This window comes from Pteropus alecto, unplaced genomic scaffold (genome assembly GCF_000325575.1).
Source record: "Pteropus alecto unplaced genomic scaffold, ASM32557v1 scaffold98, whole genome shotgun sequence".
Taxonomy (NCBI): Eukaryota; Metazoa; Chordata; class Mammalia; order Chiroptera; family Pteropodidae; genus Pteropus; species Pteropus alecto.
The window spans coordinates 20,935,165-21,007,253 of NW_006443570.1; the positions used below are offsets into that span (position 1 = coordinate 20,935,165).

Below are 72,089 nucleotides of genomic sequence, written 5' to 3' on the forward strand. Positions count from 1 at the left end.
ACCTAGACGTCAGGGCGGCTATTGCAAGGAGAGTGGGGTGCGCTTCCGAGAGCACCCAGCCTGCTCTGGTGAGCTAGCTGGTGAGCTGGCTGCTTGCTGTTCAGGGCAGCAAAGCCAGGCTGGTGGTTCTTGGGCCAGCGTGAGAATTTCATCTCCTGCCTGAATGCCGGGGTGGCACGGCCTACATCGGTTGGCTTTTTAATTTCTTTTTTCCAGATGAACACAGAATCTGCTGCATCCCAGGTTCCATTTGGTCTTTGTAAACTAATATATAAGCGCCGTCTAAACGAGGGGCTACACAAAAGTAAGGTGTGGCTCAGAGGATGGGGCAGGGCAGACCAAAGGGAGGAGGGCACTGGGAAGGGGACCAAAGGCTTCGAGAGGCAATGGGGTGACTTCAGTCCTTGGCTAAGGCTCTTGTCTCCACCCAGGCTGTTCTCCACGCTGGCTCAACGTGGCTTTTTAACACCATTCCAAAGTCACATGAACTATTGACCCCACCGCTCCTGGCCTTCTTTCTACACCCTAATACCTATTCTTTCCCAACCACCGTGGGACCCTCTTGGAACCGCATTCTTTGGTGTGGGTGCCTGGAGAGTGGGAGTCCTAAGGACCTGGGTTAAATCCTGGCTCTGACACGGTACTGTTCCACAAAAGGTAAATCTCAGCCTAGATGGCCTTTGGGTCCCTCCTCTGTAAAATAGGAATCATAATAATGGTGAGCACCGGCCAGCTGCCGGGAGTGAAGGGGCCATCTTTTCCCGAGAGAGACTTCCAACTTCTCTCTCTTCTGCTCTGGAGTACCCCAGGACAGTCTTCTTCCCCTCTTGCACCCTGGCTGAGGAAGGCTATCAGAAAAAGACATTAGAATTGCACAGATTGGACCTTTCCTTCATTCCTCATCGCCTCCCGTGCACGATTCACACGAAATTGTTCCAGATGGTCCATTCTCTCTCTACACATGTGCTTTCTCTTCCTTTTGTCCCCTGTAGGTGCCATTCCACAGAGACCACTTAGCTTCGGCTGCCCCACCTTCACCTCAGCCTGTCTCCTCCCTAAAGCTAACTCTTCCCATTCTAGTTGTCACAACTGCCCTGCCGTTCTCCAGCACCCTGACTCCCTCCCTCACAAAGATCTTCCGTTCCGGCACCCTATTCTCACTGCCTGTGGAGCTCCACTTGACTGCCTGTCCTCACCACCGAATCAGGGTGAGTGGACAAACGTCATCATCTACTGTCCGAAAAGGTCAGCTTTCCCAGCCGTCCCCCTCCACTGCAGCTCCTTCGTGACCTGAGCACTTACTCCTTGCCGGGCACTGAGGAAGACGTAGCCTTTGCCCTTCGGAGTCGGAGAGAGGGGCCGTGCTGAACACAGAAGGCAGCAGGGAGCTCTGAGCGCCGAAGGCATGGGGGAAAGACGTGTTTTGCGGAAGGATCCAATGACTTGATCCACTTGGGCTAGAGGTACAGCAGGAGAATGGGGGTGGCTGGAGGCAGATGGGTTCCTTGGGACGTGAGGGCAGGTGGGAGGCAGAGGGGCGCCAGTGCGAACAGGGGAGAGATGGAAGGAAGTCAGGAACCAGAAGGAGACCCGGTGCAGCTCATTGACAGGTTGGTGTATGCGGAAAGCGATGGAGCTGTCAAAGATGCTGTGAACCTGGGTGACTGGGCGAAGAGACGGGCCAGGAGCTCACGGTTCAGTGATAATGTCTCTTAGTTCCACTAGCTCGTGCCCAGAAATAGCGGAGCCTCGGCCTGCTGTGAGGCTGCAGAGTAAACAGTCTTTAGCTTTGAGAGGTAAAGAACACATTTAAATAATTATTATATGTCCTCCCCACCCTTCTCTCCCCTCGCCACCAAGAAGACCCACTTTCTGGGTGTATCAAGGCCCAGTGACTATTCCCCTGTGGATCCAGGCCAGAACGAACAGTGTTAAGTCTGAGCCTCTCCCTGCGGAAGCTCTGGTGCCATCTGTCTGTCCTGCCTCTGTCTGTTTACACAATAATGGAAGATGAGACCCGCCCCCTGTCCTGGCCTTCTCCTCAGCATTCCCAGTCCTTAGAGTGTTTTCCTGCTCCATCCCTTTCTGGCACCCTGCCCTGGTTTTTCCTGGGAGATGAAATAGTTTTGGTGACTGCCTTCACACTCAATCATGCATGAAGTACAGCACCTCCAGGGCAGGATCTGCTGCCACTTTGAACCCTGAGCTTGTCCTCACAGAGGCCTATGTAGGAGGCCCTAGGGGCATCCTCTCTGATCCAAATGACAGCAAGGCAAAGGGAATGGGAGAGGAAGCCCCTTCAGAAATGTCAGGAAGGTGACCGTGCTAAGGCATGGGAGAGGAATGGGAGGCTGGGTCAGGGTCAGCCCTGAGGAAGACAAAATATTTGAAAGTAGATGAATTGTGTCTTTGGTCATCTTTCCCTGGCCTCTTCTCTCCCATTCTTTATGAACCTACTGCCTTTGTTAGATAAACCCTGTTCCCTCAGATTTTACAGGTATCGTAAGTACCCTATGCTCTATTTGTAATATCGCTGAGCCAGGGTTTTTAAATTTTACTTCCTTCTCACAGGATTCCCTCCCTGACTACAAATATCCTTAGCTAGGGCCACTTTCAGGAGGGCAGCTGTTTTTCCTTTCCTCCTTGGCAAAGAAATTGAAGCCAGGAGCAGCACAGAGTACCAGGAAGGGCCCCCATAACCCTATGTACACACAATCTGTCATAGCCCTTTAATATCTCCTAAATACCACCTCCTCCACGGGACTCAGAGTTCCTACCTCTCTCCACGTCTCAACACCTACCACCGTGTCAGCACACGGCAGGCCCCATAAACATATGCTTTGGCGATGAGTAACGAGGGAAATGCCTTTTACTCGTAACAGATTTAGTGCCATAAAAACCAGTGCCTTAGGGACTGGTGAGCAAATCTTGGCATATCCAACGATGGAGTACCATACAGCTGTGAAAAAGAGTGAGGTAGTTTTATCTGGGCTGGTTTGGGAAGGTTCACAAGATATACTGTTGAGAGAAAAGAAAAAATAGAACAGGTGTTACTCCAATTTGGAGAGAGAGGGAGAGCGGGCAGAGGGAGAGTCAGGCTGATGATGTGTGTATTGAAATCTAAGTATACAGAAGAAACTAGTAATAGGAAGTGTCTTGGAGGGAAAGGACACTCGTGGTGGAAGGGAACCCTGCTTTTTCATTGTATACCCTGTTATACTACTTAAATATTTGCCATGAGTAGGTAATAATTTTATAACTTTTTCTGAAAAGAAACATTTTTTAAAGTTATGGAAGTGGGGTGGAGGAGGAAGAAGAAAAAGATAGGGGAAAGGAAGAACCCAGGAAGACATTGCAGGTGGTCCCAAGCTTCCACGCTTATCACAAAGCAGGGAAGAAGCTTGAAGGAGTTTTCCACTGTATGCAGCACAGACCTGTTTCCTTCCCAAAATGGGACCAAATTACTCAGCACCATTGTAATTTTTTTTTTTTATCCTTAGGAAGGAGGCAAATATTTTCTCTAGTTTACTAGCGTGGATGTTGTGAGCCAAGAGGTAAGTCCAGGACTTTGCTCAGGATCCAATCAAGAGGGAGAGAATTATCTTTAGAACTCAAGTCCTCTGCTTCTGGTCCCCAAAGTCATTCCTGTCTCCTGCATTGCTGCTTCCAGTTTTCTCTTGCCTGCTCAAGAATGTAAAACCACCATCCTCTCTCTGGCTCTTCTTCCCATCCAGGAACTTTGAGATAACTTGTGCCTCCGCACATAGGGAGGTTTTCCGTTAGTCTCTTCTTGGTAAGCTGATCACCCTCATCCTTGATGTCTGTGGTCACCGTTTAGAAGTTTGTTCAAAACCAGCCAGTGTTTCTTTCTATTCCAACTTCAAGCCCTTTCTAACTATTATGACACTTATTAGACCTCACTCAAATAAAGTCACCTTCTTTTTCAACCAGCTCGTGTATTTACATCCTATTGTCCCAACTAAATGATAAACTTCTGGAGAGCAGGAAATTGTTTTAACTCTCACAGGACATGGCATAATACTGGACACGTTGGAGAAGCTCTATGAGAACTGGTTATTAATAAAAGCTACACTTTACTGAGCATCTACCAGCCACATTATCTGCATTCTCTTTTGTTCTTTTCCTACCATATGGGTAATAGGCAGTATAGACCCTTTGGCTGTTATTTTGCTGTTATTGGAAGTAAATGATAGATTTCATCTTTTTTGAACTGTGAGTTTTCATATATAATACACTGAAATATAATTTTTCAATAAAAGTGGTATGGTGACTGAGCTCAGAGAGGTTCAGTAACTTGTCCCTGCTGACAGAGGCTCCAAACAGCACAGCCAGCTTATCTGCCTGTATCCAAAAGCCCTGTGCTTCCCACTGAGCTGTGCCAATTTGAAACAAGAAAGGTGCAGTGAGAGAAGGGATAAACCTTTCTGGTTTCCCCTCCCTCTTCTACTCCCCTGATGCCGGTTACCCCCCTGAAATCTAGACCTTTCTGTTAAGCATGGAAATAAGATCACAGGGGCTTTGTTTTACTTCTGCTCCTTCCTGTTAAGCAAGTTATAGGGCAGCAGACTTCAGATCTTATGTATAAACTTTTAATTAAGTATAGCTGTCGAATATAGAGCATTTTCAAAACAGTCACCCAACCATATGTGAATTAAGTGGTGAACAATACAAAACCCCTGCCTGAGGGGAGCTGACAGGGAATATTAACTTTGGGGAAAACAGACATAAACATATAAAGGTAATTTCAGAAAGTGAGAAGCACTGTGAACTGACCCCAGTTCCAGTATAGGGAGTGACGGGTGTTGAGGTGGTAGAGGCAGTGGGGAGGAACTGGCTGCTTAGATAAGGTAATCAGGATGGCCGTGACATTCTAGCCATGACCTAAATCATGAGGAGCCAGCCACGCAAAGATGGAAGAGCTTCAGGAAGAAGAAACAGCAAGGAGGCGGGAATGAGCTTAGTGCGTTGGAGGGACAAAGTGGGTTGGCTGGAGCAGAGTGAACAAGAAGTGAGGAAGTTGAGTGTGGAGAGGTGGGCAGGGGCCACAAGAGAGGAAGCTGTGTGTTCCTGTTACTATGTCCAAGTGGAAAGCAAAGGACTTATCTGTTTTAGAGAGGTGTCAAGGAGGTAACCTATGAGGTCCCTGCCAGGTGAGTCAACTGTAAGTCAAGCACACTCTGGTACTTTCCACCATATTCCCACCTATCAGCTACCCTATCCTTTTAAACAGCAGCTGATTCAAAAATAAAAACTGTCATGAGGTAGCCTGAGAGATGGTACCAGAGCCCAGTGCATCTACTTCAAGAGTGAACTAGAGTTTTTCTAGAGAAGAGAGAGCAATTAGTATTCACACTGTACCAAGAAAGAGAGCAGAGGGGCTTCCCATCTTCACACAGTCCTGTTCCCAAAGAACTGCGGCCAGTAGGACCTGAACACTGCCCCGCCCCCCACCCCCTACTTCTCCCTTTCTCCTCTTTATGGGAATGCGTAAAGGGCTTGGAGTTTGAAAAGGGAAACAACTCTGACCAGTTTATTTCTTTGTTTTCAAACTGTATCATAGACTCCAGGGAGGAAGAAACAATTTTGTGGTTCTGAACAAGTTGTCCTAAATATAAGAATGCTCATCTGGAGTTACTTAAAAGAAGAAATCCAGCTTTGCCAATGACTATGGCCATAGTCAGCAACAATGCACACCCATGGCACATGGCTGGAGGAATGGGAATTAAAGCGCAAGTGCCCTGGTTCTGCCAACAGCAAAAAAAAAAAAAAAAGCTGCTCTTTCAGGACAAGCCAGAGCAAGCGGATGAGTCCACGACCACATCCTAAAGGCACGCGTAGTTATCAGGTCCTAGCTTCTGGGATATGTGGGGTCAGCATGACTCTACATATCCTCAAGAGGAGTCCTGAGGCTGGTGAGGACTTTCCAAAGGTCACAGTATCATTCCAAAGAGTTAAAGGGGAAAACAATTCACATCTTCCCATTTCTGAGCTCACCAGTTACCCAAATATTAGTTAAGTTCTTCCAGTTCAGATCTCTGGCTAAAACTTTGGCCCATTTCATCTTCAGCAGAGAAAACATACTCATCATTGTTTCTCCCCATTGGATAATAATGTTGAGAAATAACTTTTATTAAATATTTGGTTATGAAGATTCCTTTTTATATATTGCTGATTTGGTTTAGGGCTTTTGTATCTACCTTTACGGATGAGATTTGCATGTAATTCTTTTCTTTTACTGTCCTTGTCAGGGTTATGCCAGCCTTATAAACTAATTCTTTACGCCGTACAATAGTTCTTTACATCTTTCCTCTCAAGCTAATTGCAATTTTCCAAAGAAGCCTTTTAATCTTCTGGCACCAGAGTTCTAGGAGTCCAGGATGACCAAGAACATTCAGAATGCAAATAGTCACTTAATCCCATTGTAGTACTTTCACCCTCAGCTGTGCTGACTTCCAGACCATACTTTTACCCTCTTGAAAATAAATCTTGAGTTGGCTGCTGAGCAGTGGAGAGGATCTGCAGACATTGAACCCTTCAGCTATCCTTCTTTCACTCCCAATTCCGGAAGGAAGGCTCTCTGGTGCTACCATACCTGAGCTTTTGGGGGCTTATACAACATAAATTGCTTTGCGTACCATTAGCTGTCTCCACCACTGGCTCAGGGTTCATTCAGCTCTGCTATATCTTTCAATGGCTCTATCTGCTTTCCAGCTTCTCTTCTCCTGTTCTTGCTGAGCTTGTGGATTTGTCTTCTAAATAAATACCTTTGTCACTTGACAAAGAGTATCTGTTTTTCAAATATCTGCATCTATAATAGTATCCTTTTAATTTCTTGTGTGCTTGTGTTTTGGATTGGGCTTGCCAGAGATGTTAAATTTGCTTCATTTTTTAAAAGAATGAACTTGTGGCTTTGTTGATCCTGTTTAATTCCTGCATGTATCTTTTTACCTATTTTCTTTGGGTTTACTTTGCTGTTCTAATTTATTGAAAGAGATGCTTAGTTCAATTTTCAGTCTTTTAATAAATCTAAAAAATAATATTCAAGTGTAGTTTTAGCTGCCTCTCATTTTGACACACTGTATTTATTATTATTCCAGTTAAATTTCCTTTAATTTCTTCTTGGACCCGAGTTAATTTCTAAACATATATGGCCTTCTAGTTATCTTTTAATTTTGGTTTCTAACTTAATTGCACTGTAGTTTGCACTGCATGGTTAACAATCCTTTGAAATTTATTGAGGTTCACTCTACCCCCCAGTATGTGGTCAATTTTTGAAAAAGTTCCCAAGTGTGCACAAAAAGAATGTGCAGTTGTTAGATGCAGTGTTCCACAGATGTCCATTACATCAAAATTATTTAATTCTTTTATGTAGTCACCTGATTTTTTGGTCAATCTATCAATAATTGAGATGTTAAAATCCTCCATTATGATACTATTCTTCCACATAATCGTCAGTTTTTGTTTTATAATATTGAGGTAATGTTATTAGGTACATACTAATTTAGAACTTCCATATTTTTCTGGAGAATCAAGTAAACATAATTATGAAGTGATTCTACCTCTAGCAATGCTTTTTGTTTGAAAGCCTAGTTCCAGAGTCACTGCGTTATACAACTCCAGGGAGGCTGTGGGTAACACACCTAAAATTAGTGTCTGTTCAGAGCGGCCCTAATTTTGCTGGTTATTAGTATAGCTATACCAGATTTTAGTTTCTGCCTGATATATCTTTCTTATCCTTTTGTTATATCCTAAATTGCTGATGTCTCTTGTAATCAGTTTATGGCTGAATTTCTTTTAAAAATCTAGTTTGACAATTTTTTTTTTTTGGACGCTATTTTTTTCATATAACCCACTTACATATATTGTAATTATTGACACATTTAGATTATTTCTACTACCTTATTTTGGACACTATTTGACCTGCATTTTTCTTTCTCTCCCCTATCTTGTCTTTGTATGAATTGATTATATTCTTGCTTGGGAACAACATCCTGTTTATTTTTTAGTAATCCAAATATTTTCAGCACATATAATTAGTCTAAAGTCTAATAATATACTTACCTACTTCCTGAATGACATAGGACTTTAGAATGTTTATTCCAATCACCCCTCTCCCTAATTAGCTATTTTCGATGTATCCGAGTTGTTTTTTTAACTCTAAGACTTATCTACAGTGACTTTGTATTTATCACTTTCTTTGATCCATGTTCTTTGTTGCATTTCAGACTGTCCCTTCTGTTTGGGCAGCAGTTTTTGAATGAAAATGTCTTTTATTTCACTCCTGTTCTTTAAAGAAGTTTCACCGAGTATAGAATTCTATATTCACAGTTAATTTCTCAGAGCACTTTGAAGGTATATTTCATTGTCTTCTGGTTTATATAGTTGCTGATCAAAAGTTAGCTGTCAATCTAATTTTCTTTTCTTTGGAGGTAATCTTCCTTTTTCTCCTGGATGCTTCTAAGATCTGTTCTAGGGTTTCACCACGATGTGTCTAGAAATGGATTTATCTCGCCTGGAAAAGGATTACCAGAATTTTGTAAACACTTTGATTAAAGCTTAAGCCTTTATCTAATGTTATCTTGGAAAGTGCTGGGATAAAACATATCCCCTGCTCAGACTGAGAAGATTCTTAGAGAGCCAGAAAGGCAGGGGGCACAGGCACTGAAGGAAATGTTGATTAGGGTGCTGTTTATTTGCTTTTAGTGAGAGGGAAGCCCAGTCTCAGCAAAATACATACCCTCCAGCCCATTCGAAGGCTGGACCCAGCAGAGCCTCATTTCCCCACCCTTTAGGGACCTTGGATTTGGGTAAAAGAATGGTTAACTGGCAGGGGCATGGGCCCTGTTAAATACGGTGCTTGGAAGCCCTCTGCAGAAGCCAGTGAGGATCAGCACAGGCCGGGAAGGGTCGTATAGCCCAGAGATAAGCTGGTTCAGGAAAGCCCTGAGCCAGTCATCCTGCTGTTTTTTCACTTTGTAGAACATGAGCCACCTGGTTGCTTTTCTTTGCAGCTAAATGAAGAAATCTTCTTAGATTATTAAATAAGCCAATTACTCTCATTTAGCAAAGTATTTTATTCAAAAGCTTCTCAGCACCATCTAGTTGTCAGAAAGAATGGGTACCCCTTTTCCTGCCCACCCAACTCCCAATTCTAGAGGCAGAAGTTAAACCATTTGGCTAGAGCTCCCCTAATAATTACAATTCAGATCATGATCTAATAATTATAATTCTGATCATGATAAGGTTTTGGTTGTTCTCTCACCCAAATTTCTCTCAGCCTCTATTTAATCTTGACTCAAGTAGAGCTGTGCTCCCCCACAGTTCAGAAGAACAGGAAGGAATCATGTCAGACTTGATCAACCTCCCATTCCTGGGCTGCTAGAGGAACATAAAATTACCTTGGAAAAACTGAATCCAGTGACTGCCATCTCGGAAGGACAGTGATACTGTCAGGCAGCATGCAGTTTTGAGAGCTCATATCTTAGGGTTACCCTCCCCTAACTCTACTGTAGGAACATTAGGTCCATTTTCTCTCCATACTCCTCAATTGCTCATCTTCTCCTGTCTTATTAAAACAGACAATGATCCAAACCTTTTTGACAGAGTTAAGACAATTACATCTGATTAAAATGCTAAGAGAACCTGAGCTGTTGGAGATGAGGAGAGTAGATAGTGTGATCTGATCTTTCCCTTTTATTTTCTTTAAGAATATTTTGTTTCAACGTAAAGCACACTTCCCCCAAAGAGGTTCCTGGAGGAGAAATCCAAGAGTCCGACTATGTCCTGTGGGAACACAGTCACCCGTGTAACTTTGGCTTCAGTTCCTGGATCTGTCCTTTGCAGCTACTTCAGGTTCCATGGGAGGAGAAAAGAACTGGAGGCAATATCACTTGGCCAAAGCCCCCATGGGGTCCCAGGCTGGCAGGACGATGGGCTCCTGCTCTAACACAGCTAGCACCTCTTCTGGCACATGCTTCCTATCCACCACCACTTCGTAGACATATTCAGAGAACCACTCATCTGTCATGCACAGGTAACCTGGAGGAAAGAACAGACGCTTCATGAGTCCAGAAGGCAAGGGGCAAAGAGCAGATACCCCACTGGCAGTCTTTAAACAAAACTAGTATTTGTACATGTTTTTCAGCTTTCCCATCTATGATGTCACTTAATCTAAGTCTTATTAGCAATTCTGTGAAGCAGATAAGGTAGGCACGGCTATCTTTTTATCACTTAGGAAAATAGAGCTCAGAGTAACTGAGTGACGTGCCCAGTCACACAGGTGAGGTTCAGAGCTGGGCCTTGGACCTAAGGCTGTTACCAGATCCTGTGCTGTTCCACTGTCCAGGCTGCCTCCTTGAAGGTGAATGGATGACGTCAGAAGGTAGGTGGAAATGCTTCTTATTCATACAGCCACACTGAGGGGATTCATCTCTAGGGCGAGCACACCAGTTCTATTCTTACCTTACCCACCTTTTCAGCATCCTGGCTGTTCTCCTTCCTTTCTCTTGGTCATAAATTCCTACAACAACCAACTATGCTGCTAGGGGAATCCTGATGGGACCATGTCATCACTCCCAGGAGGACGTTTGTGATGAGGAGCAGGCAGAACTGGAAGACTGAGATACCCGCTCAACTTCTCTTCCTCAATAAGGCCCTAGGGTTTATGAATCTCTCCAGTAGTAGGATTGTGGAGAGACACAGCTGTGCTAACCCCCCACGTTGAGAGCTCAGCTGAGACAAAAAGTGTGGTGTCATTAAGTAACCAGCCTAGAAACCTGCTTGTTCCTCTTAGAAAGACTAACTTATATCTCAGCTTCCACTAGGACAACACAAAGTCCCCTTCAGGAACATATTTCCAACAAACTTAAATAGGGGAAAATAATGCTTCACCTGGGCCATTGTTAATATAAAGAGCAAAATTAAAGCAAGAGACTAAAGGGAGTGTATTTAAAACAAGAATGGGCCAAGGAGTGAGCTGTGTCAGTCCATACAGTGCCCCAGAGTCCACACAGTTCCCTGTGTGGACTCTGGGGCACTGTATGGACTGACACAGCCAAGGACTCATAGGAACTAACAATCACCATCATCACCATCATACCTGGCACCTACTGTATACCAGACACTTGAGCCAATTTTCTCTGAGAGTGTTTGTGTAAAGCTAGGTCTGTGCTAAATCATTTCTCACTCTATAGGACCAGAGGAGGGAAGAGGATGTAGATATTTCTCCGAAGCTGGTCCTCTAGTATAGCAGTTCTCAAACTTCTTGGTTCCAGGACCAAGACTGTACATTCTTACAATTTATTAAGAATCCAAGAAATTGTTTGTGAGTTATAACTACTGATATTTACGGCAGAAATTAAAGCAGAAAGTTAAAAATATTAATTCATCTAAAAATAAGAATTAAAAAATAAATATAAATAATATATTTTAGTTAGAAAAGTGGCATTATTTTACAACTTAATGTCTGGCTTCATAGCAGGCAGCTGAATTCTTGTACCTGCCTTCTGTGTTCAATCTGTTGCAATCTGTTGTTCTAGCTAATGCAGATGAAGAAACTCTTACCTCAGACAGACACGCTGCTGGAGAAGGGAAAACCCTGCAGACCCCCTAAAAGGGTCTCAAGGACCCGCAGGGGTCCTCAGACCATACTCTGATAACTGCTGCTCTAAAAGCAAGACTGTTTTAAATAATTAAAAGGCAACAAGATGGTGAGTCTAATTTTGTAAGCTAAATGGTGTGACAGAGGACATTATTTAACTTGAAAACATAACTGCTTTGGTGAGGTCATCTATACCCAGTTCTGCTCATCTCTGACAGAAGTCAAAGCCAGCTCATCTTGATGTGACACAGCATGTTTACCCTCCCAAGAAAATGCCCTAGAAAAGTGTTCAAGGGCTCTAACCAAGTCAAGTAAGGGAATGCATCCTTGTCTCCTGATGCCAGCCTCCTGATCCAGGGCTGCTTTTCTCGGCAGGAGACGCAGGGAAGGAGAGTACAGACAGATATTGTAGCCTGTGCTGTTTCTAGTTTCTGTCTTGATTATATACTCCAGAGTCCTTGGTTTTGCTTGGCCCCTACTTACCATCACCAACACTACTGCCACTGAGTTCTAGCAACCAAAGTTTGATCAGGTGAAGGGCCAACCAGTACCATTTCTTGCTACATCCTAAGTAACTGCTTCCTGAGAAACTCAGCATCTGCCTTCCCAAAAAGGAATTTTCACAGTGGGCAGACCAGACTACTAAACACTATCCATTTGAGATATTAGTTGTCCTTCCCCTCACCATATGCAGGCTGAATAAATCCTTAGAGTACCTCTGGACAGTAAGGCAGGTGAAGGATAGAGCCAGATATGTATAATAAAGTCTGTGTCCTTATGACAATACTATCATCACACAATCAAATGAATCTTCAAAAAATGCACAGAGAAAATGGACAATAAGTACATCTACACATCTTGTTCCAAAAGCAGATCAGATTAAGTCCTCACAAATTAAAACTCCTATCAATTGCAATCCACCCTTTCAGTGTCCTTGCCAAGAGGACCTGCCTTGATTAGTCTCTCACTTCAGGATATGAGTTCTTTGGGGGCCCACAAAGACCTCACAGTCTAGGTGGCTGCCAAGTAATTGCACTCTGAGTAGATAATAAACTTGTGGCTGCTGTAACTGTTGATACTGTGTGTCCTGGAGTTTGAGAAGATTAGGATCAGTATGTCTGAAACCCAAGTGAGCCAAGTACCTACTCGGGCAGCTTTAAAGTTGCCATTTTGATTTGAGAAAATTCACAGCTTCTAGCTGTTAAGCCCTCTGGCCCAGAAAAAGGCACTCCCCAACGAAAAAGGAAAAAAAGAAATGGATATAGCTCTAGAACAGGTAGGCCAAATTCACTCATAAACAGAATAATTTCAAATAGATTAGTTAAGGAAAGAAGACCTTTACCCGAGAAAACAGTTTTCTGAAATCCTACCAGAGATCTAAGATTTAAACACCTCTCAGAGTAGATTAAGGTGACAAATATATTATCATTTACATAAAATTAGATCTATTTTATATCTTTTGTTGGCTTTGTTATATGAAGTATTTCACCTCAGTAACAAACTATTTGTGTGTGTGTGTTTTTTTTTGCTACTTTAAAAAAAGGTGTGACAATATCAAGTAATCTGTTCTGCTCTGATGGGTCTGTCTGGAAGCACAGACTTAAGGAAGCTAGGCTACTGAGGCCTCATTAAGTCACTGCCAATCTTTCACTTAACAGTGATAATTCTAGTTTGAAGAAAGGCTTCCAGAAAGAAAAGCAAAAACCTCCCTGACACTTGTCTCGCATTTCAAACTTCCTATGAGTGAGAAACCACTCTATAGAATATCAGTCATTTAAAATGAAATTGTGAAGACTATGCAGCACATGGAAAAATGTTTAAAAGTGATGAAAGTATATAAAAATGGTATATCCTATAATATTACAACTGTATTACAAATCCAGATATACACGGGGAAAAAAACAAAAAAATAAAATAATTTTATACCGTAGGGTAGGTGATTTTCCCTCCAAGTTTATGAAATGTTATATTGCTTTTGGACTCCTTAAGTATTAACTAAATAATTTATGCTCACTATAAACAAATTTGGAAACATGGGAGAAGATGAGGAGAAGGAAAAAGAGCAGGAGGAAGAGGTGGATGAGAGAGAGAAGACAAATATAAATTTAAAAACTGCCTACAATTCCACCACCTTGGGATAAACCCTCTTCCAATTTTACATGTACCCTTTGATAGTGTCTACACATTACTATATACATTTAATAAAAATGAGATATCACAATGCTCTTTTATTACAAAGTACTACACATGCTGTTTTCCAATTTTGCTCTTTCCGTATTGATAAAAAAATACATCTATCTACATCATAATTTTAAAGTGCTGAATCTATATGAGTAAACCAAAATGTATTTAATCAGTCTTCCTGCTGTTGGAAAGTAAAATGTTTTTTCATGCTTAGAAACAATACTGCTATAAACATTTTTGTAACAAAATCTTTGTTACATCCTTAATTATCTGCTTAATCTTCTTATATCTTCATCAGTACTTGGTACACATAATTACAATTTTCTCTTTGGGTCCAATCTGAACCCTGGGTGTGTGCGTGTGTGCGTGCGTGCGCGCGCGCACGCGTATTTGCCTGCGCTTGCGATTTAGTTTTATGTAAAGTGCCAGTTTGGAACATCTACCTATTTTTAACTCGTGTTTTACCTTTTTCATAGCAATGAGTAATAGTACATTATACAGTTATATATTATAATAATGGCTGCATTTTTCCTATTATGTAATTTGCCTTCTAATTTAGTTTATGATGTTTTCCAGTTGACTAAAATTTTTTATTTTTATAAAGCCAAATTTATCAATCTTTTCCTTTATGGCTTCTAAATTTGGTTAATGCATAAAAACATTTTTCTGCTATTATAATGGGAAAATAAATAAGAGAAAAAAGTGGGATAAGAAAACATTAGAAATAATCTCAATGAAAAACTCATCACTTACTAGGGCCTTGACATAGTCTAGCACCTAATTATGAACATACACAATTTTAACAGATAACTAAGTAATGACAATCTGTCAACCACTTCTTTTAGGTGCCCACTGTGTAAAACATGCCCTAATAATATCTTACATTAGTACAGAGTATGTCGCAAATGTGCAAAAGGACACAATCCCTATGGAATGCAATTTGGCAATACCTAAAAAAAATTTGACTGCATTTACGCTTTCACTAAGCAATGCCATTTCTGGGACTTCATCCTATACACACATAATACTTGCATGCACACAGTTAAATTATGCATTGTGTATTTATGCATAAAAACAACCAATACTTATTTAGCTCCGACTATGTGTCAGGCCCTATTTTCAGCATTGTACATATATTAATTCACTGCAATACTGTTTGTAATAGCAAGAGACTAGAAACAACCCGAGTTCTATTAGTAAGGGAACTGGTTAAAATAAACTGTGGTACATCCAGACAATGGAAGATAATAAAGCTGTACTGATGTGGAAATGTACTGACACAGAAACTGATAAAGAAATGCCTCTAAGATATGCCGTCAAGTGAAATGAAGCAAGATGCAGAGCAGGGTATGAGGTATGTTACCTTTGGTACACTAAAAAACATGAGAAAGGTATGAGAAACAAATGGCAACCTGAAAGAAGAACGAAGAGTGACAGAGACGTAAGCAAAATTCCTCTTTATATACTTTTTTGTATTTTGATTTTGGAACAATGTAATTTTATTTGTTAAATGAATTATACTTTTAGAAGGCAAAACAAAACAAACACTCACACACATACAAGTCTGCAGGGAGCTTATACTTCACAATGCAATTCCATATCCACTATCCTTGTTTTGATTTTAATCCTCACAACAACACTATGAGGTAGGCAGGGTTGGTATGAATTGTTGTCTAAAGTCACGTAGCCAGTAAAAAAAGCCCACACTCCAGGTCTCAACTTCAAATTCAGTCTTTTACACGGGGCTCGGCTTTCTCCAATAGAGCAGTGAGCAGCAAAGATGTGGCAGGTAGTTATGGCTTCGGCAACAGATAACAGCACGCAAATTAGCTTAGACACTTAACTGTTTGGAACCAATTCCAGATGTTCACACATCCCATGTTAAGAGTCATGCACCCAGTTTTTGTGGGGTCCTATTATGAGCTATTTTGTATCTTTAAAAGATGGTATGCGTTCTAAGTGAATGTACTTAAAAGGATGATGAACAGCATGGGCTGGATGTTAAAAGCAAAGCAAAACAAAACAAAAAAACACAATCAGAGGAAGGGAACCAAAACCATCACTTATAAGCCAGACATCTGGACAGTCATCTAAGAAGAGGATTCTTTTTCCTCCAGAGTAAACATAAAAGTCCGGCTATTCATGCTCCTGAACCTTTTGCTGATAAGAGAAGGAATACCCTCATAGCTGGATATTAACTGTGGTCTCTTTCAGAAACAAAAGCTAGAGAAGATACCATTTCCCTGATAAATATACCAGGAAAAAGCAGAGCGAAAAGTGTGGTAAAAAAGCATTGTTTTTTTGTGGGTTGTTAAACCATGAAACCACAACAAAGCTGAGTCAGCAGAAGTCCACACTTCCTGAGGAAGTACCCTTTGCAAAAGAGTCCAGAAGAAGCCTGTCCACCTGTGGGCTGGGGAGAGAAGGCCACACACCAACCAGTCTGGTTTCCCCTTTCACTGAACCACTGAGCACAATCCAAGCAAGTCTGAGAGCACACACACAATTCTGCCAGGATTTCGCTGTTGGACAGAAGAAAACACAAATTTAGATGTCATCCAAGGGTCTTTTTACCACTGGAAACTCAGTGATCCCAACTTTCACTACCTTGTTTCAGCCAAAGTCTGCTTTTTGATCATTCCTCAAAAGCTCCATTGACGGCAGGTCACATTATTTCTTGGCCCCACTCCTCAGACCTGCCCGAAGAATGCTCCACATGCTAAGAGCTACTGTTTCCCTGGCTGGCCTCCTACTTCCTTTCCAAAAAAAGCCACACTCTAGCATCTTTCCTCAAACTCCACTCACCCCTCAAGAATAGCTAAGGAGCCTTCACTCAGCCTTTCCAATCACTCACCATCTCCTTTGCAGTTTATCAGCTATATTTTTACTTATTCTTGTGTTTGTGTTTTTATACTTGTTTTTATAATAATTGTTTTTACATGTTTTTATAATAAATTACTAATACCTTAGGGAGCAAGATTTACAGCTTCAATTAGCCCAGCTTCAATCCGTACCCCCCACCCCCCCCACACACACTGCACCTAGCATCTGAAGGAATTAAGTACTAAAATGTTGCTGATGTGGCATAATAGGACCACTGGGCTTCCACCCCCACATCCTCAAGTTTTCAAAAACTGCCTTAAAGTCCAAAGCCTTTTCCTTGACTCATTTTTTTGACTGCTCTACTGTAGTACTGTTTTCTACCAAGTTCTCCCTGATATCATCAAATCTGTTGGCTTCTAACTCCTTACCTGTTCCAATAACCTCGGCCTCAATGTCTTCCTATTATCTCCCCACTGAGCCCTTCCTGGTTCTTCCTTTTCGTCATCTGCCTTCTTGGAGAATTCATCTCTTTTCTTGCTTTTCTCAGTCTACTTATCTCATATCTTACAGTCTGAGGAGCACACCATGAATGTCACTCTGTCACATCAAAGCCCTCTTCAAATTCCTTTCTGTGTCCCTGATGAGTAAGACTAAATTCCTCTGAGGGAGAAAGACATTCATTTCACCATGGTCTGTGCATGGTCCCCTGCATCCCATCAATAAATGTGAGGTGATGCTATTGCTAATGGTTTTCTCTCAGCACTAGGTTTATTCACCTGAACTGCTCTCTCTCACGAAACTAAAGCCACATGATGAGCCATCCATCCAGTAAACTGGTGATATAGCACAATGGTTGGTTGCACTGGGGTGCAATCCTGAATTCTTAGAGATCTAAAGCTAGAACCATGGGCAAGTTAGACAGCCCTCCTCTAGAAGGGAAAGGTTAAGGAGGCTTATGTTCTTGCTTCCCTGCCCTCATTCACCTACAGATAACATTAACAACAGTAACAATGATAGCTAATATTTTTGAGTATTTCTTATATGCCTGGCACAACTATCACAATAACTGAGGTAGGTACAATTATTTTCCCCATTTTATAGTTGAAGAACCTAAGGCTTAACAGGTTAAATGCCATGACAAAAGGTGAAATACACAGACAAAAGGTAGGGTTGCCAGGATGCACACACAGGCAGTCTGGCCCCAGGTTCTGTGCTTTAACTTTATCCTTCTCAAACCAACATAAACGTACCTTGGAGACAATCTGGTGAAAATAATAGATCCTATCTACAGGAAAAAGCAAACATACACACAAAAATCTGTACTAAATATGAGGTGATTTCTCCCTGAAACTGATGCCTGGTTGCATGTTAGGAACCTCTGTCCCATAGTTTGTCCCCTCGCACAAATGGTAGCCTCTTCTAGTCACACACTTTGATAAGAAAGCAGCAGTCAATCGGAAAGTACATGCTTCCTCTGTTTCACTCAAATGTACTATCTTTAGCCCAGTCATGCATGCTGTTTAGTTAATAAAAATGGAGGGTGAGAAGTCCCTCTACAATAACTCAGATACCCGCATTTGATGGCAGCAGCACTTTTCCCAAACCTGTAGAGACAGGAAAACCCTGAGATGACATAACAAATTTGTATCTTGCCTCTTTTCAGGAAATCAGAAGCCTCTGTTTTTAGCTCATATAATTTTCTCTTGTTTCAGCAAGTTCAGCTCATTGTTGTCTATAATTTACATTATTTGTGCTAGAAATCTAAAACAATCTCAAACAGATCTGCAAATAATCAGGTATCTTTTATTGGTAACATACATTTTTAGGGAAGCTGCCTTTTGAAATTAAGAAATCTGAATCCCAATTCTATCTCTGACACTGTGCAATTGAATAAGTCAAAACCTCTCAATAAGTTTCAGTTTTTTCTCCCACATAAAACATGGGCATAATCACCCATGTTCATATCCTGAGTTACTCTACGTTGATGCCATGAAGAAAAACACAAAGACATTAGCAAACTTTGAATTCTTATGAAGCAACAAGATGCTACGAACTATACATCCTGAGTATCTCTGATAGATATATGGAATATTCCTTAAACTCTTTAGAGTTACATAACAGTACAGTTTGAAAACTGCTTTCATACATTATTTCATTTGATGGATAAATACATATGTATTTGTTTGTATACATATATTTACATATTTACATACATATGTATATATGTATGGGGGGAGGAGAGAGAGAGCAAAAGCACGTGTGTGAGAGAAACTGTAGGACCTCATAAAAAAACAGTAATTATCCATGTTACTGATAGAGAAATGTGAAACCATGAAGAGTTAAATTACTGTCCAAGATCTACAATCAAAAAAGTATTAACTGTCTCTCCTGGTTCTACAATATAACATTATATGAAGGATATGATGAGTTTTGTACCTCGCTGGGGACATACTGTCTCTAAAATCACATGGGTTAATTTGGCTGGTGAGGCAATTAAAGGCCATACTATTGGTTTTCAGGAAGCAGTAGAAGTTCAGATATAATATGAATCAATCACATAAGTTTCTTTCCAGATTAATATGTAATATGCCAAAGTGTCTTTAACTGAAGTCATCGAGAGACTCCGTTTTAGGAGAAAGTCTGGAGAATTTACTAGGATGAAATCAGGAACAGAGAAACTTATTTATAGAAAAAGATGAAGAATGTGGGTTCAAAACGATATCAAATGTTCATGTATCTGAAAGGCACACAAGCGATTTGAAAAATGAAATGCTAATCTTGGTTCAAAATGAAAATCTGGAGAGACAGAATTTTTCAAAAGATAGTTTTTCCTTTAGTGACCATTGAAGAATTAGAGAATAATATTCCCCCTACTCTCACTTAAAAGTTTTATTATCATATTAAGAAACTAGACTAAACAGGCATTAAGAACGACGTTATGATAATTCTATGTTCGGAGCTCTGCTGTACCAACCTTTAGCACTGGAACACCGTATCTCACGACTAAGTGAACCAATCATAAAGAAGTACTATAAAAAGACTGGTTCATTAGGAAGACCATCCAAGAATTTAATTTACTGACTACCTAAAACACTTTATTATATGCATGGCAGAATGTTGATAACTATTAAAGCCGAGTGATGGGCACACTGTGTGTGTGCGGGGTGGGGGTGAGAGGGGTTGTCCTTACTACTATTTGGTTAAGTTTATATATGCTTGATATTGCCCATGATAAACAAAAGTTAAGGAAACAATAACAACAAAACATATTATAAAGCAGCATGTGCAAAAGAATTCTGGGAAATTTTCAGTCATTACCTAGTCTTTAGTTGTCCAACACACAATGTGCCAACTTTGGACACAAGCTCTCACAAAGTATCCATCCCTCCCTCCTTATTCATATTTCCAGCTTTTCAAAATGGTGTTTTAAGAGCCTTTTCTCCTGACATTGGACATTTACATATCTTCAGATCCTTTATATGGTTTTGTGTCCCCTTAGCCACTAGTTTCTGGTCACCAAAGATCATGAATTATGTGATTTCCATGAGTGGACTAGATACTACCAGAACAGAGAAGCTGAGCATCTTTTAGTGGTTAAGAAAATAGTCTCTAGTATCAGACTACGGTCACCTTGGCTTAAAGATTAAGTTCTTTTCAGATGAAATTTTACAAACTATTTACTCTAACAAGCCTATCAACTTTTTAAAATGTACCAAGTTCCAAAGTTTGTTCCTTCATCCAACTGTGAAATCCATTTCTGACGTGATCCATAAACAAGGTACAAAATGCATAGTCAAGTACTTCAAGAAGCAGGGGGATAAAGAAAGCCATGTTGTTTATACAACATGTTAGATATGCAGCTAATTTTCAGTCCAGCTAACTAAGAACTAAAATTCACCAGCATGAGGTATTCAAACAGGCCCAGTAAGACAAGAATTAATTTCTTCTTTTATGTCTCTTGTGATGAGAAGGAACCTCTGTCCATGTTGTGAAACAGCTGGGTTTTCTGATTTACTTAAGTCTCTGGACAGGAAGGACCATGAACGTGACCAATGGGAAAGACTAAAGCCAGGACTGGGCAGAGGGCAAGGGCAACCTGCCCAGGTATCTCTGCTCTCTTTACCTCCAGCTGTATTATCAACACTGCTTTTTCAGAAACCATCAATCTTAACAGGCAGAAATCCCAAAGAGAATAGTAACAAACTGTTAACAATGTTATCTCCAGAAACCAAATCCCAGCAATGATGTTTATGATTGTCATGTCTCCCAAGAGAGCAAAGAGGTTCTGCTTCAGATATGCCAGCCAATACCCACCAAGATAACAGACAAGAGGGCCCTGCTGGGGTAAACACACATCACCAGCATAACAACATACTACGTACTCTCCTAAGGTCAGGCCAAGTGTGCCAATTAAATTAGATGATGTTTTCTTTCCTTTCTTCCTGTTAAGTCTTCATTACCAAGAAATACATAAGAATAATTTATTTTGGCTCTGAATGAACTATTCCCTACCCTCACTTGGTTCAATTCCTTATCTTTTGGCTCTCTACTGAAATGCTTTGCTCTGTATAATCTCAGGCATTTCAGTTATTCAGAACAACAAAAAAGTTACTTTAATCTTAACTGGATAGCTGTAGATTTTACTAAGAAGGATTACAGACAGATCATAGGAATCAAGACCTCAGTTTTCTCATCATACAGTCAGCCTTCTTTATCTGCACATTCCACATCCATGGATTCAACCAACTGTAGATTGAAAATATTTGGGGAAAAAAAGTTATGTTATTGCTGATGTGTATTAACTATGTAGTTAGGCCTACAATGGGTGCATCTGTACTGAACATGCACACTTTTTTCCTTGTAATTATCTTCCTAAATAACAGAGTATAACATTTATTTATAAAGCATTTACACTGTATCAGATATATAATTAATCTAGATATGATTTAAAGCCTATGGAAGGATGTATGTAGGTTGTGTGCGAATACTACACCATTTTCTATAAGGGACTTGCACATCTGTGGATTTTTGTATCCACAGGTCCTGGAACCAATCCCCCATGGACACAGAGGGATGACTGTAATAACAGAATGAGTAAGTCAGCAAAGGCAAACTTTTATTGAGTAGGAGTAATGAGGTACAGTTGAATGGAAAAAAAAATTGCAAAGTGGCCCAGAATCCTCTTTAAGAGTAGGTACTTAGGTTCAAAGTAATAGACAATGATTTATTCTACACAAAACACAGAGCATTTGCCTGACTTTAAAAGTGTTTATCCTCTCTCAAATGGATATCACTACTATCTACAAACTCAGTGACTGTTAAAGATTAAAAAAAAAAATCACAAAAGTAAGCCAAAAGATCCAGGATCATCTAAACAAACCATAACTTTAGTTCTTTTCTTAGACATTAACCTTTATGATAACAAACCCAACCACAGGAATCAAATTAGACCAAAAATGAAAGAGAAGCTAGAGGTTCATCTGAGGCAATATATTATGTTTTAAAATGTTATAAATATCAAATCCTTCCAATTTAAAACAAGCTATTCCCTTGCATCCACTTAATTGTCACCAATTTACAGATATAACTGAATTGTGATTTATTTTTAATCTTTCTGCTAGCTTTGTTAAGGTTTATATCCCTCTCCACCTGATTCCGATGTGTATTTGTCTGAAAATGAAATTTGTCTTATAAGAAATCACCAACTAAAAAATATGCTGCACTTTAATTCATAATAGTAATTTAATAAGCACCATATAATCACAAAACTAACAAGAATCACAGGAGGACTTGCAACTATCCTATGATGAACAGAAATGCACTAACAGCACCTATATCTGTTTACATATAAACAATGAGCTGCTGAGTTTCACAGCAGATCCCAGAGAAAGTTAGCCAAAACCCACCGAGGGTCATTCCATGGGGAGATGAAAAGACTTGGAACGACAAGTTAGATGGCCTTCAGGTTTTGGCCATCATATACCAACCTGTGCTGCTCAATCGCAGCATACTCAAGTCCTGTCAAGTTCAAAACTAAGGTTAATGGGCTCTTTTAAGACAGAAATTTTCAAATATAAACAACTGAAGCCCCAACTGCTTAATTCTAAACCTCCATATCCTTCTTCCTCCAACTTTTACCCTTGTAAATCCTAGGGCTTTGAGGAATAGTTGGAAAATCACTATTCTAAACATAAAGGGAGGCACTAGGCAAATAATTGAGATCTCTATTTTATTTCTCTGTCTGTATCTTGCTCTAAGAAAATTTGGGCTGATTTCTGCTTGGGTGAGATGTATGCTGAAGTCTGATTCTAAGTTTCTGGGTATCTCACTGGTTTTCCTACCTACTTCCTCTGAGTCTTCTATCTAGTCTAGTAAGCTGAGGTTAATGTGTTTTTCCTAGCTAGCATCCATTAGCTAAAAGTAAGGCTATGAAATCTGGAAGAGCTGACACCAGCACATTACACACAAGCAAATACATGCTCACATACGTAATACTCTATAGCTGTCATCACTTTTGGTTTCAAATCCTAAAAATTAGAGCATAAAAGCTCCTTAAAAGGCTTTTATCTACTGCGAAAAATAGTCTTTAAAAATATGGTCTCAAAAATTTGCAAGAAAATACCCTAAACTGTTAATCAATGATGATCCCTGGGTGGTAAGAGATTTTAATTTTCTTTTTGCTTATCCATATTTTTAATTTTTCTATCACTCACATATTACCTGTGGGGTTTTTTTTAGTCTAATTATTATAATTTTCTTATAATTTCTGCCTGGGTTTTGATTTGTCAGAATAAAACAGCTTTAAGCAGTAACCAAAGTGTCATTTTTCTCTTTAGACTTCACAACTTCTAGAGTCTCCAATTAATACCTAAAGTTTCTTGCCAATCCCATTCTCCCACTCAGAAGGCTCTGACTTTCTAGAGAGTTAGTGCATAGATGAAAATGTGCCAAATACTATATATACAGCAAGTGTTCTGGCAAAGGGCACTCAACCTTCTCATTGGCCAAACTGAATGGTACAAAGAGGTCTAGCAGGGTCAGCATGGTCTGGGACAAATGCCAACATACATTGGTCTCAGAGTCAACTTGCAGGGTTCCAGCATGCCATGCTGGTCATAGAAATCCTAGAGGTAAACTAGATCCTCAGATTTTTCTCTAAAATAGTCTATCCAAAAGGACAAATTATTGAAAAATGCTCCACACCAGGGCAGCTTTATACCCATATTGCCTAGGAAGCAGAGAGTAAAGTAGACTCCAGTCCCCCTGAGTTGGTATTACCATATTAAGCTCACCTTTGTGGCCATGGTCTTCACCCCATGAATTCTCCACTCTCCATTTCAGGAATATACCATCCTGATCATCCTGCAAAAAAAGAGTGGATAACAGTGCATAGTCTGAAACTAGATCCCTTTTGGTGAGGTGTCATGTAATTTTAACTCTTTGTCAGCCACTCAGAAGAAATAGCCTTCTCTATACAGACATGATACACAGGATCAGGACCATGTATTTCCTACTATAACTAAAGAGATACTCTAAAGTAGAGTTTGAATCTCTTGGGGTAAAAATGTAATAAACAATCAAACCAATACATACTATTTTCTCCTTTACATTGTATATTATACAGAAAATAAGCATATTAAAATGCTACTTGGCTAAGAAAAACAAAATGTTAAATTACCAAAAGCAGTGAACACCATCTGAAAGCCAGTGGCTTTTGCTTTTAATCGATCAGCATTCTTTACAAAGGCATCCCAATGTATTTGTTTTAGAAATGATTCTAAGATCTAGTCAGTTTAGAAAAAAAAAAACAAAAAAATTCTCATCACATTGCCTAATTTCCTACTTAGGAGAACCAAGTAATGATACTCTCCAAATGTGTTCTCCTACTGATTCAGCTACACTAATACTGAATTTAATACAATAGAGATTAAACAGCAAAGCAAAAGTAAAAAGACTATTTTCATAAAACAAAACTTAAGTAGTACTACTGCTTTCTCGCTTCTATCTTTATTAATAAGCTCAATTTTCATCTTCTTAAAGGAACAATGATATACATGATGAAAACCTTCATTTATAGTCTTTACTACAGTGATGCAGAGAGGGACAAGAAGAAGGCTCCATTTGGGGAAAGACTTTTCTCTTTCATGTCTACCCGGGGCATTTGCCGATGTCAAAACAACTTAAATCTTTGTAGCGTGAGAAGAGAGCTGGCTCCTGTATTATCTCCTAATGATTTCATCTGTCAACTCCCACTTATATATAACTGCATGAGTCTCACTTACATGGGATTTGACTCTACTCTTGGCAGTTTTCTTGGATCTCAGTAATTTTCAGTCTCAGAAAAAAAAAACAAACCTATAAGTTTCAAACACTCTTATCTGCAATAGTCCTTAATCTTAGCCCCAGGAATCTTCAAAACTACATCATCAAACTATACATTCCAATGCTAGCCTATTAAATGTCTGTTTTGGTTTTCTGCTCTATCCATTATAGTCCATCTTTACTTTCCACTGCTAGAATCTCCACCATTTGTTATAAATCTGAAAACGTTTCTTTTTCTTTACTTTGCCAATGAATTCTGCATGACCTAGAACAAGATGTTCTCTGTGTCACCTACAAATATAGAAAAAGACTTGGACCTCCCTCATAGGGATTCTAAGAAAACAGCAACAAGAAAAGAATATCCTAGAGTATAGCTACTAGCATTTATCTCTGTATTAACATGCAAATACAATGCAAATTAGTTTTAGTGGTCAAAAAGTCAAATTGGAGGGAGAAAAATCTCAATGTAAAATTCTAGTTATGATAATATAAATTGTTTTATAACATGTATGGTAACTCCATTCCCCTGAGGAAGAAATGGCACATTAATAAACCACACCAATCAAACAAAGACTGAAAGTTCCTGAGAAAATGATATGGTATCTATGATTTCTACTTCTGAAAAATAAGAATACTCTCTAACAGAGATGAAAAATGATAAAAGTCCAACCTTTCTTAGAAATTATAATAACTTTAGGTTTGTTTCTTAATAGTCCTCTAAATAACTTAAAAGTTTAACTTTAATTTATAGAGCTTTAGTTATAAATCCACTGAATTTTATAATATAGCAGATCCAAACATATAAATATGAATAATTTATTTTGGTAGTATTTTATTCTATTTTATTTCCTTTAATATTTTACTATTTACAGTGTTTTATGAAAAGTTCCTTCTAATGTTTTGCTTCTAATGTCACGGTAGTTATTCTGTAACTTTCCTTCTAGTATTAGATAGGTTAGAAAAAGAACATTTCTGCTTAAGGAGCCTAAGGTCTTTTCTTCCTATGATTCCTGAGCACAGGTGTAAAATATCCCTTTTATAGCCTAGAAATGGGGAAGCTTATGTGTGAAAGATAAAATTTCAGTTGTTTCCAACAAATTGTGTCCTGGAAATAGTAGTGTTATTACTCAGAGTATTTCACAGGAAATTCAAAATACTTTACATCCAATTTCCTGAAGTTCTGCATAAATCTCGTAATGGGCATAGAGTCCACAAATTACTGTTACTGACATTCTATTGCAGAAGAATCTGAATGACAAATGAAAGGAAGGTAAGTCTGAACATAAGTCATCAAGATATGAACACTTTCAGGGCACATGTAAATTCCTTATTCAAAAGACGTTATCTTCTCCCAGGTTCCCTTGCTGACCTCTTTTCACACTAAGAACTTCCAAAGTTACAGAAAAGCAGTTACTTCTTACTCCCTGCTGACCCAAATTTTGTTCCTCATGGAAATCTCCTATTTTTATTGCCTCTGAGCATGCAGCCAAACCCATTGTGACACGAGTACAATGTCTTGCTTGGAAACTAACTTTTAACAGAAATCATATACTCTATGAATGAAGCTCTGTTGGATAAACAGTCTGAAGAAAAATGTAGGTCCATCTGTGAAAACACTGCAGTAGGCATGCTGAGGTCATACCTTTTCTGAGACAGCAGTGAAGGTCATGGCGTGGGTCATAAGTGACTCACCAAAAGTCAATCTCTCAGCTTTATTCATGTTCTTCAAGGAGACTCCAAACACTAACTCATGGTCATAGCTGTAAAAAAATGACAGTACAGAATAAAGAGAGTACAATCAAGGGGAAAGCTAGCTTTTGGTTGTAAAAGAAACATAGAACTGAAGGGGCCCAAGAGCTCCAAATAAATGTGTGTTGTAGCTCTTCAGAGAACTGGGTCTCTCAATGGGATTCCAGTCTCTACTGTGTCAGAAAAGTACTCAAGAAAACATGAAGCGATTAAACATAAAGTCCCCATGTCAAAAAGCTGACAAGATGGGCTTGCAGCACTATCAATTTGGCAAGAAAACTTTTAAAAAGCTTTTGAAGTAACTTCTTTCAAAAATGGTCTCTTTTACAGTGGTAGAACCACCCGGTTTCTAAATTCATTTAGACCACTGCTGATTGTGAAATTTAAATAAATAATGTCAAAAATATTGGAGAATATTTTCAAAGTTAAGAAAATCATTAATTCTCTTTTAGTAGATTTCTTTTCTCTTATTAACTATCGAGTTACTCAACTTCCTATAAATAACCCTAAAGTAGTATCTTTTAACAGTCAAGAAATCTTGTATGATTTAGTTCACAAATGAACCTTCATTTTCATGAACAACCAGTAGGAATGCTTTAAAGTATGTATGTAAATTAGTCTTAGTTGTCGTAAAGACAAAATACAGAAGGGATCAAAGTAAGAGTAGTTTAGATGGCTCATATAGCAAACAAGAGGTCTGGAAAACCTTTCATTACATTCCTAAATGTGCTGAGCAGATTTACATAACAATCAATTATTTTTTTTAAAGTGCCTTTCTCATATACTATGGCTTTTTAGGCACGTCCAACAATTTCAACTGAGACACAAAGTATAATCTTGACTTCCTAGGTTAGTGCATATAAACAAGTAGCATTTCTACTATGAGTCCTCAAACTCTACAAGATGGAAACAAAGAGACCCACCCTCAGGCCAACTTTACTCTTTGGGTGAACCTCAGCTGAGTCATTTCATACCAAGGATGAACTCCAACTGCAACAAACCACAAATGACTTTCTTTTTTAAATTTCTTGTACTCACACATTCATGTCACTGAGGCCCAGCTTGCCATTGAAGTGTTTTCCAACATCACAGCCAAACCACACAGCCTAGAAACAAAGAGGAAGAAATAAAGTCAGCATAAGTCCTAACTTTCTATTATATCAAAGAAGTGGAAGAAGAGGTTTTAACCCCAATGCAGAAGACAGAAAAAATACCAACCTCTCCATCTTTGATAGAGGCAGCAACCATCTTTTTCAAGAAGTCAATAGGCTGGTTGTTATATAGAGTTTTTCTCCCTCCAACCATATTGCTTAAGTAGTCCACTGTGTAAAGTCTGTTGTACTTGTGCTGGGGCCGAGGGTCATTCACTAAACAAATCTATTGAGATCAATAACATGTTGATTAGAACATAAAACCAGGAATATCAAGCAAAATACACACCTCTCCTCTAAGTTCACATGTCTGCATTAAAGCTCATCACCTCTGCCTCCAAGAACAAGCATTATAAACACATTGTTAAATAACAAAGAAACAAAAGGTGGCAAAGTCAGTGAGAGAAGTCCTTGCATATTCTAATTAGTGCAAGGGATACATTTGGGAGCTGCATCTTTCCTACTGGCAAGAATCGCCCCCAAATTAATTCTGAAGAATTGCATGCACTTAGTAAGGCAAGATGGAGATCCCATCACTACAACGTCCCTGCTCTCAAATTACAAACAGGCTCAACACCTGGCAATATCTCAAAAAGAGTTGGGATTCCAATCATAAAACAAAGCCATTTGCTTATAAGTGTGTCAAGACGACAATAAAGAAAAGGGCTCTGGTCTTCTCACTAGGCAGTGGAGAAGACCTGAAGAGAGCAAGAAAAACTAGGATGGGACACTGCTCCCTTTCATGAGAGTCCTGGCAGTCAGGGGAAAGGGAGAGGCGCAGAATAGAGATGCTCTGAAACCACAATAAGAAACACCCAACACACTTTTATTGTCTTTGTACCTGAGAATGATTCTGGGCTCAAATCAGGGGAGCATGTGGGAATTAAACTAATGCTGCTGCCCTACAATTAGAAAAGTCTCTGAAGAGAAGCACTGGGGAATCCTGATTTGTTCAACTTTTTTAGGTCCATAAAACACTTCACAGGAAGAGAGGAAAAAAGTCTGTTCAGTTTCTAGTTTAATGATCATGCATGTTAACCCAGGAATCTTATACCCTTCCCTGTAGTCAACGGGCATTTAAAAGTAAACGGCGGTGGCTGCCAGTGCCAGTCTCCAACCTTATCTTCCACATTGAAGAGTGGCTTGACATGTTCCCTGTAAAACTCCAAGGGTGTTATGGGACCAATCTTCTGATAATTTTTATCTTTGTCTCGATACTCCCAGGTGAATGTCTCTGGTGGGTTCCCGATACAGATGCACACTACTCGGAGTATCTAGAAGGAAAAAGGAGGACAGATGAGTGATGGCTAGGGGAAAGCATAATAATTCACCTCTTCATTTTCCTCAAGCTTGGGAAATACAAGAAATCAGTGGCCAAACCCAAGCCAGAAACTTCACAGGAAATCAATTCTTGTTCCAAAAATTAGAAGGTTGATGTTCAGATTTGATATCTGTCAACTTCTGAGTTCCTAAAATAAATCTCTGAACAATACAATTCTGAAATATTGATATTTAGTGCTTAGCATTTGCCCTGCAAATTAAACTTCCTTAACCAAGAAACTGCTCACTGTTGAAACACAAGACCTGGGTTGCTGCTCTGTTGATTATATTTCAAGTGACAAATAATGTCAGATTTTATAAATGGATTTCCTTCCCTTTAGTCTTCTAGGTTTTACTTGATTGTGACAGGGGTCTCCACTCAGAAAAAAGTCATTAACTTTTCAGCTGGAGTTTGGATGACACTGCATGTTAAAAGCATTATTAGAAAAACAAGAACAACTTTTAGTAGTAAGGTACTATTTTTTGTATTGTGAGACCATAACGTATTTTCTAATGATGTCACAATACCTTTAAGTTAGCATCATTACAATCCAAGAATACGTTTACTATAATTTTCATTTTATAGAAAGACAGAAATAGAAATACAGAGACATACCTTGGATAAAGTAAGAGTATAGAAAGTACTTCTTCTTCTATATCAAATTTCCTATTTATTATCTTTTAAAAAATATAACACTATGATCTGCCTCTTCTTTCTCTGCCCCAGTCACCACTGTGAACCAAATTCATCACTTATTGCCTGCATGATTTATACCACACATTTGAAAACTCCATTAAATTCAAGAGAAATGAATCATATCTATTAAGTGTGCCTATTTTGTGCTAGATACTATACATCTGTTAAGTTCACTTAATTCTCAGAACTCTCTCTTAAGGTATAATTTCTCCTCCTTTTTTTCTTTTCAAAAGAGATCAAGACTCAAAGAAATTAAGAACCTACTTAAGGTCACATAGCCAGTAAATGGCACAACCATGCTCTAAACTGAGGTCGCATACAGTCCAAAAAAAAAAAAGTACTGCTCCATTGGTACATGGTTTTTTAAAAAGTAACATTTACTGAATGTGTACTGTGCCATACAAAATCTTTGAATACTTCTTATTCCTCTTAACAGAAGTGGTAGATATCATTCCCACTTTTTGTAGATAAAGAAACCAAAGATCAAGGAAATAAACAGTCACAAAGCCAATAAATGGCAGAATTAGGATTTGGATTCAGATCTGACTTTGGTGAATTAAGCATTTATCATTTACTGTAACTTTCTTGGTTTTTCCAAAAGATGATAAACTTCGTAAGGATAAGGACCAGGTCTTGGATATTTTATGTCTCCTATAGCATCTAGAACTATATCTGACCTAGATATAACAGCTGATCTGAAAATTGTTCCATTCTCCACGTCACTACAGAATAATTTTAGAATCGCCACTTTCTTCAAGTCATCTTCCTGTTAAAGTGTCATTAATGCTTCCCTATCACCTCCCACAACAAATCTAAACTCCATGACCTGATTTATTATAACTTTTTTATGTAGGCATAAATTGTATTTAGTAAATATGTAAAACACACTAATCTTAAGTATACAGCTCAATTTTTACATATATATGTACCCATGTAACCATAATTTAGATTAACATACAGAACTTTTCCAGGGCTCCAGAGGGACCCTGACCCCTTTGCAGTCAATAACACAAACTTTCCTCAAGGTAAACACCATTTTGATAATATAACCATTGATTAGTTTTGCCTATTCTTTTAACTGCATATAAATGGAATCATACAGCATACTCTCTTTTGTATCTGGCTTCTTTTGTTGACAAAATGCTGTGAGATACACTAATGGTGGTGTGAATATCAATAATTTGTTCTTTATTGTTGTGTATTATTGATGAACCCTGCGCTCTAGTCAGGCTTATCTCTGTCCCACCTTATTGTCTGCTCAATACACTCAGCTCACTGTTGTCGCCTTCATAACTTTGTTGTCTCTTCTGTTCCTCAGATCCCCATCCTAGTCACACGCTTTAAATCTCAGTGCAAGATGCTCCTCCTCCAGAAAGTTTTCACTAATTACTTCAGCTCACACTAATTGCTCCCTCTCTGAATATTTCTGCCATAAAATTTAACATTTGATCCCAGTGCCATTTATGTTTCTCTAATGTGTTCCCAGCTAGATTTAATCTACCAGAGACAGAAATTAGGTCTTAGACATATCCCAACGAACCCCAGAAGAACCACATTAAAAATGGTTTTCTTATGTCTATTGATCATGTTATTTCCTCTTCGAGGAAATATCTATTCAGGTCTTCTATTCATTTTTTAATTGGATTATTTGTTTGTTGTTGTTGCTGAATTATATGAGTTCTTTATATATTTTGGATATTAATCCCTTATCAGATGTATCATAAGCGAATATTTTCTCCCATTCAGTAGGTTGTCTTTTCATTTTGTTGATGGTTTCCTTTGCTGTGCAAAAACTTTTTAGCTTGATGTAGTCCCATTTGTTTATTTGTTCTTTTGTTTCCCTTGCCTGAGGAGATATGTCTGAAAAGAAATTACTAGTAGCAATATCAGAGGGATTAATGCCTATGTTTTCTTCTAGAAGTTGTATGGTTTCACTTACATGTGGAATTTAAGGAACAAAAAGAACAAACTAATCAAAAACAGACTCACAAATATAGAGGACAATCTGGAGACAAACAGGGGGAGGGTGGTTGAGGGGCTGGGAGAAAAGGGTAAAGGGTTAAAAAGTACAAATTAGTAATCACGGGGATGGGGAGCACAGCATAGGGAATGCAGTCAGCATTAGTGTAATGTCTAGGTGGAGAGCCGGAAGAGAGAAAGAGTAATCAGGGGGATCGTTTCAGAAACTATGTAAATGTCTAACAAATGTACTGTATATTTGAAACTAATAAAAAAATGGTTTTCTTAAATCAAAAGTTCTTCTCCAGCGTGAAATTTGACTTAGGAATTCAAACTGGGCTTCTGCTCTCTTTAAAAACATGCCAACAGCGAGGCTTTACTCATATGTTTAGGCAATGTCTTCCTAGACTCCACATCTAGAACTTGGGAGTTAGGTCAAACATGCTGCCAGCTCTAGTCCATTACCAACTGACAGACCATGGATTTGCATCTGCCACAAGCCGATTACAGCAAAGCAGCACCTATCGATTCCATTCATAACTAAGGACATTTCCCTTTTTTTCCCTCTAGTTAAGAGAAGAATGGCTCCCCAAATACATTGTTATTTTCTCAATTCACAGATTAAAATCTTATACACTGGCAAATTCTGTATCCGGACAGAGTGATCGCCTTACTTCGTCTTTCTAAATTTCAAGAAGAGGTGTACCAAATATGGATAAGATTAGGGTAGCAAATCCTACTCACGTTGGAGTCATTCTTGGAAGCAGTGGAGCTATTTTATCTTTTAAATACGTCCTACTAATTTTATGAGCTATTTCTATCCCTATGGTTTCAACCAGAGCAAGATTATAAGTATTACAAAGGATGACCTGAGCAAATCCCAAAGGTACCCTAAAAGCAGGCAAAAGAGAAGGCTTAAAGAGCAAAACAAAGCTATAGCTTATAAGAAAAATACCTCTCCTTGGATCCCAACTCTGTCATCCTTAACCTGACAGAGCCTGCTCACCCTCTTCCCTCACTTTACCCTCCTCTCCCTTCAGAAATGTCTGCTCCTGTCTCTGTTCTAGAGAAAATCACCAGGTAATGATCTATGACTGCCTGCTTTCTTAATACCGCACCTACTGCATATGTTTTATATATCTGAATTTTTTAAATCAAAGATTTATATAAGGCACAAACGAGGATAAGAGTGACATCTTTCTCTTGGATTTTAGCAAAACTGTAATCTGAGACATGTTGCTTTGTTTTATATTAGTTTATAAACTATCTGAAGCCATTCACAAATATTCAAGTCGGTTTTTAACACTTTGAAAGGAATACCTGGCTCCAAGCCAACTAACAATAGTTAAACAAGCTCTAATTAAAAAAAAAAAAAATCTCCAAAGTATAACCTCCAAGGCCCCTGATACTATATTTTCTTGATGAGACTCTGCTGTTCTGAAATAACATTCTGTTCCCAAAGGTACAAAACTGGCAGTAAGCTTTGGATATCCAAGTCTGCTCTCTGGTGGGCAACTCGGGAGTGTCACTTGCTTTTCACAAGGTGTACTTGGCATTCACAACAAAAAAGGACACTGGACATTGAATACAAGTCATACAGAATGAATATTAATGAGTAACAGGAAAGGGAATGGGAAAAAAAAAAGGACACAGAAAGCATGAGACATGGAACATGGGGAAAGAATGTGTGAATCCCAATTTAAAAACAAATGATGTGGGACTGAGTCAATTTCCATACCCATAGCTAATTTGGGAGACAGACATCAAGTGAAAGGAGGATGGGGGGCGTGCAATATTGACAGTCGGTCATGAACACTTAGAAGAATGAGAGTTTAAAGCCAGCTATAGGCAGACACAGTACTGGATCGATGAGAGAGGATACGGTAAAGTCTAAAGCACTATAAAAATATTTACTTCTATTAGAAAAATGCAAAGCTATAGTGTCCTTAAATGACCTACCTCAACTTTTTAGTTTTATTGAGAAACTAGGTTCAAAAGTAAAATGACCTATTGATCACAGAGTAGAATGGCCACCAACTACACAAAAGTGGTCACAGAAAATAGCTAATCTTTGATGAAAGTTCAGTACTGATGATAAATGAGCTAGTTACAAGTGGGAAGGAACAGGGACTCGGTGACTACTGAGATGCAGAAAAAGGGGAGAGAAGGAAATACAGCTCTCTACAGTTTTCTGGTGGGAAATGGAAGAAAGGCAAGGATTTATTTAAATTAAAAAAAAAAAACAAAAAAAAACAAAACATCACCTAGAAGGCAGGAAGATACGTTAAAAAGGCATTAAACATATTTTCGGGCAGAGAAAACATATAAAAAGGTACATTTAAAAGGTATGAACCCTTCTGTGATATTAAAGGAAATAAGCTCATAAAGAGAGCTCCATATAGATGATAATAGTCAAACAATCTTGAGACTACTTCTAGAGTGATGTTTGAAAAAAAAAAAAAGTTAAAAATGCTGCCTCTCCGGCCCCACCTGAGACCTAATCTGCATTTTAACAAGATCTCCAAGGATATGTAGGCACGTTACACTTTGAAAGCACTACTTTAGGCCACATCTAATCTATCCTTCCTCCAAAACTTTGCTTCTCAGATTATGTCCCTCATCCGCATATTCCTTTCCCCACACAGGTTCCCACACACTGCCCTAACCACCAAAAGGCCTTTTCTTATATCTGCAAGCTCCACCACTTTAAGATACCATGGCATCACCCACTTCTTTCCTCTTCCTTGTCCTTTACATAAGTCCCGGCAGCTTCACGTCTGAAATATACCCCAAAATGTATTCACTCCTCTCCATCCTCACTCTCATCAACCTGGTCCAAACCACTCTCATCTACACAACCAACTACAATACCCTCCTGAATGGTCACCTCACTTCCTCTCCTGCTGTTTTACAATCCATCCTCAAAACACCCATTTTCTCTACAAGATCTATTTTAGCTACTCCCATCCTTTTTCCAAGCTCAAGCATCATTGCCTTCTTTCTTTTCCTCAAAAATACCAAGCTTTTTCGCATCTTAGTAAGGGTACTTTGTACTCACTGTCCCCTCTATCGGGTATGATGGATTCTTTTTGTTACTCATGTCTCAGCTCAGATTTGATCTTAGAAAGGCCTTTCACGACCACGCTATTTTATGTTCTTCAGAACACATATCACATCAGATAGTTAGTTTATCTACTTGTGCACTATGTCTCCCTCAACTAGTATGTAAAGTCCATCAGAGCAAGGATCACGTCTATCTTGGTCATCACTGTAGCCCCAGTGCTTAGAACCTGCTTTTTAAAAAAAAAAAAAAAACTGGCTTTACACTCTTTGCTATTTCATAGCTGAAAATGATGAAAAGATTCTTTTCAGCCCTCTTTACTCTTCCAACATAAAGGATCTTTACTAAGATTTTTTCTTATAGAAAATGATAATCTTTAAACTAGCTATATATATTTCATTTTACTAATTACTGGCTGTGAGGCTACAGCCTTTTCGAAGCAGGTGCATTACAAAGCCTGATAAAACCAGATGAGAAAGGGAAATCCAAAGCAGTTCAGAGAGTCTGAAAAATATATTTTAGAGAAGAGGGACAAACTTTTGGCCCCCCAGGCCAAATCTAGCTCACATAGATGTTGAATTTGGCCTGCAAATAATTTTTCTTTTTAAACTTTTATTTAGTTATCGGCATGTTAAAATGATTTCTCATTTCTCTGAGAAAAGAAAATCTGACAGCAATGGGCCTGCATTCCTACAAGGTAACAAGTGGCTGAGCAGAGCTGCCTCCTTCTGAAGCAAAGCCATGCCTGATTCTGCTTCTTTTGCTCATACACTGTATTCCCTGCCAGGTTCTATAGGCTCTTACCTTGAGTCTAGGGAGCTCCTAGAGACCAGTGAATAAAAATCAGGAGGATCAGTGAACTTGGATGGGAAAAGAAATTACATTGTTATTTTCACTAACCTCTAACAGAAATTTATCATTTCCCTGTATTATGAATGTAGACAAAATGCCACAGTAGTATTAACAGTACTTCCTTTGTCACCAATAGGCATCACAAATATTTTTGTATCACTTAGTTGATGCAGATGTCTCAAAATATTTGATTCTTGTTACTATTTGAAAATTATACCTATTAGACCCATTGTTAGATCTTGTTTTTTTTAAATTCATTAAAGTACATATTATACTCTATCACTTAATATTTTTAGAACTGCATTTTTAATATAAATGAATCCTTTGTAGTCCTATGCAGTTTTATCCGATCTGAAGTTCAAACTCAACTGAGTGGGCGTCCCACATTTTTTTTTCCCTAAATCTGGCAACTCTGGGAGTAGCCCACGGCCTTCACTAGATAGCAAGAGGGGTCCAGGGCGCAAAAAAATTGAAATCCATACCAGCTGGATTCTTCCCACCTCCCATTGCTAACCAAACATGCCCCCTGAGACATTAATTACCCTTTACCTCTGGGATGTGTAGTGTGGTCCCTATGAGCAGCCCTGGAGGAGCCTAGGTATTGTAGATGCTAAGTCTCCCCCCTTGTTGGGTATTCCTGAGACAATGCCAAAACCCAGCTCCCACCTCAGATGAGGGGATATGCAGAGACAATGATGGCAGGAGGCCAGGTGACAGTGTCAGTATTCGCTTTATGCTCATGGGAAAAATGTGAGCCATTGTTCACCTACTCTGGCAGGGAAAGGAGGCACAAGGCCAGGGTCTAGAGGATAGGCAGTGCTGAGCACATCAGCATGCTGCAAACTGGGTCAAATACATTGTGTTCAGTGGATTAGCCATCTTAGGATTCACGGTGGGAAGCAGCTCCGATCTCACCAATGCAACTGGAAACCCTTTCCCTGTTGTTCCTGTTGTCTGAATGCCACAAGGCTATATTCCAGGATATGCTTATGAGATACACCCACTCTGGATTTTGACTCAGAAGCTAATGATTTCAAGAGACGGGGACTGCCCAGAACTCATTCTGGTGAGGGAAAGGCAGCATAAGAAGCTACATTAACTTCCAGGGGCCGTAACATCAGGTGTCCAGCATCAGAGGTGTCTGTGCCCAGTGGTGGCAGTCGCTTCATGAGATAAACCAATTTTGCTGTGAAATTTTGGATGTCATTCCTAACATTTCCACATTCAAAGTCCAGTTCTCCCAGCTTTCCTGGAGATCCTACTTTCCCAGTGAGCTACTTCTTATCACCTAATATATTCCTTTTATATTTAAAGTAGCTAAGGTTCTTGTATCTAAAAACTCTGACACAATGATAATATAAGAAAGTATATGAGTGGCAGAGTAATATTTTTGAAGTATTAACCATTTTTTCTATTCCCTATGTACGCCTATTTTTTCTGGGAAGAAATATGATAGGATGAAAACAAAGGGGATAAAAAAGGACAATTTCTGGCCTCCAAAGGTTGGTGACCTCGGGGAGGGTAACAACAAAACGCCAGAAGACAAAGTATTTGGGAAATATCACAGGAATGAGAGTTGAGTTTCCTTCTCTTCTCTTTCATTCAGGCTCCTAGACAGAAAAATTATTTCCCCAAGGTGGAGAGAGGAACAAAATATGAGAAAACTTCAAACCTGCTGAGGTGGTATTTCTGCCACTTCCAGAGAGTGGGTTCTCAAAGGAGGTATTAATCTGAGTGATATGAGAAAATAAAAACTTATTTGTAAAAAATTAACTCCTATTTTAGAACTAGATCAGTGTGGAGTTCACTAATATTGTCAAAGGAAGTTAGAAAAGGCTTGGGATAGATTTGAATTTCATTATGATACGCTTTTAACAGTCCTCTTTATTCCTCTACCTCCTTTCCCTAAACGTTATTACACTTCTCTGTAAACAAGCTTTGTTTCGCCTTTTTATTTTCTTGTTATTGTTACCTGTTTGCATCTGTTACTCATTCCTTTATTCAAACTTTTTTAAAAAACCAATTCACCCATTTCTTTCGCCCTCCACTCCTCTCCCCACCCCTGGCAACCATATATATGTATATACCACCTATAAGAGAGTGCATATGGTATTTGTCTTTGCTGACTTATTTCATTTAGTGTAGTGCCTTCAAGGTCTACCCATGTTGTCGCAAATGGCAAGACTTCATTCCTTTTTTATGACTGAATAATATTCCACAGTGTGTGTACGTACACTATATTTTTATCCATTCACCCATTGATGAACATTTAAGATTGTTTCCAAATCTTGGCTATTATAAAAAATGCTGCAGTGAACATGGAAATGCATAATTATGTTTTTGTTCTCTTTAGATAAATATCCAGAAGTGAGATTGCTGGATCATATGGTAGTTCTATTTTTAATTTTTGAGGAACCTCCACATTGTTTTCCATAGTGACTACACTAATTTACATTTCTACCAACAGTGCACAAGGGCTCCCATTTCTCCACATCCTCATAACTTGTTATTTCTAGTATTTTTGATAATAGCTATTACAATAGGTGTGAGGTGACATCTCATTGTGGTTTTAATTTGCATTTGCCTGATGATTAATGACGTTGAGCATCTTTTCATGTACCTCTTGGGCATATGCATGTCTTCTTAGGAAAAATGTCTATTCAGATCTTCTGGCCACTTTTAAATCGAATTTTTTTTTGTTATCAAGTTGTATGAATTCTTTATATATTTTAAATATTAGTTCTTTATCAGATATATGATATGCAAATATTTTCTTCCATTCAGTAAGTTGTCTTTTCATTCTGTTGATTTCCTTTGATGAAAAGATTTTTAATTGGATGTAGTCCCACTTGTTTATTTTTGCTTTCGGTGTCAGATTCAAAAAATCACTGCCAAGACCTATGTCAAGGATATTACAGACCGTGTTTTCTTCTAAGAGTTTTACAGTTTCGTGTCTTCAAGTCTTTAACTTATTTTGAGTTAATTTTTGTGTATAATGTAAGATAACTGGTCCAGTTTTCTAACCATCATTTATTGAAGAGACTATCCTTTCCCTGTTGTATATTCTTGATCCCTTTGTTGTAAATTAATTAACCATATATACGTGGATTTATTTCTGGGGTCTCCATTCTGTTTCATTAATCTATGTGTCTGTTTTTATGCCAATATCACACTGTTTTAATTACTATAGCTTTGCAATATAGTTTGAAATCAGGGAGGGTGATACTTCCATCTTTCTTCTTACTTTTCAAGATTGCTTTGCTTATGCAGGGCCTTTTATGGTTTCATATAAATTTTAGGATTGTTTGTACTATTTCTGTGAAAAATGCAACTGGAATATTGATAGGAATTGCAGTGAATCTATATATTGTTTTGGGCAGTATAGACATTTTAACAATATTAATTCTTCCAATCCATGCATACTGAATATCTTTCCACTTATTTGTGTTTTCTTCAATTTTTTTCATTAATATCTTATAATTTTCAATATACAGGTCTTTCACCTCCTTGGTTAAATTTATTCTTTGATATTTTATTCTTTTTTATACAATTGCAAATGGGATTGTTTTCTTAATTCTCTTTCTGATAGTTCATTATTAGTGTAAAGAAACAAAATAGATTTTTGTATACTGATTTTGTATCCTGCAACTTTACTGAATTCATTTATCAGTCTTAATAGTTCTCTGATTGAGTCATTAGGGCTTTCTATATATATTATGTCATCTGCAAATAGTGACCTGCTTAATATTTAGTAGGTACTCAATAAATACTTATGGAATTAATAAATATCAATTTTTTTTCTCTTCATTGCCAAGTTTCTTGAAACTGTCTTCTTTTTCTTGCCATGACTCCTCTCCATCTAGTTCCTCCCCTTCTCCATTCTACTGAAATTATTCTACAAACCCCCATTCAGGAAATCCAGCAGCCTTGTCTGTCTTCATATTCTTTGACCTGTTGACCTGTCTGCAGCATCTGACACTGATACCAGCACCTACATCACAACATAGTTCTGGCACTTGCTTTTACAGAAATAGATGTTCTCTGGAATAGGTATTTGCTAGAATTCTTTGCTTAGATCTGTTCTATCCTATTCTCCCTCAGGGATTTCGGTCATTCTCAAAGCTTCAGCCATCTGTACTATCATCACTATCACTTTGCTAGGTCATTCTTTTATTCTAAGCTCCAGGATTGTTTCCATGTACCTGAAACCCAATTCCAAATGGACTGTGCCTTGGGACTAGGCAATTTAAAACCAATCTTCCTCCTCTTCATGGTGGCGACTGAAAAGAGCATCTCTGACTTATTTGTGGGAACCACAGCAGCATTATCCCAGTTACCAGTCTTAAAACATTAAACGTTACTTTTAATAGTGAATCTTCCTTTGCAGATAAGTTGCCAAGTCCCACAGATTTTTCCTCTAAGGTCTCTCACATTTCTCCCTTCCTATTTCAATTGTTACAGTCTTGTTCAGGCCGAATTAGTACCACCTAGACTGCTACAGTTTCATAACTGGTCTTCCTACCTCTACTTCTTCCCATTTAACGAAATTAATCTCCTTACATGAAGCTTCACTGCACATTACTTCTCTACTGAAAAATCTTCCCAACTTCTCATTTCCTATTGAATTAGGACAAATTCTCATGCTAGTATTCAAAACTCTTACATGTCTAATTCTAACTTTCCACATTACTCTTCTAGCTTCAAACTTTAATGTGCCTCAGGATCACTGATTTAATGCAGATTATAGGGACTATCCCCAGAAGTTCAGATTTAGTACATTTGGAGTGGCACCCAGGAATTTTCATTTTTAACAAGTATCTGATTCTAATGCAGATGAACTATAAATCACTTTTTCAGAAATACCATTCTAGCTCCTCCCTAAGATTCTAAGTAAACTGGCCTACTCATGGCTCACCAAATCTGCCTTGAGCATGCTTAGAATGCTTTCCACTAGTGAGATAGTTAACCTATCAAACTGTTTACCTATCAGATTGGTAAGAATTTAATTGTTTGATAAGTACACTGCCTGGATAAAACTAAAGGGAAATAAGTTCTATCAAAAGGGAAATAGGTTCTATCAGACATTGCTGATGAGAGTGTAAACTGATATAATCTTCAGAAAGAAAAATTTGGCATTAGCTATCTAAATTACAAATGCATGTTTCTGACTCAAAATTCTAATTATAGAAATATAACCTACAGGTATATTCATACATATGCAAAATAACACATGTACAAGATTATTTATTGAAGTTTTTTAAGCAGAAGTTTGAAAATAACTAGAATGTCCATTAAGAGGGACTAATTAATTATGGTACATCCAGAAACATTTTTTAAATGCAGAAGTTTATGTATTAATATGGGAAGATTTCCAAGGCATTGTTAAGTAAAAAAAAGAAAAGCACTATATACAGAATATGAATAACATAACAACATTTGTGCAAAGAAAAAAAAGAGGAAGAAAATAATATATATTGGTATTGTATTGTTAAAAAAAAGATCTCTGAAAGGATAACTAACTGCTAATACTAATAACAAACTAATAAAACTAATTTGGGAGTATGTGGGAACTGGGATAATGGAGAACAGGATGGGAAAAAGACTTTTCATACTTTTATTGTTAAAAATATTTTTAATCAAAGAAATCTTAAAAATAAAAAATAAAAATATAGATAACTAGGCTCCATTCTCAGGGAAACCAATTTTGTAGGTCTGGAGTAAGCCTAGGACTGACTATATACTGTTTTTAAGAGCTGAGAGCCACTGCTATAGAATTTCCTAAGCAAATAATCACTACCTGTCTCTTCATGGCACTGATGAATACTGTATCTAGTCTTTATGTTTTGTTTTTAACAGTTTTGGTAGAGCATACATTACTAATCCTAAGGGGATCTGGAGGCTAAAAAAAAAAAACAAAAACAAAAAAAACAGACTAGATATACTGAGAAAATATCACAATAGAGATGACAACACATTTCCGAAACAGATCTGCCTTGTCTGTCATCTCAACTAGCAACCTGCTCTTCTCTTTCTCAAAAAGAATGCCTTTAGTATAGACCCCTTTCATTCAAAGCTTTCGGAGCTTCATGGCTGCTGATTTAAATGATCATTTTGACATGCCTAAAAGGCTAGGCGCATCATAGGTACTAATCTGTGGCTTTAAAACCATAGCTACATTCCTCATTACCAAAGAGTCAGGTTCAATAAAGAGGAGTCATTAGGAGGATTGTAAAATCTAAAAACCTACCATACAGAATTCTGTAGTCAACAGTTTAGGCAGAATCATTAAGTAAATAACACTATAAAGCATCCATCCTCGGGACTTGGTATGATGATGTCTTACTATTTTTTTCAAGGTAAGGGTAGGGGAAGAAAGATATAAAACATATGTGCCCTAACTCTTATCAGCCAACCCTATGGTCAGGAGTGGATCTTAGATACATCCTTTAAAAGAGATACATCCTTTAAAAGATTGTTAAAGCAAATATCAAAAGCCCACAGGATGCTTGAAATCTGCGAGAAGTATTATCTGAGTCATTTTCCATAACTTTACAGAAGCTTCATCCTTACTATATCCCCACCATCTTACTATAATCATAAATGAAAGCAAATTATGCAAGAGATATGGCTTCAACAAGAGAAATCATTCCAAACAGGAAGGAAAGAGAACATTTACTGAACAACTGCTATGTACATAGCCAGGCACTATGCCTTGCATTCTTATATTTAATTCTTTATTTCAGCCCCATAAAAATCCAATGAGAAATCTATTTCAAAACCCAAACTGAATCTCAGATAAGTACCTAATGTAAAATCAGAGCTGTTAAGCGATAGAGCCAGAATTGAAACCCGTGCCTAACTTCAAAGCTTATTTTTTTCTACTATACCCAGATGCCTCTCTTAAATAGGAACATTTAAGAAGAAAGGTTTAAGTACGAGATAATTTAAATGCACTTGGCAAAATGAAACCTCTGCATTCATCCATATAACAAATATTTAAGAAGTAGTTATTCTGTTAACCACTGGGCTATACATGTTACACTTGAATAAACTGAGACTTGAGAGATTAAGGAACTTGTCCTAGGTCACAAGGCTATTAAGTAATGGGATGATCAGAATTTAGACTGACATCAGAGACCATGCACTCAAATACACTATACTCCCTCTCTAAAATACAAAGGAAAACATGAGTGTTGTCTATTGCAGTAAAATATTTAGGTCATTTTAAATTCCATACAATCTTGAAAGAAAATTGTTAGTGATTCTTAGTAAAGAGTCCACTAGGTGAAAGAGGGAAATGTTTGTTCTTTTCTCAAAGTAGTTTCAAAGATTTATGCATATTCATCTGGATTATGGATGGTATTAAATAATATTCTTAACTTCCTTGATAATATTACCTAACCTTACATAAGTTTAATGCTTTTTAGGTTTTCCAAAATGTTTTCTGATACAACCATCAATACATTAGTACACATATATTATTTTATCTGATACAACCATCAATAATTTCCCATCTTTATTCCTACAGAATAAAGCCAAAAGTCCTGGAATCTCCTGAGATCCCTCACAACTCCTCCTTTCTAGCTTAATTTGCTACCAGTCACACTCACAACACTTATGTTTCAGCTACGCTATCCCCTGAGGATTCCGCCTTTGATCATGCAATTCCTTTTGTCTAGAATGGTCCTTATTAACCATCTAGTAAAGTCCTACTGAACTTTTGAGAGCTGGTTTAAATACCTTCCCTATGAAACCTTCGGCTCACTGAATTAGTCACTCCCTCCTCTATGACTACCAAATCCTTTTTTACACAACTCTAGCACAGGATTTATTATAATTATTCACGAGTTTCTTTTCCCCAAGAGATTGAGCTTCTTGAGAGTAAACATTGTCTTTCTCATCTTTGTAATCCCTAGTGCCAAACTCACAGAAAGTATTCAATATTTATGAATTATACTACTAAATCAGGAATTAGATGATGGAAGTACATTCAAGTCCCATACTAAAATGCAAAGTTTATACTTCAGTTTTTACAGCTGTCAAATAAGAAATTTTGAATTCAGCAGTTACTGCAATGACTATGCTTCCTAATCAATTTAACAGATAGGAATATTTTGAGAGTTCTTTAGAAGAGTCACAAAAAAATCCAAAAAATTGTTATTACCTCCTCCATCATGGCATCCTGTGTGGCTGAGATTTCTCCTTTGGTTGCTCCACTGTGTACCAGGTTCCGTAGTCGTATACAGAACTCTCTCATCTATGACAGAAAGTTATTCGGCACTCCAATATTTACCCAAATTCAACTGTAAATGAGCTAACAGACCAACATTAGTTCTATTTTGAAGTGTTACTCAGCCAAGATCTAAGGCAAAGTTCATAAAAGCAAATGTGTTTTTCCCCACCCAGTCCACTTAAACGCATAGCTAAAGTCACTTTCCATAAAAATGAAAACACATGGATTATTCCCCCAAAATATTAGACAAATAGCTCCTGCTCTGTAACAGATGGTACTCTCTGTGACAGTACATGCCTGGCTATGAGGAAAACATCTAATTCCATAATGCCCATGACCCTAAGAAAAAGCAAGAAACTTAAGATGATTATGCCATTAAATCATTCTAATAGATTTTTATTTAGAATTTTACTGACTCTATTTCTCTGCCATATTATTGTGACCATGGCTATGTCAACCCCCAATATAATTTCATCTTTGTTGTTTTCAATTTTGAGATATTGAAAAAGGTGTCTCAAATCTAACCATGGTGCTAAAGAGGATCTTGCTCCCATCTGAAATGTACCCAGTGATCTTTTAGATTGATAATAATCTCTCCCCCGCATTTCCTGGTTGGGAAATAATCTACTTCTAATATGGGGAAACACATCTACAGTTTATTTTAAAATGCAATCTTTCTCCCAAGAATGACAAATCCAATTTTAGCCTCATAGATCAGGACAGCAGGTTCTAGCAACTTCAAGTTCTCAAAAAAGATGTCTGGCTGGCAGAGAAGCATCTCCAAAGGATTTACAATCCTCCTTAGAAAATGGGTTACACAGACAAGAGAGAATGATTTACTAAGATAAATGAAGCAATAAAAATCAGTTCAGTGACCACATCAAATCTTTAATGTGTGAATAAACTACACTGATGTGGTTTGGGGAAGCCTCCGAACTCAGCATCCTCTTTAAGGAAGTCTCACAAATAGTTCTTTTTGGTTTTACTAGTACATAAAGCTGTCCCAGCCAATCTCCACTAGATTGAAGTGACAAGCACAGGACCCAGTGTACTTCTGGCCCATATTAATTGAATGTAGGACTTACTTTCTTGAGTACAAATAAGAAAACATTGAAATCAATAGAAATAAAAGTGGAAGATTTTTAAAAAGAAAAAAAAAAAACACCCTAATCTCAATTATTTTTAAAGGTAATACGTAGCTCCATTGCCTCTTAGAGACACTGGGGTAAGCTATCTTGTATACAGACTGTGTACACTGAAATGTCCAAGAATCCCCTTAGAAAATCAGTTAGGAATTTTAAGATAAAGTACACTAAATTCTATCCCATCCTGTTCCATATGTTGTACCTTGTGATTCAGAATATCATTCATCCTTCTGGTTGCTTCTGTTGTATGAGATTCAGGGAAGCACTTCTTAGGGATAAGACCATATTTTTCTAAAAGAAAACAAATTTTAGTGTTCAATAAGGTAAAAGTATACTCCAGCATTAGAAACCTTGGCAAAAATAGCTATGACTTTAAGAAATAGGCCATATTTTGCTGGTTTAATTCAGAAAACTTAACAATCTTATGCTTTATATTATTAAACAGGTTAATCTGCATATTTATCCATCTATCTTAGAATTAATTCTGTTCTTTTAGCTTTCATACTTTGTAAAGTGCTCAGAAATAATCAGGTTTTTCCAAAAGACAACCCTTTATAGAAAGGACATTTTCAAACAGTTGCAGTTTCAATGTGTTTGATTATATCAATGGACAAGAGATAAGCTCTTTCATAGGCAAAAAGCTCTAGTTAATGCAACCTTTACTTCTCCAACCCACCCTTCATAGTATCTCCTTATCTCTCATTTAAGAAAGGTACTTTGTAGGTGACAGTGTGAGATAAAGTTCTTAAAGCTAACTATATACCATTCTGGGAGACCAATTCTACTCTGTACACAGCCACCAAAAAAATGGCCTATGCCTAACTAAAGAGTGTTGCTTGATCATGCTGAGTTTTATTTCTATTAGAGAAAGGCTCTTACCAATAATATTGACAAGCATATCCCATTGTCCACCATCATTTGCAGGATTTGTAAGCAAATACTGTACCAGCCTGCCATCTTCAGGCTCCTTTTTCTGGGCTGTGTCCACAAAAGCATTTAAGAAGAAATAACAGCGTTCAACCTAGAGTAAGAAAAGTTAAATAAAATTAAAGGAAAAGAGACTAATACCTTTATTTGCATTATCAACAGAACAGGAGTCTTGGAACTACTGTAGACCCAACCCAGCAGGTTGTTTTTATTCAATTTGAGTATAATTGACATATTAGTTTTACGTGGGGTTTTGGGGGGCTTTTTTAAATTGAAGTATTACTAATATAACATTATATTAGTTTCAAGTATACATAGTAGGTATTTTTAAACTAAAGTTGGTAATTAAGACCAAATAACCTAAATAAATATGCTAAAAGGAAAAATTGTTGAAAACAAAATAAAAAGTTTTAAATAAGAAAGAAAAAAGGAAGCAGTAGGGTGAGTCCGTAGACTTATTATTTCATTGCAAAAAGTAGCCACCTACCAATCAAAAGCAATTCTGCCTTTGAAAACAGTCAACTTTTGATACTTTGGAAATCAAATTAATGGTGTCACATCTATAATGAAAGGCAGACTACAACGGGAAAAGGAAGAAGTGAAGAGAAAGTCTCTATCAAGGTTGATATTGAAACAAAAAGAATCTTTCAAGATCAGTCCCATACCTTGTCCCAGAAAAAGAGGTAAGATTGACTAAACTCAAATTCTTCGATATTTAATTTTTTCATGAACGGAAGTCTCATAACGTTCAGACATGAAAAGATCCAACATCGCCCTGAAACAAGAAAGCAAACCGATAAATTATGAGTGTTCATGTAGATTACATTGTTCCAACTATATTTCCCAATGATGAACCTAAGACAAGATCTTGAACAATATAAGACTAAATCAGAAAGAAAAAGATTAAAAACAAACCACAAAACAAGAAAAATAGTAATTACTATTTGCAATATATATATATGTGTGTATATGTATATATATACACACACATATATATGTGTAAAGGTTTAATATCCTTAACATACCAAAAAAAAAATCTCTTTACATATCACAAAAGAATCCATTACGAATCACCTAAGAAAATTACATTTAGAAATGCTGCTAGAAAAACATGAGCAGAGATCATGAATGGGTAAAGACTGAAAAAGATACAAATGGCAAAAAGAAAAATTGTTAAGTTCATCATAAGACACCTGTTAAGTGGGGAAACATTTTTTAATCGATAATGTCCAATACTGGGGAAATAACATTATAATACACTCTGGACAGGGATCTAAACAGGTATTAAATATCTGAGGGCAATTTGCCAATATGTGGGAAAAGGTTTGAAAAGTTCCTGCCCTTTAATCTAGAATATATAGTATATGCTTTACTATAAAGTGACTCTAACATAAGCCATTCCCCGTTCTCCCAATGAAAAAGTTTTTAAAAGTTGTTTAACTGGATTACATAAACACTTAAAGTACAAATGAAATAGTAACTATCGCCTATAATATTTAAGTTAGTAATTTAAATATATAGATATTTTAAGTCATGTTAACATAATAGATTGATGTAGAAGCACTGCTTTTTCCATTTTCACATGTCATTTTCAAAGTCATTCATATTCTTCACATGCATCTTGGCATCAGTGCCTTTGCCATGATTAGATCCACCCTTTCAATCAGAACTCATCTTTCTTGCATCAAGTATGTCTGAATTACAATGATGTTTTGAATCAATGCATGATGCTGTCCTTGAACACTCTATGCCACGCCTCAACTATATAATCACATTCTTTGTCTTGTAGGTGGATAATCACAAACTCTGCAATGTCGCCATTTCCTATACTGACTTAAGTGATTGTTAGGAGGCCTAGTTACAATGATAGCCAACATTTCCATGTGAGGTCATGTCCTAGGAATATACTTTGTTCAAACTTTTTGCCTTTTCAAAAAACTGATTCAATCAATTGATCTCTATACATATCCCAAATTAGCAACGATTAAGGTCATTTCAGAGTAATGTCTTTGCCAAACTATACTTCAAAATAAATAAAGCGAGAGTGCTCATTATGAGAGTCTTAATAAGGTTTCGAATATAGAGTAAATCTTTTCTGAAGGAAAATTCAGAGGGTGAAAAACTTGACTTTTATTTGGGCATAACTTTTTTACTTCTATGAAAATATATTCAAAATTTACAGGTAACTGAAAAAGGTAGGTACACGTAAGGTATCCCATATTTAACACACGCACACATAGAATAAAGACCTGAAAAAAAAAATTTACTTGTCAGTATTTTGCAAATATTCTTCATTGAACAACAGTAACTTTATAATGAGAAAAAGAAACAATTAAAAATAAGTAACTATAGTGTTCTTTGAAAGTCACTATTGACTTAGTATAGCTCATCTTTACCGTGGGTACCTCTCTCATATCCACTATATTATTTCCCATTAGATGGAATCTATATGAACTATTAATGTAAAAACTGAATGAAAATAAATTACATAACTTGTGCTATTTGTATCTTTTTAAAACAAAAGTGACACGACAAAACATATAAGACCTGTTCCCTTCCAAATGAACATTTCCAGGCTTTTCCCTAAGAGGTCACTGCAATCTAAACTGCGTAGGACCACTGTGACATTACTATCTGTACAATTTGTGACTTGACAGTCCACACCACACAAGCACTTTCTACTATAGCAAAACAATTATTGCAAGGTCATGATTTATTTCTTTAAAATTTAAAAGTCAACTTTACTGAGGTATAATTTACATACAATAAAATATAGCTATGCTAAATTCTGACTGGCTCTAACCAACCGCTGATATGCTTTCTGTCTATATAAACAGACTGGGAGTTGTTTTTAAATGCAGACTTTAAAAAGTCCCTTTAGTACTTGTTGTGAGAATGTCCTCTTTACTGAGATTCCTGGATAACCGATCCTTCACTATAGCTGTTTCTCTAACAGTGGTGCTAGACAGCAGATAGCAAAACGAGAGCTCTTGACCAGTAAGGCATGAGAACTGAGTACTTTTCTGTATTGCAAACTGTTCTATTTGTGGGAACTGACCCATTAGCACATTTGGCAAAGTTGCAACCAAAAAGCATATTTAAAAATAACATTTGATGACATGTTGATGGGATTAAATTGTGTATTTTCCATTTCATACATGTGTATATGACCTTCAGGGCAATTGGGGGGGGGGGTGGTCTTCGAGGGCATGAACATTTTTGCATGGGCTGTTTTGTACCAAAAGCATATATCTGATATAGGGCTGCCACCACATAACTTCAGTATAGAATATAGTGAATTACATCCAAACAGATGACCATGGACTTCTCATTTTAATGCTCAAATCGAATATACTAACAAGCCATAGAGCACGGAAACAAGTTACAAAGAAATGTTCTTGAACTTGCCTTTATCTGTGCCTGTTCTCTAGGAACGTACTACCAGTTCTTTCAATACAGACCTCTGCTCCCTAATACCATAATTAAAATGGGTCGCAGTCAGGAAGGTCAAGTAAAGTGTGCAATGAGTTTTAAGATCTCACCTGAACTCTTCTGGTTGGTGACTGGCTTGCCTTCCTGAGACACGACGTGCTGGAACACATGCTGAACACCCTGTACCGTGGCCCTCTTCAGACACATGTCCAGCAGGTCATGGGTGGTCCCGACATTCTGGGCAAGTACGAACTGGGGGTCGGAATTCAGTCTCTGAATCAAAGCAGCTACCTTCTCCGAATTCAGTCCTGCTGGAAAACCAAACGGGATTATTATAACACCAAAAAGAGACTGAAGAGGGCTGATTCGGGACTCCCACATCCCGGTTCTTAACTTTGAAAGAGCAACCTGAGTTAATCCCCGCAGTGGAGAAGCCCTTTACCGACGTCCTTCCCCAAGATGCTGCCTCCCTCCCTGCCGCTCCGGCCTGCCCAGAAAGCTCCATCCCCGCCATCCCCCCCTCCTTGTCCTAGCTCCGGCCCTTCCCCGCCGCCGGCTTCAGGGGCCCAGCTGAGCCCCTAGAGAACACCCCAGCAAAGACCCGGAGGGGAAGAACGGCGCCTCACCTGCTAAGTTCATGGCGACCACGCTGCCCCGCGGGGAAACGGTAGTTTTCGCGGTCCTCAGGCGAGTGCCGAGGTTGCACACCCACACCGGCTGGCTGCCTGCGCGTCCCGACCTGCCCCTCGCACCCGGAGCGCCGGAAAGAGGAAAGGGGACGGTGGCGGCGGAGCGCGGAGACTGAGATAAACGGGGTCCGTGGAGGGACAAAACTCCCACCCTCGCGTTGCTAAATCAGCGCCGGAGGGGCTGGCCCCGCCCGGAGGGGGGCTGGCCCCGCCCGGAGGAGGGCTGACGGGGGCCGGCTCGCTGACGTGCTTTGTCCTGCTCGCGTCGCCGCCCCGGGCGGCTTCCGAGACTGTTCTGGCCCTCGCTCCCTCGCCCGGCTGCCCACAGTCCTCCCGGGTGGCGCCAGCGCCTTCAGCCAGCAGTGATCCTGCTTCCTAGCCACCGGGGCGCCCTACTGGGAATCGGCCTGCTACGCTGGGAGAACCTGAGGGGCTCCATGCTGGGCCCAGAGCCCGAAGACTCTAAGCATTGGGGAATTGACCCCATTAAGCCTTTTCAGAAGACAAAAGGGGGCTCTAGGCGGTAGGGCGGAGCCGAGGGGCCTCACATAAAAGCACAAGGCTTAGGATGAGTTGACTCATCACAAAAAATGTACCCAAAGGCTCTTTCTGTGGGCAGCCTTAGCTGACCAATCACTGCATTTTCAACAGCAACTTGTTGCTTGGATTCTAGTCAGAACTAAGTTCTTGAATTTGAGAGGAAATTGGTACTAAGCTCTTTCTCAGCCACTCAGAAGCTACTACCACGTTCTACAAATATGCATCTGCTCATTTCAAGAAAACTATCCATTCTAGGCTTCATGAAGTCTGTGTCTTCTACCTAGCCCAACATGTACTGTGGGGTTAACTAAGGGGAATGACAGAGGTCAGTCTTAAACATTAATGCTCTTTTGCCAGACCTTCTACAAAATCTGCAAATGACTCCCCATCCATCCCTGCTGTCAAGATAACACAACGGTTTTCCAAAGTTTTGAGATTGTGAAGTACTTCTATATTGTTTTTTGTGTTGTGAAATCTCACCCTTGATAAGATGTTGGGATGGGAAACACAGGTGATAAATAAAAATATACCTGCCTTACCATTGAAAACCCTGACTCTGCTGCTCACAACAGTGAGTCTTCTGTGGAACCTAGAATCTAGGTCTTAGCTTGAAAGTCATCACTGGTTCCAAGGAACTCTAATATCTAGAAAAATCAAGACACCGATCAGTCATTTGAGAAATCAATCTCTATGTCCCTAGAGAGACCCAGCAAAAGTTTGAGGATATGACATAACACCTATCTCCTATTCTGAGATTCTTCCACTGTCTAAAAAAAAAGAACAGGCTGAAAATTATGCTGAAAGAAATCATTGGTCCTCTCACAAAATGATGTTCAAGCATCCTGCCAAACTCAACTCACTATCTACCATGTACCTTGGGCAAATTGCTGATAATATGGAGACTAACAAAGCTTAGTTTTGCCCTTAAGAAACTCACAAGGTAGTAGGAAAAATGCAAAATAATACCATAGAAACAGGAAGGAGAGAGCTGTTAATTAGGGCCAGAGGTGCCTGGGGAGGGGAAAAGTGACAAGTAAGCACAATTTTAAAGAGTGGATGGGGATTGTACAAGGCAAAGAGAAAAAAAAAAAAAAAAGAAGCAGAAGAAGGGCATGCAAGGCACCAGCAAAGGCACGGAGAAGTCAAAGCATGAGGTAAAATCATGTTCAAAAAACTGTGCATCATAGTTTGATGTGGTTAAGAGCAAGGAAGGTGTTGAGATCTGGGGCAAGGTGTAGAACTAGAAAAGTAGGTTTGAATCAGGATATGATGGGTTTTATATGTCGTACCTGAGCATCTGGACTTTATCCTACGGTTAATTAGAAGCCAAAATAGGTTTTTAAATGAAGGAGTAATATACTCAGTTCTGAGTAAAGAAAGAAACTCAGTAGCAGTGGAGAGGGTGATTTGGAGGGCAGAGATTCTGGAGATAGGGAAACTAGACTATTCTAACTAGTAGTTCCTTTGGGAGATGACAAAAGCCTTAAATTGTAGAAAGACAAATTTCCTGCCGCCCTGGTGCTTACGTTCTAATGGGAGAGACAGATAAACAAATAAATGCAGATAATTCTAATAGATGTATAAGGAATATAAAACAGATAATCTGGAAGTTTTCATTTGAATGGGAGGCTGGACAGTGGTGTCTGGGAGAGACAGGTAAACAAATACATGCAGATAATTCTAATAGATGTATAAGGAATATAAAACAGATAATCTGGAAGTTTTCATTTGAATGGGAGGCTGGACGGTGGTGTCATCAGCCAAGAGAGGGACTATAGAAAAATAGATATATTTGGGAGTGTGTGAGTGAGCAAATAATGAATTCAGTTTTGGACTTGGCAAGTTTGGGGTACCCACAGGACACCTAGGAAGAAAAGTCCAGGAGGCAGATGAAAAGACGTGTAGAGATTAAGTAGAACATATCAGTCTTAGAACAATGAAGGCAACAAGTTTGTGAAGAGAAATAAAGCAAAAAATTGATGAGGACCGAGAACTGCACCCTGGGTGGCAGCATGCAATTGTACAGGGTGTTCATGGCACGAGGGTAGCAGGCTGAGTGGGGTGGATGGGCTCGAAGTCCAGTTCAAGCTCTAATTGCTAAGCCATGTACTCTGGTCCAGGACCATACTAAGTCAGAGTATGGTGCACCTTTTACTACTGCTTACAAAGATGCCACATGGGGGTATCATTAGCTCTGGAAACAATAACATTTAAAGAGTGAGTGAAAGCAAAGGAACGAGCAGAAAAAGACAGAGCAGTCAGAAGGTAGGAGAAGGCCTCGAGAGTTATGTCCTAGAATCCCAGGAAGAGAAGGAGAAGTTGGTGAATGGGAATGAAAGCTTCGGAAAGGTAAGATTGAGTTTGGCACACTGGGTGAAAAGGACCTTAGAGGAGCAGCTTCAGTGAAAGAGCAGCGTGGGCAGAAGCCACATTGTAGTAAGTTCAGAGGGAGGAAAATATACAGGAAACTCTTTGGGGCCTAGAAGATGAAAAGCAGAAACCAGAATTAAATATATGCCAGAGAGTGTACAATTGGTAGAATAAGAACCCAGAAAAAAAAGAGGGATGGAATCACTGGAGTGGAGGGGACCAGTTTTACAGCTACTGCCACCCTTTCAAGCCAATGATGACATTTTCCCGCCCCATGCTCAGAGATTCCTATCATCATCATTTTGCCAGTTCTCCTGCTCTGCCCTCATTGTTAGGGTGGCACCCTTCGTACCAGTTTTCCACCCAGCAACACACACCCATGCACTCTTCTGTGTGGGCACAGAAAAGAGGTGCAGAAGAAAACTGGTTTCCCAGTGGGTCCACCCCATATGACCCACCTACAAAGACATTTCCCCAAGAATAGAATTCTTAGTATCTACCCCTTTAACTCTATCCAAAGAAGATGTTTTTAGGTCCTGTGACACCTCATGAAAGAAAGCAACCAGAAACAGAATTCTAGTATGAAATCTACAATATTAGAAAAAAAATTTTTCTAAGTCTTGTAAAGTGGCATTGCCTGCCATTGCAGATAAGCCTTCTGCTTATTGCTTCCATGGGACTCCCCCACCCCCCACCTCAGTTAAAGTAAATGAGGATAGTCTCAAGGCAAATTCTCCATCCTGTGACCCTGCCTCCTTTGCCTTCCACAAGTCTTTACCACGTGTTGGCCAAATGCTTCTATTTTGATGGAAAAGACCAGATTTTTACGCTGGACGGAAGTTTGGACTAGAGTCTAACACAAATATTCTGCAATTCTATGAAACTTATTCACACTTAAGTGTTTCCCCAATTAACTCTGAGATTTACTTTGGTCAGAAAGCTTCCTGATGTTTCACCAGAACTGATAGTAAATTTTGGGTCATACATTGGTGTCCTGCTAGGCCAAATTCAGCACCTAGATGTACTGTTTGGCCTGTGTGGTATTTTAAAAGTGTCAAGCCAGTATTTAGAATTGTGAAATTTTGTATACAAATCTGTGTTGCTGGCTTCTCTTGAAAATATTGTTGTTTCTTCATGATAGTCAAGGGGGCCCACATAATTTTCTTTATATCTTGCTTGCTATACTCATTTACATTTATTGTCTGTGGATACCTAAGTTTTTCAATCCCTGATTTACTGTGACTTAGGTAGAATTTGGAAGGACTACCTGTCTCCTTTACCCTCAATCTCTACCCTTAGCCTCATAATTCCCACCTCCTTGGGATGAGCAAAACTAGCAGGAGCTGACTCCACCAAGTCTTTCAGATACTGGATCCTGGGACTTTCTGGGCCCGAAAAAGCTTATGTGCCTTCACTATAACTTTCCTCCAGAATGTGGAATACACCTGTCTGAGTATAGGTAACTGGCAGCTTTAGGACTTCTACCTTCCCTGCCATTCCTACACTCCATGAGGGCTTAACCCAACCCTTATCTCCCTCTGCTCAGTGAACTTCAGATTCAGATTTTAAGTGTTTCAACATATTTTACTTTCATTGTAAATTATGTATGTTTTTTTTTTTTTTTAATTTTCCAATGTTCTGGAAGGACATTGTTATACCAACAATATTATTCTTACCTCTAGATATGACATTTCTACTACTCGCTGTTCTAGTTGCTAACAATTCAAAGAGCATGCCAGGCAGAGGATGTTTCCTCTACAAAGGTAAAGAGGCATGAGTGGGCTTAAGAATGATTGAGGAACGATGAGAAAGTCTGGTCAAGTTTCGTGAGTATTTGAATTATGCAAATTTGAAATCGTTAATTATAAACTATTAATAACACCTTATTATGTGCACAAAATTTGAAGCAATGTGAAGCCTTCACAATGTTTAACATTCGTCAGGAACTGCATACTTTCAAAGCTGGTGGTTAGCTCAGTGAATTAGAAACTTTAAGCTCTTGCCACATGGCGGAGACATTTTAGCTGATAAAATAGTTTCTTCCCTTCAATAAATTTACATTTATCACTAAATCGTCTTTCTAAATAATATTACTAAATAATCTTGAATTATAGATGTTTTAATTTTATGTGAAGGTTTCAGGAATGTATCCCTTGCATAAAATTCAACTGCACTAGAACTTGATGTGGCGAGAGTATAGAGTAAATGGTAGGGGGAAAGAAGATGTATGAGAAGTGAGAAACGAAGTGGAAAAGATGGTTTATAGCCAACTTGTGAAGTTCTTTGAAGGGGGTACATTCTTTAATCACGGGGCTATTACTATATCCACAAAATCTTCTTGTATGCAGTGAGAGAAATGGGAGAGAATCTTCTTCAAGTGATATTGCCCATAAAAGCAATAAGTGGTATTATATTTTTCCCAAATATTTCATATTTCTCTCTTCCTGTCTTTCTCTTTCATTCATTTATTTAACAGCTTATTGAACAGCAACTGTGCTAGGCACTTGAAATACAAAAATGAATGACATTGGTCCCTGACCTCAAGAAGATTTAATCCAGTGGGGAAAATAAAAAACAAAATTAATCACTATTTTTTTAAATTAATGCAAAAAAAATATTTAGTGAGCACTTACTATAGGCTAGACACTGTATTAGATATAGAAATACAGAAGAAAGCCAGACAGACAAGGTTCCTGTCCTTCTGGTGCTTATGTTCCAGTGAGAGAGACAGATAATAAACAAATATATGCAAATAATTTCAGTAGTGGTATAAAAAATAAAACAGCATGACATGATAGGGACTGGCCAGGGATAGTGGTGGTATCAAAAGCCCCTCTTAGGAGGTAACCATTGGGCTGAGACTGAATAGCAATAAAGATCTGACCATATAAGTAACAGTGGGATAAAATTGCAAGAAGGGAAAGCAAGTGCAAGGGCCCAAGGATGGGAACAAGCGATGCTTAAAGAAGTCATAAAGAACCCAGCTTCTTTAGAGCACTGGGATCTGCCACCCACAGTAATAGCACCATCCTTGGATTCATTCTCCTCAGGCTTCCTCCTTCTCCTTCAGGTCCAATGGAAAAACATCTGGCTTTTTTTACTTCCTCCAAAAAGTGAAGACCATGTTTCCCAAAAGCTTTCAGCAGATTTCTCTCTGAACTTTATTGTCTAAACGAGGTCATGTGCCTTTTCTTAAACCAATCATTGGCAAGGATAATGGAATTACCCTTATTTCAGCCAGGCCTATCCCTGCTACAGTAGTCAATTCCCCAAACTGCATTTCTTCTCCCGAGTGTACATACGGGGTGGTGAGGGTTGTGGGATGGATGTTGGGAGTCAACCATAATGTTCACTACACCATGGTAAGAAGTTTAGATTTTATTCCAAGGTCAATGGGAAAGAATGAAGGGACATGATCTGATATATATTTTTAAGGATACACCAAAAATATTTGCAGCATATTTAATTAGAAAAATTAACATTAAAAAATATAAAGAACTCCTAAATATAAATAAGAAAAGGACAAACAACCCAACAGAAAAATGGGAAAAAGACCTAAATAGGCATTTCACAAAAAAAAGGAAGCATGACTGGCAACTAAATAGTAACGACAGAAACGCAAAATAAAATTGTAAGATGCCACTTTATAGTTAGATAGGCAAAAGTTTTAAAGGCAGATATTAAAAAGTACTATTGATAATTCTTAAATATTGTTTGTGGGAGTATAAATTAATATTACCACTTTGGAAGACAATTGTCAATGTTCTGTAAAACTGAAGATGTACATACTCTATAAGCCAGTAACTTTACTCCTGGGTATATATTCTCTATATAAATAGCCACTTGTAGCTATTTATGTTTAAATTAATTAAAATGAAATAAAATTAAAAATTTACTGTCTCGATTTTAGTAGTCACAAAGTACTCAATAACTACATGTAGCTACCATATTGAACATCACAGATATAGAACACTTTCATCATCAGTCTGTTCTGTTGGACAGCCCTGCCCTAGAGAAATTCTTGCATACGTGCACTAGGAGTCATAGTCAAGACTGTTTATGTTAGCATTGTTGGTGATTGCATAGAACCTGGAAAAAATTCGATAGTTTATCAACAGGAATTTGCATGAATTGTGACATATTCATGTAATGCGATACTACAAAGAAGTGGAAATCAACCTGGCTGAATTTCAGAAATGTAATGTTGAGTGCTCAAAGCAAATTGCACAGGAAATGGCATGCAGCCATTTTTTTAAAGTTCAAAAACAAGCAAAATTGAACAATGTATTGTTTGGAGATACATACGGGCATGGTAAAAGAAAATTTTTAAAATTTTTTAAAATTTCTTTTACCATGCCCGTATGTATCTTCAAACAATTCAAGATAGCGTTCATCTTTGGAAAAGAGACACAGACAACTTCAAAGGTATTGAGGTATTGACAATATTTTATTTCTTAGACGGTGGTAAGGAACATGGGTGTTTATTTTATTCACTATACCTAATTTTATACACTATATTTCTGTATCTATGAAATAATATGAAGTTTGTTTGTTTTTTTTTTTAAATCACTCCGGCTGCAGTGTAAATGATGGATTGAAGAGAGATGGGAACATAAGCAGGAGACTTTTAGGAGACTATATTTTATCTAGGCAAAGGGTAAATGGTGACCTGGATCAAGAAGGCAGTAGTGGTGATGAAAAGAGGTGGATGCATATGGCATATATTTTAGAAGTGAATCATCTTAACCTTAATCATAACCCTAAACATCATACTTTGGTAGAGGTTTGCACAGCATAATGTGGAGCATGAAAGAGGGGTTATCTAAGTCAGACTGAGGGGTCTAAGGAGAGCTTCTTGGAAAAGATGACAGATATTTGAGTTTGGGACAATTAAGAGTTGTTAAATGATAATGACGAAGGACAGGCATTCTAGTTGGAGGTAATGAATACTTCATGCAAAGGTCTTAAGATAGCAAGTCTTTGGGAATTGAAGGCATTAAGCATAGCTGCTCTAAAGGGAGAGAGGACAGGGGCCAAACATGGAGGGCCAACTGTGTTCACTGAGGGGTTGTGACCTTATTCTAAAGTATGCAGGGAAACTGCCTCCATTTTTCTTTAGTTTTTCCAGGGAGAAATGAAGATCCCTGTGAACAACAAAATTAGATACTGATATAATGCTGTATAAGACTCTGGCCACAAGGAAGTCCTGGTTGGACTACTCTGAAAAGTCTTCTCTTTGTACTAATCATTTTTATAAAATGATCGCCAAAACCTAAATTTTGTGGAAATACAGAAAGATCAAAATGAAGATAAAAGGAAAAGAAAAGCAAATGGAAGAGAAAATGATAGAGATAAAAAAAGGAGAAATTGGATCTGAGAGGAAATAATAATTAAATACCATTGGAGACCAAAGTTCCTGGTTTTCTTTCAGGAGTGCTGTTAGACTGGCTTTGCTTCAACTGCTACAAACAAATCCATAGCTTTTTAAAAGAATTCTTTTGTTGATGAGCTACTGATCTTTAGTATCTGAAGCAAATATTTAAATATAATAATTACAGCATTCTCGTCCTCTTTTCAGAGACTTGTCTTGAGATGAAGCATAAAAATCTCAGAAATAAGGTTAACATGCAGGATCAGAAAAATAAAATACTTAGGAATAAATTTAACCAAGGAGGTAAAAGACCTGTATTTGGAAAATTATAAGATACAAATAAAACACCATGAGATTTTCCACAGAACTAGAACAAATAATCCTAAAATTTATATGGAACCACAAAAGGCACAGCAATTTCGAGAAAGAAGAACAAAGCTGGAGGTATCACGCTACCTGATATCAAACTATACCACATGGCTATAATAATCAAAATAGCATGGTACTAGCATAAAAAGAGACACATAGATCAATGGAACAGAGTAGAGAGCCCAGAAATAAACACATGTCTATATGGTCATTTCATCTATGACAAAGGAGGCAAGAATATATAATGGGGTAAAGCCTGTCTAATCAATAAATGGTGTTGGGAAAACTAGACAGATACATGCAAAAAAATGAAACTGGACCACCTTCTTATGTCATATGCAAGAATAAAATCAAAATGGATTAAAAACTTACATGTTAAGCCCACAAACTATAAAATTCCTAGAATAAAACATAGGCAGTAAACACTCTGACATTGCTCTTAGTAATATTTTTTCTGATATCTCTCCTTGGACAAGGGAAACAAAAGAAAAAATAAATTGAACTATGTCAAACTAAAAAGGTTTTGCACAGCAAAGGAAACCATCAACAAAACAAAAAGGCAAACTATTGAATGGGAGAATATTCACCAATGATACATCCGATAAGGGGTTAATATCCAAAATTTATAAAGAACTTATACAACTCAACACCAAAAACCCCAAAACAATCTAATTAAAAAATGGATGAAGGACCTGAATAGACACTTCTACAAAGAGGACATATAGATGGTCAATAGACATAAGAAAAGATGCTCAACATACTAATCATCAGAGAAATGCAAATTAAAACCACAATGAGATATCACCTCACACCTGTCAGAATGGCTATCATCAATAAATTAACAGGTGTTAGCGAGGATATGTAGAGAAGGGAGCCCTTGTGCACTGTTGATGGGATTGCAAATTGGTATAGCCACTATGGAAAACAGTACGGAGGTTCCTCAAAAAATTAAAAGTAGAACTACCTTATGAACCCACAATTCTACTTATGGGTATTTATCTGAAGAAATCCAAAACACTAATTTGAAAAGATATATATGCACCCCTATGTTCACTGCAGCACTATTTACTATAGCCAAGATACAGAAGCAACCTAGGCGCCTACCAGTAGATGATTAGATAAAGAAAAAGTAGTACATATATACAATGGAATATTACTTGGCCATAAAAAAAGAAATTTTACCATATGCGACGACATGGATGGAACTAGAGAGTATTATGCTAAGTGAAATAAGTCAAGACAAAGAAAGACAAATACCATATGATCTCATTTATATGGGGAGTATAAAGAACAAAATAACAAACATACAATACAGAAATAGACTCATAAATACAGAGAACTGATGATTGCCAGATGGGAAGGGATTTGGGGGGCAGGGTGAAAAAACTGAAAGGATTAAGTAGTACAAATTTGTAGTTACAAAATAGTCACAGGAATGTATAGTAGAGCATAGGGAATATAGTTAACAACATTATGTGCCAGGGGGTACTAGAGTAGTCAGAGGAATCACGTTGTAAATTATATGAATGTCTAACCACTGTACCTGAAACTAACATAAAATAATATTGAATGTCAACTGTAATTTAAAAAAATAAACAATTTTATCTTTATAAAATGAAGTTAACATGCAGGAGTTGGTGACTCAAATCCACATCTTTCTTTTTTTTTTTCCCCCTCTTTAATTCCCCACCCCCACTTTCGCCCCTGACCTATGGATGTTGCCATTTCCCCTTAAGAACTGGATTTTTAAAGTCTGGCATCTCCTCCCACATGCTCACGGCATGCACCTGGGGTCTGGTGCCCCCGGCACACACACTCGGTGGGGTGGGGGTGGGGGGGTGCCTGGCACACCTGGGGCATGGTCTGTGGCTCTACCTGGGGCACTAACCCAGGACCTTCTGCGCGTAAAGCAGACATGCTAACCACTATACTGTGGAGCCACCCTCAAATCCACATTTTTCAATACGTACCCTTTGTACTATTTTCTCATCAGACTTCCAGTTTTGTATCTCAACTTATTTTTCTTTCATTTAATGATTTTTTGATCTTGTTCCGAGAAGAACGATTCATTAGATAGAAGTAAAACTGAACACATTTACAGGATAATTGAAAAACCAAAAAAAAGATATCATGCTTCTCATCCTGAAAGTAGATGAAAAGAATTGGTCTCTCTTTTTAGAACTGGAAAGAAAATAATTTGTTCCTTAAAAACTTTCAATTAGAAAACCTGATTTCTTATGTTAAATAAGAAAGGCAGCATGTAGTTAAGAAAAGAGGCCAAGGTGTGAAGGCTATTAAACCTGGTTTTATGTCCTAACTACTATTTATAGGCATATATAATCATTTAATGAGTTTTAGTCTCCTCTTCTGAAAAGTTGGGTACTAGCTATAATAGCTAAAATTTATAGAGTGTTTACTATGTCCTAACTACTATTTATAGGCATATGCAATCATTTAATGAGTTTTAGTCTCCTCTTCTGAAAAGTTGAGTACTAGCTATAATAGCTAAAATTTATAGAGTGCTTACTATGCCACAGGTCTTACAATGTACAAATCTTAGCTTATTTATTTCTCACAATAACCTTATGCCAGGAGGTAGATTCTATTACTATTTCCTTTTTACTGATGAGGAAATGCAGGAACAGAGAGGTTAGGAAACTTACACATTATCACACAGATAGTAAAGGGGTAGAGTTAGGATATATATCCAGGTATCTGAAACCAATGACCAAGAATTTAAACTCTCTAAGCCCAAGAATCAAATGATATAATGCAAGTGAAAGCATTTTGAAATTTAAGTGCTTTAGGTATGCCAGTCAACAATAAACCTGCAGATTTATAAATTGCTGAGTGTTGTTCTATGTTATTTTTAAACTTGCAACAAAGCAATCATTTGTAGATGATATTCCATTGGCAGATGATTTAGGTTATGAACACTTTTACTCTAGGTTTTGACAAATGGAACATAATCAGGAAGCTTTTCTTAGGCACATACATATGCAGCTGTTAAGTTCTCACATTGGCCCATTTTAATTTGTTTGACATAGGTAGAAATAATGATGACCTCAATGTGACCAACAAAGATCAATGATAGAAGCTTTAATTAGATGATTAATAGCACTGTGGAATCATAAAATGAATTACGCCTACATTTAGAGTGATCAAAAGATATTGTAAGGGGTGGCTCCATAGTGTAGTGGTTAGCACATCTGTGTTACACGCAGGAAGTCCTGGGTTCGCGCCCCAGGTGGAGCCACAGACTATACCCCGGGTGCGCCAGGCTCCGGGTGTATGCTGTGAGCGTGTGGGGGGCAACACCCCGCCTTCAGAGATCCAGTTCTTAAAAAAAAGGGAGACAGCAATATCCATAGGTCAGGGGTGGAAATGGGGGGAATTAAAGCGAGGGAAAAGATATTGTATAGAAATCTTTAGCAGATATATGAACTTGTTAATAAATTATTAAATATTTTCTTAAAAACAAATATGATCCACATCTCAAATTGGAGCAAAGTCCTTTAGATGATTTCCAAGTAATCCAAGTTTATTATTAAACACTTTTATGAGTGCCATAACTATAAAATTCAGGAATTCAAGGCTATGATTCTTTAGCGACAACAAAGTTTATATCTTTTTTGGTGGAATGTTTTAAACGATGCTCTTGAGCCGCCTGTAAAACCTACAAATGACAGCTGGAGAGAAAAATGACCTGTTTTGAGCTGAGAATCTGTTGCAGAAGTAACATACAGTTTGCAAAATGACACACAAGAAGGTAGTAAGTCCTCCTAAGAGTTGATTCATTATTTTTAAATTTATGTTAATATCAATCATATAAAATGAAGGCTTACAGGATCTTAGAGATTATCTTCTCATCTTGTCCCTCAGTTTAGAGTCTCTGAAAGATTATGTGATATCCTTGTGGTGAGCAGATCATTAGTGGCCAAGCCAGGATGAGAGATCAGTTTTTCAAAGCAACTGTTCGTGCATCTGGTAGCTCCGTGTACATCTGGTAGCTAAAACTTTTCTATGAGCAACGTTGAATATATACAGCAGAGTTGCATTATAAACTACACGACTCCAACTACTCCCTTCAGTCCTGATCATGTTCAATGATACAAGTGGGTTGTGGATTACTCAAGGATTAAGTTCCAGAGTCAGGCAAAAATTGATTGATGTAAAAATTATCCTTGGAAATTTCTTGAGAAAGTATCACTTTCAACATTTCCTCTTAATAAGCACAGCAGAGCATGTTTTTATTCTACTATGGCACAGAATGAACTAGTTCTAGTGAAAACCAAATGAAGTAGTTGGCTTGTGTATAGGGGCCATGTTGTAAGAAAAATGCAAATCCTTGAACACTAGACTCATCCTTAGTACATGAGATGCTCACAACTTTAAAATCCACGAGAGAATTAAGGCTGGCCACGGGAACTGATTCTCCTTGTCTCTGCTTATTTCAGGGCACATATTCTTTGATTTGAATGGTAAGCCTCATAGCAGGCACTTTTAAGTTGCTCTTCTTGTTTCTCTCACTCTCTCCACCCACCTTTTCTTAAAACCCATTCTCCCTTTCCTCTCTATCTCCCTGTGTTTACTTTCTATTTTAATTCAGATGTTAAATGTGTCACTAATATGAGTTAAATGAGACAATATATGTTTTTTTCCTGTACTATATGTTAGTTCTTAATGTAAGAGGCAATTTTGCCTAGTGGTTAGGGACCCAGGCACTATACCACCTTGATCTAAATCCTGATCCAGCCACTAAGAAGCTGTGACGCAGAACACATGGCCTAATTCTCTGCGTCTGAGTTTCTCTTCCCTATAAAATAGATATAATAAAAATAGGAACTTTGTTATTTGATTGTTATGAGAATTAAGTGAGTTACAATATATTTAAAGAGCTTAGGACGGTACAAGGTTAAGTGCTTATAGGAGTGTAACTATTGTTATGTGATGTCACTCTACTTTAGATAACTCAGAGAACTAAATTTCGACAATTCCTAACAATTGTGTGTGCTAATTTAATTTCTCTTCTCCTGTTTCCATTCTTCCTGGCATATAGCATAGCGATCGCCCATAAGGCAAAAGGGCTGAAGGATTGTCCTGTACAAAACTGAGAGCAATTGTAGTACCTACTTAGAGGCAAAAGGCAGGAGGATGAGAGGAGTGATTCTTCTTACTAGCTGTGTGAGCTTGGACTTCAGTATCTACAGTTGTGAATCATAAATAATGACAGCACTACCTATCTCACAATATGTCTGTGAAGATGAAACAAGACATGTGCAAAAATGTTTTCTAAACTATAAGGTAACATGGGAATGTAAAAGATTTTTCTTAATAACTATAATTTAAACAGAGGCTGACACTATTGTTGCTATGAAGAGCATCCAAAGAAATAAAGACAAATAATTCATGAGTTTCTAGAGCAACACTTTACTGTAGGAATCTATTGACAAGAACATCAGATCTCTAATTTTTTTTCTTGATATATACACAAATTCTCTGAGAACTCAGGTTTTGGGGAATTCTCAGTAGTGTCCTCCAGGTTTTCCAGTATTACATAAGTAAAAACTATCCAAATGTAAGTTGTTTGCTATACAACAACCTTGATATTGCAGAGAAAGACTTTTGAGAAAAGATTACCTCAGTGTTAAAGAATCTGTAATTAATGTATAGATTTTGTTTTCTATAGCCACTGGCATGAGACTAAGTATAATTTGGATTTTTTTAAATAAAATGAGATAAATTAATTAATTTTTTTCTGGCTTGCACTACTGCTTGTTCTGTTTTTTAAAGACATGTTGTCAATAGATATGTCTATTCAAAAGAAAAAAACATTATTTTATTGCAGGTTATTCAGCATTTTATATGACTTAGAGTCCCTGATGGGAAGGATCAGGGTTATTATGAACTTGCCCCTGAAATTAAGCATTCTTCCATCAAACTAGATGAAACTTTCTCCTGAATTCTTATCATAATAAAAATACCTGCATTAGTCAGGATAGGTTAAGTTATGCTGCAGTAACAAATTAACCCTAAAATTTAGTGGCTTAACACATGGGTCTATTTCACTTACATGTGAGAAGGTAGCTTTGTTCCACATAGTAATTCAGAATATCAGGTTGACAGGCTCCAGTATCTCTCCACAGTTGCCATGTCAGGAGAAGAAAGCATCTAAAGAACATGCACCCATTTTGCTTCACTCTGCCCAGAAGTGACACCGTTAATTCTATCCATAGCCCCTTGACTAGAACTAGTCACATAGACTGTCTAAGGGCAAGGGGACAGGAAAATGTGAAGAGCACAAGGATATTCAGTGAATGATAAATATCTCTGCTACAACCCCCAAATTTCTAAAGCAGTAAAATGCACTCAATCACATTCCAGTACTTTTATCCCCACCTCCTCTCCCAGGACAGTGCAATGTAGAGGAAGGAGTACGAACTGTGGGGTAAGACTACCCTGAGTTTGAATTCTAGCTGCTGTACCTCATACTAGTTGTGTGACTTTCAGCAAATTATTTTGTTTCTTTAATCCTCAATTTCATCATTTGTAAAATGGGATTCCAACGCCTACCTTTTAGGGTTGTTGCACCAATAAGAAATTATCTATGCAAACCCTTTGGTGATTATTACCATCGAAGGACAAGAAAATATTTAGAGCAGTAATTCTCAGCTCCAATCCTGCAACACCTCACTCAAATTATCTTGAGGAGTGTTGTAACATTTTCAAAACACTCTTTAGCTAAGATTATTTTAAATTTCCTTTACTTACTAAAATAAATTCTCCACAGATCACTAGAAGTAGGATTGATACTGACATCACTCTTGGCGAATTATGGGAGAGGTGAAGTTTGTCTTTATTATTTAACCTTTGCCCCTTCTATGGTATCTTCTGCCATACTCCAGTCCCAGGCTTTGGATTAGCTTGGTATGATTCTCAGTTTAGTCACTCTCGGTAAATTAGTTAAGCATTCTGAGCCTGTGTCCTCATCATCAGAGTTGGGATAATCGTGATTACTTCACAGGGTTGTTTACAGAATCAAATCTCAAATAAAGTCCTCAGCACAGTACAACTGTGTTCTAAGTTAGTTCCTTGTGATAATACCTGAGTTTGGGGGGAGAGGAGGCTATAAGTGAAAAATATTAGAGCTGTGTCACAAAAATCTTCATGAGACAATGAAAGCCCAAGTCAACACTGGGTTGTAAACTTACCTAACAGAGAATGGCATACATTAGGGTAAGAGGATTCATCTACCCCTAGACATATAGAATTAAAACAAAATTAACTAAGAAAATTACACATAAAATTCAGATTTCTGACTTCTTTAAAAAATCAGATCTGTCCCCAATGATAACTGTTGTGCTCTCTATTTGCCATAGTACTCTCTATTCCCTGTTTTACATCTAGCTGGCTTTACTCAGTGATCTGCTTGACTGTTATAAGAATTTGAGTTTATGACCTCTGGACAATAGGTTTAGGAAAGTGATCATGATGATGGTGATGACAAGGGTAAAGTTGGTGAGGGAATTTGTAAGCCATTTTCAATGATCCAAAAAGTCTGTTGTCAATGATTATATTGTTAACCTCTAAAAGACTGCACAGGTTAACTAAAGTACTAGATTTCTTTGCTTTTAGGTAGATTTACATGAACTGGATAATTGTGTTGTCAGGAAAAAAATTTAGATTGGCAAGTAGATATCATCGATAAATATTTTTAAAATTGGGAAAATAGAGTACTATTATTTAATAAATAAAGTTTGCTTGATAAACTAGTTTTTTCAAAAAAATGGGGCCTGAGAAAGAGAAAAATCATGTAAAATATGTCCTTATTGGTAAAAAGGTGAAAAGGGAGCAACTGCCTTTGTCTGTCTCTTTTCCACTGGTATTTATAGTCCTAAGAGTCAAAAACCAGAAGAATAAATGTTAGAATTTCAGGTATCTCATAGTAGGTTTAAAAGACATTTTCAGAAAAGCTATGGGGGATTTTTTTGAATTTCGTGTCCTTCTCAGTCAGCCTCTAGTCTAACTTCTAATTTTAAACAATAGACATAGTTTTGAATACAAGCTCTGTTTGTTCAAAACTGTTAAGACAAAATGAAATGCAATGACCATTTGTGATATTGCTGTGCTCTGTTAAAACTAGTTAATATTGGCTGTGCTAATGTACAAGGTCACCGTATTTTATAAGGGTGAAGAAACTCTTCACTAATGACCTGTAATTCTCAAGGATTGTCACATCCTAGAACAAAATTGATTCATAATTCTAGATGGGGCAAAGGTACTACATTTTACCTCTTTCATGCCACTTCCTTCCAGCATTTAACTAACCTATGTGGAAATCTGTTGAGAATTTTCAAGTAACATGAAAATTAATCCTAATCCTTCTCCTAATCCCATCTTCTCATTTTCCAAAGGCCCAAAAGAGGAAAAAAGACTTGCTCAAGGAAACACAGCCAGAATTGGAACTCAGGTTTTTTGATCCCAAGTCCAATTAGATATGAGAGATTTTTCTGCCTCCTCTTCCACTTTAAACTATCCCAAACCACCATTGCCTGAGATTTTTTTTCTTTATGGTCTGTAGGCTTCTACGTAATTGTCTAAACTTTCATATTTTCACAGTCCTCCTACCTTGTCCTTACGGCATTTTCACAGGCCTTCCAAATTCTACTTTGAGAAACCCTGAATGAGAGATATGATCTGAACTTTTCCCCACAAAAACCTGCTAGGGCCTCCAAGAACACTGAGAAGTCTGTAAACTATAGTCTTTAATGGTCTCAGCCTCTCTCTCCCTCTCTCTCTCTCTCTTTCTCCCCGCCCCACTCCTTTTCTCCTTCCCTCTCTCACTGTGGAATTTTTAGCTACTGCAATATTAGGCAAAATTTTTTTCTCTAAGATAGAGGAAGGGAGCGTAAACATTAAGGTGTTTCTAGCCAGGTCTGCTTTTCCTCCTAACCTGGGCCAGTTGTGTGGGAAAATGAAGCAGAGACTCTTATGCGGGACAAAATGAAGACAGAATGGAAGCAGAGAAAGTCGGTGATAAATTATAAAAGAGCTACAAGGTATATGAGAAGAGCACAGGCTGACTCATAATTGATATAGCTAGATCTATGTAGATAACTATGCAAAAGGAGGCAAAGGATACTTGTAAATAAACATGCTGACCAGCCCGTCTCCTGTTGTTCTCATCTTCATCACTACATAAAGCTCACAAAGTTTGTGACTGTCAACCACGAAAATAAGGACATATGCTCAGTTTTTAATATTAAATGTCTTCCATTTAAGGGAATATTTTACATTCTGAGATTATATCCCTCCTTTTTCAATTCTAAAACATTTCTTTTCTAAAACAACAGTGACGGTAGATGATAATTGATATTTTTTACATGTTCCCTTAGCCACTTAAAAATTTATCACTCTGTGTTGCTCCCTCCCCAATATTTTTTGTGTGTGTTGCACTGATGTGTTAAAATCTTACCTAGAAAAATATATTCTAAATGGTAAATGATTACCTACCTTTTTGGAATGAATCTCAAATAACATACCCTTTGAGAAGAAGACTTAATAAAATCTTTTCATTCTTAACAGCTTTCTCCCTAAAACTGTTCTGAAAGTATATTAAATTAGTCATAACAACTACTGTTAAGTACTTAATGAAACACTTCTTCATAATCTCTGACAATTTGACAGAAGTGAATTTAATAATAGCAATAAATACAGATGGGACTACATAAATCAAGGAGGTTCTGATAGACAATTCTTGCTGTATTAGATGCCATTTCAGTGTCCTCATCTGAAATCAACCAAGAAATTAATTATAATGATAATCATAGCAATAAAAAAATTAAAAATAAAATTCATACTCCTGGAAAGAATGCCTATGTTCTTTTTACCCACTGCCCACTTCACATGTGCCAGAGCCAATAGACCAAAGGCAGCTCCAAAGAGAAGGCAGGATTTAGGATGAGGAATGTGGCTTCTGACCTTGCTGTGAAGGAGAATGCAGCAGTAGCTTCCCTTGGGGTAGCTATATTTATATTATAGAGCAATAAAACGCAGTTGCACAAGCATTGCCCCAAAATTGCTTAAAGAGAAAGTAGGCTTAAGACCAAAGGTATTCTCAGTTCTAGAAAACCTTCCAACCTGCCTCACCTGTCTTCCTCTAAAGTGGAGGCAAATTCTCCTCCACTATTCCATTCTCCTCTGAACCCCTTCACCTTCCAGCACCTCCCATCTCAGGAGGAATTTGCCCGGGATGGGCTTTATGATGCATACCATTGCTACCCATCTGCTTATGACAAATCATTGGCCCCAGCCCAGAATACTTACTTACAAAGCTGTTTCTCTTTGAGGATCTTGACCCTTTATGCAGAGCTAAAGGCAAACACAAGGGCAATAAATTTGCCTGCTTTCTAAATCCCATGGCTAAACACTTTGAATGCATCAAGGTAGCTCAAGGGACAGGAAACCCAAATGTCTGTTAATCTCCTAACTGGAAAAATACACACCGATACATAGCAACAATAAAATATTTACAGCCACCTCTGCACTCCAGGTCTTACTTATTTGGCCACATTAATCATTTTTATTGAACATAGAGAAGATGTAATTCTTAAATCAAAATGCTTCCAGGATTCTTAAGGAGTTGAGCATTTCTTTTTTTGCAGGAAAAATTTGTTTTGGGTTGGAACAAGGGCTGGGTGGATTTCTTCTTGGGAGACGTGTTGTCCTGAATAACACCCAGTAACCGTATGTTTCATGGAGAATGACTTTTGCTGGATAATGAACTCAGCCTCAGCCACACTGGCCTTTCCTAAGAGGTTTTCTGCCATATTTGACTCCCTTTGCCAATGGATTAACTGGTGGAGTCAAATACCTGGCATTAACCTACGTATGCATGCACTCTACATCATGCTAACCAACAAGGTTAACTACTCAACAATTCAAACTCTAGCCCACCACAACCAGGGCTTATGGTTGTACTCAAGAGGCTAGTGGCAAGTGCCATCTTTTTCATGCAGATCTCTGAATCCAGAGCAGATGCTTTCTATATTTATATATTATACCAAAGGCACCATAGCAACAATAAAGAGAAAATAAAAGGTAGAAAAATCAGCTCCCAATCCCCTACCCCTAATACCACAGCGATTTTCCTACAGGGCTTATCCGTATGCACTTCTATTCTTCATAAATCTGTATTCATAATATACATACAATTTTTTCATTCCCTTGAGCAACTTCCATGTTAGATCTCATTGTAGAGAGACTAAGTTGTCCAAGTATGGCTTCTAACTCTAGTCACTTATATAGCTAGTTCTCTACCTTTATTGAGATAACTTTTTACCTAAAATATCTTAGAATACTTAAATACCTTCATTATTTTGTTTCTTCTAGCAATCAGTCCAAAGCACAGTGTCAGAAAGACCACAACACTTGCAGCAATAATGGGTTCTACTGGTACAGCCACAGCTCTGTCTGTTGAAAATGCAAACACAGGGAATGAGAACTCACACTGATATGCTTCTAATTTATGTACTTCTAATATGTCCCAGCCATGCTGCCTTGCACTTTACATATATCATCCTCTTAATTAAATCCTCCCAACAACCCCAAAGTTAAGTATTATTATTCGCAATTTTACAGGCAAGGAACCAGGGACTTTGAGAAGTTAGTTTACTTTTCCAAAGTCATAGAATTAATAACTGGTAGAGACAGCTCATGAATCCATTCCTTTGTGGATGGTTAATTTATGATAGTATGACTAACTCTCCCAAACAGGACGTCAGACCTTTTGTGCTTCCTTCATTCATAATTTTTGCCATGGAGAAAGCAGAAGTAGGCCGATGTCAATGGCCTGCCTTTTGAAAATCCCAAAAGATATTGAGAAGTAGAAAGAGAGCTTTAAGAGCAAGAAGAGAAAAGGTAAAAAGCCTGCTGGACTAAGAGGAGAGAGGTCTGTGGCACCCAGGAGCAGTGAGGACCCTTGTAGCTGTACCGTGATAGTGCCCCAAGAAGGTGACAAAATATTACAGAAGGTGGCTGCATGATGCCTTTAAGGAAGCAGTGTTCTAAGCACCAGCCTTCCCAACCTTGCCAAAGAATAGTCACACCTCTTTAAATCACATGGAAGAACAGAGAGTCTACTTCTAACTTGGACTAGGAAGAGATCAGTAGCAACCATGACAACCTGGAAATGAAAGCCCATTTCCTTGTTTTCTGAACACCAGGTAGGCTCAGAGCTATTTTGTTCACCAGGCACTATGGGCACAGGTACCTATAATTGTAAGCTTTCTAAGAGCCTTTGAAAACACTTGAGATCTGAAAAAAGTATTGGCTCCAAAATACGTAAAAAATGGCAAGATAAATCAAAATTAATAAATGTTTAAAAATCAATAAAACGTAACTCTTTGTTAACTATAACCCAACTGTTAAGTTATAGTTATGTTTAAACCTTAAGAACCACATTAATAATTTATTTATAATAAAATTCAAAATATAGGCAAGTTGTAAAAATCTTTTCAAAATTTTTACAGAAGAAATGTATATTTAATATGCTTTGTTTTACTATGTTTGATATGATATGGGATGAAAGTTTCAAAAGTAAGAGTATTTAAGGTCAACAAAAGTATTTAAATCACCCTAAGTCCCTGTATTCTGATGTCATCCAAGGAGGGAAAGGAGTTCCAATAGTGGTTAAAATAAAAATTTTAGGAATTTATAGAAAATAAAGAGTACTATTTATTGTACAGTTGAGTTTATGGGGAAGAAATACAGTCAATAGATATTTACTGAATGACTACTGTGTGATAGGTGCTGTGCTTGCCCTTGAAAAAAATGGGCAGACATGAAAGGTTCCTGCCTTTGTGGAACTTGTATTTGAGTGGAGGAGACAGACATTAAACAGACAAAAACTACAGATTGAGATTGATATAAAGGACACAGAGTCAAGAGATAGTATATGAGGAGTAAAAGGCAGGGAGGAGATGGAGAAGGAGACTTTTGATAAATCTAATTTTACAGTCCAAGCCCTATATGCCTCAAGATTATAAAGTAAGTTTTATTCCTCCATAGTTGTATGACACATCAACCAGTTACCTTTTAATTGTTTTCTTCTTCATTTTTTTCCAGTTCCTGCTCAAAACAATTTTGGGAGAGTAAATGGATTAAGCATCCTTTACTCTTGCTCCCTTTTGGTTGTTGCTAAAAATCATTCTCATATGGGTGTGGGTTGCATCAACCCTCTGGAGAAACCCTGCTCAATGGGCCTTCTCATATGCT

At 38.0% G+C, this 72,089-nt stretch overlaps 2 protein-coding genes across 3 annotated transcripts in view; both read right to left on the bottom strand.

Moving 5' to 3' along the window:
* Positions 1–9,075: 9,075 nt before the first annotated feature.
* BLMH (bleomycin hydrolase) lies at positions 9,076–50,330 on the bottom strand. 2 transcript variants are annotated; one of them, XM_006925038.3, is made up of 12 exons: positions 50,102–50,330; positions 49,586–49,786; positions 46,709–46,818; positions 45,996–46,137; positions 45,319–45,407; positions 43,903–43,995; positions 28,968–29,123; positions 27,917–28,075; positions 27,737–27,804; positions 26,592–26,709; positions 23,920–23,989; positions 9,076–10,059 (listed from the first exon to the last, which is right to left on the bottom strand). In XM_006925038.3, exons 1-12 carry the CDS (start codon positions 50,112–50,114, stop codon positions 9,908–9,910), a joined length of 1,371 nt encoding a protein of 456 aa, XP_006925100.1. In that variant the 5' UTR covers positions 50,115–50,330; the 3' UTR covers positions 9,076–9,907. The 2 variants fall into 2 exon arrangements, with proteins under 2 accessions (XP_006925100.1, XP_006925101.1); XM_006925039.3 differs by having other exon boundaries at positions 49,586–49,783; positions 50,102–50,327.
* An 18,810-nt stretch (positions 50,331–69,140) lies between these two features.
* Positions 69,141–72,089, bottom strand: part of TMIGD1 (transmembrane and immunoglobulin domain containing 1) — a 10,160-nt gene continuing 7,211 nt past the window's right edge. The window contains exons 4-5 of the mRNA XM_006925040.1: positions 70,183–70,286; positions 69,141–69,185 (exon numbers count right to left, since the gene is read on the bottom strand). Of these exons, the coding sequence (XP_006925102.1) occupies positions 69,141–69,185; positions 70,183–70,286 (149 nt within the window). The remainder of the gene's footprint in view (positions 69,186–70,182; positions 70,287–72,089) is intronic.

Coding starts and splice junctions, on each gene's coding strand:
- BLMH (XM_006925038.3), bottom strand. Junction 43,996..45,318: donor ATGATATTCTGAATCACAAG/GTACAACATATG, acceptor TTTCTGTCATAG/ATGAGAGAGTTCTGTATACG. Junction 28,076..28,967: donor TCTTCAATGTGGAAGATAAG/GTTGGAGACTGG, acceptor TGATCTCAATAG/ATTTGTTTAGTGAATGACCC.